Raw genomic sequence first — 72089 nt, forward strand, 5'->3', positions numbered from 1 at the left:
TTATTGTTGTAACAGTTTTTCAGCTGTAGCTGAAATATAAATAGAAACGCTGCTAATTAATTTTTATTTTGATCTTCAACTTTAAAAGGATGAAACGGATTCATCCAAGAATAGACACTAAAGTGCTGTTTTAATTTGGTATTGTGAGCAGATTGTGTCTCGTGTTTTGTCTACACATTTTACCACAGGACTTTAAAGGTGGATTTGTGTGTGTGTGTGTTTGCATGCAGAGCCGGCTGAGATGAGTGGTCCAGAAGTGGCCAAGACACCAGGAGGAGGCGCTCCAGGCAAAGAGGGAAAGGAGCCAGTGGCCAATGGGCATGCAGGAGAGGGCAGCGACGCCAACCCGTTTGCCGAGTACATGTGGATGGAGAACGAGGAGGAGTATAACAGACAGGTATGTGTGTGTGTAGGCATAAACGCCAACCTTGTCAGGACCAGTAGTCCTCATGGAGACCAAAACCTGGTCGTAACTGGTTAAGTTTAGGGCAAATATTGCAAACCGGTGTGTGCACCTGCTGCACTCTCCACATTTTTTTCTTTTACACTTTGGCTTTGAATAGCTGTGTCGTTTTGTTATTTTAATCCAAATAGTTTCTCATGCGTATTCATAATCTTTACTCATTATTTTTAAATGTACAGCCTGCTGCTAAAGTACGCCTTTAACAGGGTTCTTCCTACATTAACCGTCCCGGGCTGTGACATTTTATCAGATTCTCCTTAAGACAGAATTTAAAAAGCTTTTCCCATGATGCCATTTGAACTTCAACCACCAATACTTAAAACTGCCATTTCACATGGTATGTGCTGTCCCCCACCCTCTGTTATCATCTCCCCATCCACGCTCAATTTCTTTTTCTCAGGGCAGCTCTTGTGTGTCATGTAGTTTAAAATGTGTCAGACTTTTCAAATCTGTTCATTTTTAATCTTGAGTGCCATTTTTCAGCTCTACCCGATGAGTCTACCTACTGGCCACGCACATGCTGATATAATCCCATCCCCGTCATCTTCTCTGCCCCCCCCCTTGATTTTGTGTCCGCTCATGTTTGTTTCCCCCCCTCCCTCATCACTTCCCAGGTGGAGGAAGAGCTGCTGGAGCAGGAATTCTTGGAGCGTTGCTTCCAGGAAATGTTGGAGGAAGAGGACCAGGATTGGTTCATCCCTTCGCGTGACCTCAACAACCAGGGAGTGGGGCAGCTGCAGCAGCAGCTCAACAGCCTGTCTGTAAGCGATCACCACAACCTGGAGGAAGTGGCGGTGAGTCACAAGTCCACCTGCCGGGTCACTTAATTGTTGATTAATTGGTTAAACTGCAGTTTTTTGTTTTTTTTTAAAGGGGAATGTGCTCTCATTCTTAATTTCTATTTCCCCACAGAGGAAGAGCATCTTGAATCCTGAAGCGAAGGAGTTTGTCCCGGGGAAGAAATACTAGGAGTCCCCCTCACCCCCATGGAGCCTTCACACGCACACGTGCACACACACAGATACACACACACACCAGTCCTCGCGTATTCTCAGAGACTCTGGTGGCCACTATTGTGGACACACTGATTCTAACGCATACACACCCTCACACACACACACACACACACATGCACACCTCTACTCATGTATACCCACTTGAAGTCAGTGGCGTGCTGGCAGGCCCAGTTGGGGGGTGGGGGGATTTCTTTTTCTTTCTCTTTTCTTTGTTTCTTTAATCTTTTTATTTCCTGTTTGTTTCTTGTAAACTGAGGGATGTTGGGAACAGTGGTGGGGGAGGGGTGTAATACCAGAACCGCTCGACCGCGGGTGCTTGCTCATCATTGCATTTCACACGACGCCGGTGGCTTTTGCAGGGAGCGGCGGGCGCTCATCTCAGTCCCCCTTTCAAACCGAGGCAGCTACTCAGGAGTGATGCCAGGGTGAAAATTAAAAATCCAGAACATCTTAATGCATTTTCTTCACATACTCTTCATCTATTTGTTTGCTGTCGAATTGGGAAAAGTCCACCTTTCCGTCAACTTGAGGGTTTCCATAAGGGTGAGGTCGGAGAACGACAAACACTTGATGGGGGACTTGATGAGCGCCTGCTGCTCTGCACAGTCGTTGCGGTCATTCACTTCCGTTAATGTTTGCTCCTATGATGATGTCACGAGCTCCCCTGTGACCTCACAGCGCTCGTGCATCAAGACACGCAGGTTATTTGTATCTGCAGCGGCTCCACTCCAAACCAAATACAGCCCCCACCCTCCCTGAGCACTCATGTGATCAGTGGTCAGAAGAAACAAGGATGGGTGTAATCATGGATGAATTATTTTTCCCAATTTATGTGGAAGTCCATGTTTGTATCTTTTGTCCAGTTTAAGAACAGAATTGTGGATTTCCCGATCGTGCATCAAGTTGAGTTAAGCAAGAGAAATGTTAATATAGAGAAAAGGTCAAAGCTTTTGAACCTCAATAAAAAAAAATCAGTTATTGTCTTTTTCGTGTTCACTGCCTCAGTCGTTTGTTCAGTCATGGATTCATGAATTATATTAAAACAGCCGTTTCGATGGGAGTGTTTGGTCTGGAACAGAGCCACTGCCTCTTTCTGCCAGAACAACTTAAGTTTGTCCAGCATCAAATCAAGTGTCCATTATCCAAATCAGGTCTCTCCTTCTTTTTTTTTCTTCATGTTTTTGAGGAGGAGGCGTTTTTGTGTCTCTCCTGGTCACAGTAGCCTGTGGTGTCCATTCAGGGATGTGAGGAGACAGTATTGTCACAGTCAGAGTAAAGCAGTCGACAGCACGGCCTCCTTGCTGTTCTTTTTCTAGGTTGACGTTTTTTCGTGGAAGTTCAATTTAACCATGGATTTCTGGTCTGGTTTTCCTGGAAGCGTCCTCTCTCACTGTCAGCGTAACCTCAGTTAAGTTGTGAATGAGAAGATAGTCGACAGGAAACCTGTAAATCATGTATTGGATCAAATTTCAGTGCTCGTTTTTATGCAGCTGTTAATATATTTACCACCTCTTATTATTATTATTATTATTATTAATAATAATAATGGAGGTGGTAATGTCTTCTGTGGTTAAATAGACACTTGTACTGCAGTCCAGAGAGAGACAGCGACCGTGTGGTTAAAGGGAAACTTCCTCACGCAGTGTTGGGCCACAGCTGTCGAATGGCACCCTGGTGAAAGCCTGTTGGAAATGTCCGCCAGGTGGATCCGTACAACATGAAATCATTATTGGTGATTTTTGTTTTTGAGTTTTAGATGAAGACAGAAGCCGTTCAAAAGAAAAGGAAAAAAAAGAGGTCCAGCAGACACAAGAGTATGAATTTCAATACAAACAAAAATAATGAAAAAAGATAAATAAAGATCATAAAGACAAGTGCCTGGTGTCAATCCTTTGTGATTTAAAATAAAGCCCCCCCCCCCCTCCCGGAGAGTTGTATTTGTAAATTCAACAATGACGCCGTTTCGTTCACTTAAGGCTTGGATGAACAACTGAAAAGGTAAGGTAGAATCAGGTAAAGTTGCATTCCACAGTGTCTTTTTAGTCTCAAATTAAATATGCAGAAAGAGAATACAGTACAAGAATTTTGTATATTGATTTTTTTTACCCCAGCTTCTGCGTTTTATTCTGCACGTTGCAAATTAATGATTAATGAACTCAGGCCACTTCTGCTATTTATTTTATAATGTTTTTTATGTGTATATAGAAGGTGCACTGAAATACTTTTAGTTTAGTTTTACATAAAAACTGTTAAGTCTCATTGTTTTCCTCATGTATATGCACCGTGACGTCCTCCTATCGGACTCCTATTCAGGTTGTGACTGGATGAATGATGGTGTCCACAAGTGGAGTGGGTTTAAAGTCCTGCAGAGACTCTGGTAAACTGGAGAGGATGAAATGGGAAGAGCTTCCTCAAGAGAAGAGGATGGAGGGAAGGTCTGAGAGCAAACTAAACAAATAGGCCACAGATGCAGCGTGTGGTATGGAAACGTGCACATGAAAACAAAACAAAACCACACACATTTTTAATTATTTCCCCTGTGTGGCTGCCAGTGGACAGTTCACTGATGTGTTATATGACTCATCCTCTGCTTCTGTATCCTGATGTGACGTAAAACCAAGAAATCACAAGCACAAGAGAAGTCTGACCACTGCCTCGTGTAGAAAATGACCTGCTCGTGTAAGTGCGTGTGAAAGAAGACGATCTGTTTCTGCTTTGTCAAACTTTGGCCCGTCTTCATTGGGGCGATCATTAAACATGACCTGGGTAGTGCTTGAAGAGACAATGTAGGGATTGTGTTATGTACTCATTAGTCTTCGCAATAGAATGATCCACAACTGTAGCTGTATATTATTCTTTTTTAGTGCTATTTTAAAACTATACTATTTTAATTTAATTGTAAGAGCATTAGCTGGGATGAGTGAACGAGTGAGTGTAACGGCGACACTGACTGGTCAATCATAAAAGCGTTCAAAAGACGTTGAAAGAATGAATTACATTGCTGATGTCCAATCTTACTTTAATGATAACGCATTTTCTGTCAAGTCAATATTGTCGATTCTTATCAAAGTCAGATGTAAACAATTTTACAAAAGTGCTGGTGTAATGAAAGTTAAAAAAATCAGTTTCTTTGGTCAGGAAAACCACCACGATGCTTACAGAACCTCCATGATGAGGATTGTTTTCAACCCCTGTATTTTTTATCATGTGAGATCGAATCAAGACGGCACACGTTCTCATTGGCTGCTGCTGAAGGTGTGTCGGTAGAAGACGCTGGCGTTGGCCGAGTAATCCATAGTTAGCGTGGCGCCCCAACTCTGAGCCCCGAGGCTGGCGCCGCCGAGCGCCGACGACTGCTGCAACATCAGGAGACTGTAGCCGTGGAAGTGGTCCTTGAGATCGCCAGATGATGCAAAGTCATCCAAGACCTCAGTGAAACCTGGTGAGACACACGAAGAGACCCCAGAACTCTGTAAAACGGGTTTCCTTCATTACTTTCAGCCACTTGTGAGATGTGAGACGGTGAGACACTGACCAGGCTTCAGGAGCTCCCAGCTCTTCCACACCGAACCAACGCACAGGATGGGCATGCCGCGGTCAACGCTCAGCAGAGGCTGTCAGAAGAAGTCAGAAGTGTTAGGGTTCATTACACCTGTTCTAGGGTCAGATTCAAGCACTTTGTAATGTATTTTTTCACTTTTTATCACTGCTCAGTCTAATGGGTATTTAATATTGAAAGAAAGTTATACCAGTCACAAAATATACGCACTTTTTAAGGCCTTTAAGCGGCACCTTTAAGAACAATTCACAGTAAAATAGAGCCCTTATTCTTCCCACAGTGGGAAATTTATATCAGCAAGACAGTAAAGATAAGGATCATAAATAATAAACAAGCATTAACAAGAAAAGTAAAATATAAAAAGATCACTGAGGCTATATAAAAAAGTTCAATAGAATGGAATTTATAGTGTACATAATAGACAATTTCCAGATTATATCCAGTATGGACTAGATATTTACATTATAAACGGAGATTGAGCATGAGATATATGTTTATATTGCACTTAGCTGAACAAAGGTTCATATGTGTTGTTACGTGTGTGTCAGGACTTTACCGCTTGTGCAGCAGGTAACACAGCAACCACATGTCTCCCCAGGACTCTCCCAGCCTGAGTGAACACATACCGACACAGAGCGTCTCCTGCCTCCGCACCTAAACACAGGTTTTTATTTTTATTTCACTTTACTCACTTCCTTTTAATGTTATTTACATTAAAAAAAAACACTACCTTCAGCCAGCTTCTTGCAGAAACCGGCAAAGTGCGACTTCTGGAAGTTTCTGTAGAGATGTGGCAGCATGCCCATCAGATCTGACACCTGGGATGAATTTGAATTTTTACCCAGTCAGGTGAAAAGTGTTTGTGATTGTGCTTCCATTTAATATCATTTTATCGATGAAGCAGGGAAGTGACTGTTGTTCGCTTGTTGTCTGACCTGAAAATATTCCTCCATGGCTTTTCTGACGTGGCTCACGTCGTGAGGAGGAGCGACCAGGCGGTCCTTGGCGTCAAACACCGTCTTCACTGCCAGGTGAGCGATCCAGAACGCTGACAGTCGGAGAGATAAATTAAACCCCACATTTTCTTATGTCTATGTTTTACGTTTGTCTGCTGCCATGGTTACCTGATCCCTCGTCACCCATCATGTGACCCCAGCCTCCACAGCCGATCTGTGAGCTATCAGGATTGACTAACTTGCAGTTAGAGCCGGTTCCAGATATCAATACTATGCCTCCTGCAGATGAAAAAACAGTCAGTTTGTGAATTATTATGAGTATACATACATATATATATACTGTATGCTCAAAACATGGTTCCTTACCACAATTGCTCGCTGTTGCCATGGCGCCGATGGCATCAGTCGTGATGAAGTAGTGTTGACTGAGACTGGGGAAGAGCTCCTTCATTTGAGCGATGAGTTTGTCGATGGCCTCCTTTTGCTCCCCTCCACTCAGAGACATGCCCTGTACACACACACACACACACACACACACACACACACACACACACAGAGAACAACTATGTTAACACAGACACATAGTGGGCAGAGATTTTTTATTACCTACTCTTGTTATGGGTTATTTAAAGTGCATACATGTACATATTGGACATTAGTGTGACTGACCAGTGAGCACAGCGGTGTGTTTGGATCCAGTCCTGCCTCCACCTTGGCTCTCTGGACCATGTCGTTGATGGTTTCAATACATTTGTCCACCCCCACCAACTGCAAACACACACAGAAATGTCTTTGAAAAATCTGTTTTTATACTTGTTTTAAAATGAAATGTCCACTCCAAACTGCCTCCATCTCACCCAGTGATTGGTGGATGGTCCCTGTGTCTCTGCCAGGATTTTGCCATCACCTGACACCACAACCGCCTTAGAATGAGTCCCTCCACTTGAGAAAAGAGCAGTGATTCAAACAGAAAACCATTTTTACAATGTTTACATGGAAGATGGAGACAGGAAGGAAAGACACGGCTGGACATTAAGTGTAAAAACAACGCTTCAGAGATATAAAAAAAGCAACTTTCATTATCATATTTAAAATGTGCATAATTACGAAAGGCTTCCGTAAGGTGACAATGATCACGAGACACACTAACCCTCAGACTAGGACAGTACGACAACTGTATAAATACGAATGAAATAATACACAATGCGTGTTACATTAGAGGTGACAAGTTACGATAAGTTGTCAAAATAAATATATGCACACTATTATGTTATAGTTCCACTGTTTCTCACCCTTCTACTCCGCCGAACACGGATGCCATGACGCTACGGATCCTGTTTATGTCCAGGTCCGTAAATATCGCGAGAACACGAACGAGAAAATATGAACTCTCATCTGCAATACACGTTTGATGCCAGGAGATGGCAGTAATGTGTCCTTTTTTCACTCGGGACCAACACATGAGACGTTCAAATGACAACAATGATCACGTTTTGGTCCCAAATTAGGGAAATAAAGGCTTGTAGCCACAGTAAATTAACTTATTATGTCATACGTGAAGTCTAATGCAGACATTAAAGTAAATAAATAAATACAAGTATTAAAAATAGATGCAGAAATATGACATTATTGGATTTTTTTTTATTTATTGCAAGTATACTTTTAATGCATGGTGATGCATCACTGCTGTTATATACCACTATTATATGCTTTACATGTCAAAATAGAGATGTTAAAACAATATTTAACTAATTGTATGATTGTTTTTCAGCAGCCATTTTGAAAATCTGAAAATGAATGACCTTTTACGGCACCCCACTTTGATAATCCCTGTTTAACAGACCTGACAAAGGAGAACCAAACAAAAGGACAGGACGAGAACACACACTTTTCAGTCTGGAGAAGGAAACTTGGCCAATTACAGACATATTTAGTGCGTTGACTCATGTTCTAAAAACACATTCTCACTGTCGAGAGCAATACTGATATAGAGCTTCAGCACCATCTGGAAACAAGGACAACTTCAAGTGACTCTATGAGCCAGCAGGAGGCATCTGCAACGCATTAATTTGTAGGCCGGCTTCATTTGCCAAGGCAAGCTGTTTAAAAAATAACTATCATTCTTTTTCCTTTGGCAATGTGTCTGTTACTGAACTGCATCTGTGTATTCATAGTGAGTCCACACAAAGCTGTTCACATTGGAAATACAAGCTGGTGTGTAATTGATGATTAGTCGATGAATCGTCAACTATTTGGATCATCGATTAATCGGTTTGAGTGTTTATTATTTTCTGATTTCTTTGCTTCATATAAACAAAGACATGGTCATTTTTGATTTGTTGACAAAACAAGACGTTTGAGAACATCATCCTTTCCAAGTTTGAGAAACACAGACCAAACAAGTCATCGATTAACCGAGAAAATGTCAATAGTCGTTGGCTGCAGCCCTAATTTACATGTATAATTTATATATTTGAGTTAAAAACGGTGTGTGAGTCAGAGCTGGAGGAGCTTAGAGCGAGGTTACACAAGAGTGAGGAGGAGGAGGAGGAGGAGAGGGTGAAGAGGAGCGGCTCCGTGCGCTCTGCACGCGCTGCTCACTCCTCCTGCAGGGCATGGGTCAGCTCTGTGAGTCAAACCTCACACATTTACCACAGTCACCATCAACGGAAATGGTCATTTCAAAATATAGGTGCACATGTGTAAACTACAGAAACAATAAATGACAATCATAAACACCCCAATATTTAAGTTTCACACACAAAAAGTCAAACCTTATAATAAACAAATATATAAAGGAAGGTAATTATAATTCTCTGAGCTGAATAAACACAAAGAAACCTTAAAGAAATAGTGCATACATTTTTGTACATGTGCTGTCGTAGCAAATGCAATAATGACCTCAGGTATTTGATGATTGGCCTAATTTCAGCATTAATGTTGTGGCACTGTGACTTTCTGACAGTTACAGAGTTACATATTCTCACAGCGTTACTATTGGACATAAACTCACTTTTTTCAAACTGTAAATCCAAAATATTTATTTGGAGCGCATTGTAGTCAGTTGTGTAAACGTCATGAAAACCATTACTTTTTTAAAAGGCATAATCTGAATGCATGCTCTCATCAAATGTTGTATTTTATATTATTTTAGCATCAGTATAAAGATGATTAAATTTCAACTTTCATTTCTAGGGACAGGAGACGTCAGACAGAGACGTGGGAGAAAGACGGCATTCTTCTAATGGAGATATACAAGTATGGGATTCTGAATTAATTATTGAATCAATTGATTTTTTTGCTTAATCTGTAGATAAAAGTAGTATAAGTGTACTTTTTATGGGTTGCACCTTTAAGGATATTCCAAAAGCTACATAGAGTTAGGTATATTCTGCTAAATATTACCCTAACCTAAAAACCTTTAGGTTACAAGGAAGGAGCTGCAATCACATGCAAATATCATACAGTGCAAAAGAGCATTTTATTAATTGTATTGGGCATTTAGCCCTTTAAAAACAGCTGTTTTGGGAGGAGCTGATAATAACACATTTTTCCAAAAATGTATATCCTCTGGTAGATTTGAGCTAGATTCATTCAACACTATCAAAATGGCTAAGATAATGGCAATAATATAATTAATATCTTTTAAGGGTGAAATGTATTCCACCAAGTATGTATTTAACTACTTTAAAAAATAATTGTTTTTCAATCTTGGGATAACTGCGGCTTTTATTGTGAAAGTCACAGCCGGAAGCAGCCATGCTAGCGTTGATGCTAGTGATAGGTGATTTTCGGAGCCGCTGCAGCTCAGCAGATGAGTGAAGGACCAGGCAGGCGACAACACTCAAACTTCCCCTAACTTCTCCGGGACCACCCAGCGACTGTTCGGACTCTCTTCACCGCGAACATGGCACCGTTCACTGTCCGCCGCCGTCACGTTAAACGACTTTCAACGGTTTAGGAGCGGAAGTTGAGGGAAGGGGGAAGTTGCGAGGAGCAGTTAGAGGAGAGAATTAAGCCCCTGTAAAGTTATCTTTCCTTAAGCCAAGTTCAGGTGAAACAAAAACAAAAAGAAAGAAAATCCCGCCTTTGTGGAGGTCGCGTGTCCGTGGAGTGGTTAGAGGGCATGGACACCCACGTCAAAGAGGGACAACTGTATGTACAGCATCAAAAGTTTGGAAAGGTAAGAAAAGACAGTTATTTCTGTGGTGCAGTTGTGGCGGTGACAGAATTGACCTAAAAGGAAGGAAAATAAAACCAATAATAACCATTCAATTATTAATTTATTGTTATTATTTATTCATTTATTTGGTGTATTTTAATAAACACTTTCTGTTGGGCCATGGACTTTATAGCCTTTGGTGTTACAACGAGCTTTTATACAGCTTGTGTATAAAAATGTGTTGTTGTTTACACATTTCATACACATGAACACAATGTTTACGTTAATGATATTGCAATTAAAATACATTTAAAACACTGAAACCAAAGATAAACCAAGTTCAACAATAGTATGCAGGCGATAACGCACTCAAAGTACACCACAGCCAATAACTTTATAAAAACTTTATAACATTACATGTACAAGAATGCACATGTTTTAATTATTAAAACAATAAACAATAAAAACAAGTGAAAGATACTTGTCAGACCCACAAAAGGTCTTTCCAGGATAAAGTGTGACACGATCACAGCATCTGTTATGGTCATTTTATGATTTTTTTTTTCTTTAGGTCAAGGAGACTTTAATCCCATCAAACTCTTGCAGTCTCATAAAAACACATGTGAATCCCTGCTCATCTCAAGCAGAAAGTAAACATTTTTTGCATCACAGAAACCAAATAGAACACATATTGGTGTAATCGGTGTCTTCAAAGTCAAAAGCTACAGTGGATGCAGAGAGAGAGGTTCAGGAGAAATTCACTGGCATTGTTATGATGTGGTGCTTTGGAGTAAACCTGCTGTGCATGTGTGTTTGTGTGTGTGTGTGTGCATGTGTGATGGAGTTTATGTGATGATAAAAACCCTGGTACATTGCATGCAAAAATGCATGAAAGGAAAATGAACACAAGTGGTTTATTTTAGTAAATGAAGGCAGGGAGATACTTTGAAGGTTGGTATTTGGTTGTGGGTTTCACAACACCAGATAGATAGATAGATAGATAGATAGTCTGGCCATTACACCAACAGGGACTAAAATGACCTATTAAAATACAGTACTTGGTTGTTGATCCCTTTTTTGCATTGCTAACAGCTTCCACACTTCCTGGAAGACTTTCCTCAAGATTTTAGAACTGTTTCTGTGGGAATTTGTTCTCATTCATTCATAGAGCATTTACTGGCTCAGGCACTGGTGTTGGACGAGATGACCTGGCTCACATTCTCTGTTCCTGTTCATCCCAAAGGTGCTCGATGGGGTTTAGATCAGGGCTCTGGGGTCGGTTTCGGCTGCAACAGAAACTGCGACAAAAACACACAAACTAGTGCCTCATTAGAGTCAGTTAATTAAAGATATTACTTCAGTACTTCCTGCATGACCGTGGTGCAGACTCCGTCTGGAACGGGTTGTGATTTCGGCTCACGATCGGTCGCCAAGTACACCAGATTCCTCTGTCAAATATTTGAGATTTCCTTGCTAAATGTCGGAGATTCACGTCATGTTTTCATGATATTTAAGTCTTTTTAACTGATCTACGCCAGAGCAGGTAATCATAAAAGCACCAGATCCCTGATGGATAGTACCTGGTAGTACATGTTGTATCATGCAAAAGCACCATTACTGACTTACTTCCTCACCAACATTCGATAACTCTTGTGATACAGCAACATGGTAGTAATCAAATAACAAACTTCCCTATTATTAAATATGGAGATGAAAAAATACACAGTAAATGGGAGAATATTCTCCATTGTAGGACTGAACAGTTTATTGTTTTCAAATCAAAATTTTGATGTCGATTTGATGTTGAAGTCTCCAGCTTGTGTTGAACTTTTAACACAGTAATTATTGACCAGAAAGTAATATTGCAAATCAAATCAGTAATTGCCCTTTTTTTAGTCATCAGCTTTGGCTGATTATTATTTACAAATGACACATTATTGGTCTCAGAGTTAAAACATCATTTGTTTCCCATATAAAAATGTAGACCTCATTCATGTATTTAATGTTTATATACTTGCTCTGCATTGAAACTTGCAATTTTTGGATTATTTGTTATCATTTACCGGTTTAAATAGAAAACTGGCTAAATATAGGGGCCAAAAAATGAATTGGCATCCTTTATTGCTCGTCAGATTCCCTAATTTCTAAATATTGTTCTCGATAATAATAAAAAACCCATATTGGACGATCTCTGCTTTATAGCTTTACCAAAATAAGACATAAACATTAGAAGGAAGCGTGATTTTAACCAGAACAGCAGGGACTGATCGAGCTGTAAGTTGAACTGAGTTCAGTTTTATTAACATGAATTATCTAAACTCTGTGGTCGCTCTTTTCAATATAACAGGACACACAGTGTTTAAAATAACGGTGGGAGTGTCAGAGCATGGCCTTAATGTAGCCTTGCCTCTTGTTTTCCGAGAATTGCTGGACTCATTTAATCTTTTTCAGCTTTGTAAAGAGAGCGTCTTTGTCTCTTAGTCGGTCTCTGTCTGGTCATATGACACGGACCAACAAAACATTCTGGCCCTGCTTCCTGTCCTGAAATCACCACTGCACAATGCATATTCATTCTCACGACACACAGTTCCACCGCCTTTTATCAAGTGTTTTCAGTAGAAAGTGAGAAAATTAAAGAAAAATGTATGTGGCAAGAGCTGGAGCTAGATTTGAAAAAATGAATTCATTAAAGAAACGCATAGAACAGGAAGCTGTGCGTTGCTGCTGGCTGATCTGAAAGTGTTGAAACTGGAGTGAGGCTAGTATGGTGAATTATGCAATCGTCAGTGGATGTACACACACAGTCATATATGGGCTCGCTCCCACGTGTCTGGTCGGAAAGTGTGACTCAAGAGCGAAGCGGCAACCTCCGAACACAGATTCTGCTTCAAATCTCTCTCCAACTGCTGCTTTGTGAAATGCCATTGCTGCAGAAAACTGTTGTGCGCGACGTAACATAGTTTTGGAACCAGTGGTCAAAGTGATTGATGAATAAAAGTCGACAACAATATGAAAAGTTAAATAACCAGCTCCTGTCGCCTCATGTTAGGATAAAGTGAAGACGTTTATTTATTATCTCATGTTCTTGGCAGCATTTTGTCCGTGTGTGTGTGTGTGTGTGTGAGCAGCATAAATCACAAAGAAAAGGAGGGATTATTATCATGAGATATTCAGGGGATTTATGGCCCCTGGAAGAACTGATTCAGTTTAAGTGCTGAGTGAGTTAACACTGTGTGGCCTTGGTGGAGGTTTTGCTGTCTTCCTGCTTTCTATAGTGCATCAATGAAAATGAAGAGCGGGGTCATTTAGGCCTTTGGGATGACCCAAATAAAAGCTGGCCACTAATGCATGTTGCAGCCTGTTTATACAATAATATACACATTTGAAGTGCATGTAAAGCAATATCTCTTCTGATTTTGGTCACATGAAAAAAGTGTGACTAACCACCTTGGCACAAAAGTTGCAAATTATTTTAAAATGAGGTTTAAATTCATGTAAAATTCAGCAACACACTTGAATTTCTCTCAGGCTAACACGTTTACATCATACATCAGGTTTTAACAAGTCTGGTTTTAGTCAGACTAACGAGAGCTATTTTCCTGTTATGTAATAACACCGATACCAATATTATTCAAATACAGTCATTTTAAGATCATTTATGAACTATGAAGCATTTCAGTCATTTCAAAGACATAATTCTCTGAATGTGTTACAAATACTGTTCTCACAAAAGTAGGGAATAAACAGTGCAAACATGACTCAGCTAATGCTTTTGCAAATATATATATATATATATATATCAAAAAGTGTTTGGTGTAATATGCAACAATATTAGTTCACAAAAAATCTAACAAACTAAGAAAAAAAGGCAAAATGAATCTACTATTAATAATAATAAAAAACACATATATATACATTACAACTTGATATTGCAGGGCTGTGAGTTTTAGACCGCTGCTACAAGCAGTTTTAAGTTATATAGAGATCCAGAAAGTCTGTATCGAGTGGATCACAATATAAAATGATGGTGACATTAGTGCTGTTGCTGTCAGTGAATGCATCTGTTTTTCTGCCACACACATTTACAGCCAACTTTATAGTTCACCTGCACCTCTCAGCTACATCAGTCAGTCAGAAGTCTTGACTTACAACTCCTTAATGGATCGTCATTTCTCCAAAACGCTCCTCAGAAATGTAATCATGTCATTTTTAAAGAGTACGTAGACATATGCAGGGAAGTGCGTAAGAGGAGCGGTGGGGTTTTGTAATTGGATGATCATGTTACATGTCCATGATACAGTAATTCTTACTCATTGTCAGTTCTATAACCAGATCTTATTCTCAATTAGTCATTGTGACTTTCTTTAAACAAAGGTCTTTAATAGAACGATTAAAAAAAAGGATTTTCACAGCTACCTAATTTCCATGTGTAATTGTACTGATATGAAAACGAATGTGTCACTGCAGCCTTGATAACTGTGTTTAGTTTGTGTGGTGTCGATGATGTCATTCTAAGGAAACTGCTGGTGGACTCGTAGGACAGTTAAGTCTATCGTGAGGACACAATGATCCATTTCTCATTTTCACATGCTAATCTTTTTGATGATAGCGTCGTGCACTTGACCTCTGTCCTCCTCAAGTCAGTGCAGGAACGTTTCATGACTGTTGTTGTTAATCTGTTTCATTTTGTTTGTTCTCTTTCCCACAATCATTTCCCCTTCTTATCAAAATTGATTTTACATTTCTGGCAATTGGCAAACTAGAATTAAGAGATTGGCCATAAATGCGATTGTTGATTAATTATTTAGGCACATTTTTAATGACTATAATCACAAGTGTGAATGGTTCCTCCTTTAATTTTTTTTAGCTGGGGCTGTAAAATCATTCATATTTATATATATCTTTTTTATTTTTATTTATTGTCTTTAATATTAGTATAACAAAGGTAACATGTTGACATCATATTTTATACACTGTGCAAACACAATTGAGACATAATCTCAAATGTCATTTAAATGGATGTTATCGACTGCTACAAAACTTTTTTATCATGCCATATCCCCAAAAATGTCACTTTTTTTGACTATAATAATATTTTTCAACCAAATTTCTCGAGAAATCAATCAGGTTAAATTCATCAATGATCAAATAATCCTTATCCGCCCCTGTACATGCAGTTTATTTTAGTGGGATTTTATTTTCTTAGCCCTCTGCTCAAGAAGAAGAGTATTGATAACCCCCTTCCATCTAAGTCCATGCAGCTCAGTTTCCCACAGTATCAGAACACTCAATCCTAATCTGGATTGACACCAAAATCCATTCATTTCTACCTCGAGTCATCACCTACATCGCCAGAAAATGTGATTGAAATCCATGTTTATATTTTTGAGCTGTGCTGTGTCTGTGAAGGCATCTGATCTGCTGCCTGTCGTCTCCTCACGCAACATCGCCTTGTTGCTGTGAGCTCGCACAGTAGCCTTCTGTGTTGATGTCACTTAACCAAATCTGTATCTTTATTTACTCTTCTTTAACCAGTTAACCAAGGAGCTTCTGCCTCATTAGGACCAGGTTTTGCTCTCCACGACAGTTCAGTGTCAATGTTTGTACCAGAAAACGTCCCAAAGAGGTGACACATACACACACGTTGTTCTTCTGTGACCAGTGGAACACGTTTGAGCAGTTTAGATCATCAGCGTCATCATGACCGATAAAGACACAAACTCATAGATAGTGTCATAATGTTACCTATGATTACAGATAGTGGACTGACTTTAAGAACTTGCAGCTTCTAAAAGGTGAATTCACAAAGTTCTCCTGTTGCAGTGTTGTGCTCTGTACTGTTTGTTTAGTCTAGAAGAATTTGAGTGAGCATCTGAAACCCAAATACAATTTGTTTGTGATGTGATGACAGGATAAACAAATGCAGCACAAATGCTACAAAGTATGTAGGTTCTTTTTTGAAAACCATACTGTTGATTATGTTTGACATTCTACATAAATGTTTAAATTTAGAATGACAAAAGATGTAATTCCTCTCCAAAGTCAACCTTTTTCTCCTTGGTTGTCATCTCGGCAACACTCTAGGTGTTTATTTTGGTCCAATTATTTTTGTTTTAATGAATGTAAAGCTGTGTTGATCCTCCTGTCATTCTTTTAGCTTTTTAGCTCCCACTTATCATGTTTATATGTACATTTCACAGTCACTTGTAGGTCAGAATGGCAGTGTATTGTTTTGGCAGAGACACACAAGCGCAACACATGTGCGTGTGTCACACACAGCTAACTGTGTTGTGTTCTTATGAACAGGCAGGACATCAGGGAGGAAGTCTCCCTCCCTCCCTCTCTGCATGCCTGTCATCCTTTTTGCATAATTTTCCACTCTGTGTATTAGTGGATGATAACGGCCTGTTGCCTTATATGGAACAACAGTTACACACACACACAGGTTTGTGCAGCTATTCTTCTCAGGACGCCGTGTTGGCTTCCTGTCATTAGGACGACCATAACCATACCATAATGCTTAAATCTAACCGCAACTCAACCACGATTCAACGCAAACGAGGTTCTGCCTCATACGGACCAGGTTTTCCTAAAGAGGCAACAACTACAAGTGTTTACACACGTATTGCAACACAACAGTGGATGGTGTGTGTGTGTGTGTGTGTGTGTGTGTGTGTGCTGCACAAATACACAAGTGAATAGACTAAATAGTGTCTATTTGTGTGTGTGTGTGTGTATTTGTGCTCAGCAGCAGATGGTCTTGAACGTAGCGGGGGAAAATGAAAGACAATACATACAAACAGATGCACACACACACACACACACACACACACACACACACACACACACACACACACACACACTGAACACACACCTGGCTGCAGCAAAAAGGAAGCAAAATGAATCCCGGGTGATGACAATCCCACACATTTCCTGTCCTGTTCTGGCAGTTGGCGCATGTGTGAGTTTGACATTAATGCATGTTCTGCTCTTACAGACTTACACTTCTTTTTCTTCTTTCAAAGCTTAGTTGTATCATGGACAGTTGTATCAGGAGAGAACGCTCGTGAATCACATGTTAAAATGGACTCACACGACTCCTGTTGAAAGGCAATGGCAGCTGTTTCCTACTCTGCTGCATTTAAGAGAGGGCCAGATTACATATTTTACTCCACTACATCTATTTAAAGTGTTATTTTTTACCAAGTAAACAGAAAATAACATGCTCCTCTGTAACAGAGACAGTGTTTATTGTTCAAACATGACATTTTTCAATAGGCTGCATAGTTTTCAGTATTGTAACGGTAATATAAAGCTGTGTTTCTTAAATGCTGCAAATGACAACGTCCTTGAATGTCTTGTTTTTGTCCACAAACCAAAATGATTGAGTTTGAATGATTTCTTTGTTTATGTGGAGCAAAGAAACGAAGAAAATATTCACATTTAAGAAGCTGAAACAATCAGAAATCTCGTTTTTAATCATGAAAAAAGCTTTAATCTATTAATCGTTTCAGCTCTACAAACTATTACGGCCTGATTCAAAGTATAAACGCAAAACAAATGTTTGCATAATATCACCTTATATTAGTTTAAATAAGTAATATTACCAAGAGATATGAAACAATCAACTATGTGTTCACTAAATTATGAGACAAATGCTGGAAACTCATTATTTCATTGTTTCAAATGACTCGTATAGAGTTGTTATGTAATATTTAAGACATTTTCGAACAGATATATTTCACTGAATTGACATCTGTTATAGGTCGCGTTGGATTTTTAGATGAACTGGACGATAGCCGTCGTCTTCTTTTTTCGATTTTATCTGACGAGCAGAAACACAACAGAGGGTCAGTGATCACAGAGCGTTTAGTCAGAGTTGTTCTTCTCTGTCGGCTGGATTTTCCCTTCTGGTTTGAATGATTTTTAAACTGCTGACCTTCCTGTCACAAGCTCGACTCTGCATGTAGGGGGAAACACACACAAACACACATACACACATATCCAGAGGGTATAAGGGATGACGGGGACTTCCCAAATAAGTACATTTCTGGTATCTTCAGCACGTTTTCCATTCTCAGATGTATGTCACTTTCTGCGATGACTGTACATAATCATATATTCAGCGTGTCATCATCACGTCCAACGTCTGTAACACATCTGCGTTTGTCCGATTGTTCAGTGTTTGTGTGTCATTGTCGTGTTATTTTGTTTGCTCATTGTTTGCGGTGTCCTCAGGAACTCCGTCAAACAAAACAAACTATTCACAATGTGTTGTTTTTACGAGTTGGCGGGATCAGAAGACTCGATTGAGTCGGTTAAATTCAAATAAAGAAATCCAGTGCGTCACATTTAGGATATTGGCAGATGTTATGTTTGTTTAAGTGTATATTCGCTCTAAAATACATGTATTTGCGTTCAGAATGAGACTTCTATATGCGCTTTAGGCATGAGATTAACTTTATGGAGGCTGCCATCTTATGCCTACATGTTTCCTTGTAGAGCAGAAACGATTAATCGATTACTAAATTAATCGTCAACTATTTTGATCATCGGTTAATTGGTTTGAAGCTTTTTTTTAATGATTAAAACAAGATTTCTGATTATTTTAGCTTCTTTAATGTGAATATTTTCTTCGTTTCTTTGCTCCACATAACAAAGTAAACATTTTCTAACATTTTATGGAACAAACGATTAAGCGAGAAAATAATCATTAGTTGCAGCTCGACTACAGTGGGCTGAATAACAATAATGATAATGATAATGATAATGATAATAATAAACCGGCCAGTGTTTGTTTTTTTGTTTCGGGAAGCTTAACTACATAATGTACTACCAATGTAGAAAAAAACAAGAAATAGTAGAAGAGAGTGTTGCGAAAGAGTCCATAAGTCATTTTTGGTAAGTGAAGGCCACCGTAGTTCCCTAGAGCATCTAGGAAAGGTGAGCTTTTTGTTTTGTATCATCAGATGTCACGTATTCTTACACAAAGGACTTTAACGTAAGTGCTATGTCAGTGAAAACGTGTAATCCCAATAGCTACACCATATCACAACCTGGTGATTAAATGGAGAGGAAACAATGGCGTGTGTGTGTGTGTGTGTGTGTGTGTGTAACTGATCTGAGTCAAATTTCAGCAGATTTATCACCACACTCCTCCCACATTATATGCACCAGTCAGCAGAGTAGAGCAGAGGCAAGAGAAAGACCCGGATATGAAGTTTTGACTCACTTGTTCTGTAGAACTTAAACATTACGGGTTTTATTTTCCCCCCTTTTATCCATTTTTGATGATTTCAGGTCAGTTCTACATTCATCGTATTCCCTGCTGCTGAATCACCTTTTCATTTCTTTTGTAACTTGAACGATACGAGATACGTGGTCCACGATGCCGATAATATCACCATACAACCGTTCTCTGCTAATCAGTATGTTGCAAGACAATCATATCGCGATACATCACGTTATCTGTCTGACTGAAGAAAACAAAACGCCCGTTAAGGGTTAAAAGTGCAGGATTTCTCTATTTATGCTATTATCTCACTGTAAATTCCCTCTTCGGCCAGGTAGCTTCCGCCTAAGTTACCCTCATTCATTTGAGCAGCCCCACCTTGAGGAGCCCATGAAGTAGCGACACCTAGAGCGACTTAATTTGTTAATTAAAATATCGATATTTGTCCAGGTGTATTGATTATTGTATTGCACAAGGTAGGACGACGATATATCACCAAATCGATATTTTGACCTTCCCCTACTTGATATAATATTTGTTGCATAAGGTTTTGCATCATTTATTGACTTCATCCCCGTGTTCGTCTTGAAATAATTACTCACTCTAACACTTCTTTATTTTCTCAGAAATGGAAGAAGAACTGGTTCGTCCTGTACCCCGCCAGCCAAAATGGCATCGCCCGCCTCGAGTTCTACGACGCGCCCTCGGGCGGAGGGGGCGGAGTCGGCGGAGGCTCGGGCGGCGGCACCAACGAGAAAACGAGAAAGCTGGACAAGAAGATAATCCGCCTGTCCGAGTGCATTTCCATCCTGCCGGCGCTGACCGAGAGCTGTCCCAAAGACAACATGGCCGCCTTCTGCGTGGAAACCAACGACAAGACCCACGTGTTTGCTGCGGAGAAGAACGCCGCCAAGGACTGGATGGATACCATGTGTGACATTGCATTTCAGGTATCAATCTGTTCTTTTTTTAATTCTCCTTCTGCTTTCAGGTATTTGGATGTGTGTGTGTGCAGAATGTTGTTTTAGGAAGCAATGTTTACATTAAATACAAAAAAACCCCTCAATTTAGAAGGAACAAACTGAATAGCTGTCGCTTTATATTTAGTTTTCAACATTGTTTGCGTATAAATGGACCTCATGTGACAAAGCAGGCCACAAGTTCTATTGTAGTTTCCTTTCACACATACAAATGAAGAGCAGCTAGATATATACACTAACGTTCAAAAGTTTGGGGTCACCTGTACACGTTTTTGTGTTTTCCATTAAAAGTCACACTTTTATTCAGCAAAAGAGTTGCAAGATGAATAGAAAATATAGTCAAGACATTATAACTAAGGATTTTTAACCAGCAAAACTGTTTTCAGCTGTGCTAACACTATCACCGCACAAGGGTTTTCTAATCATCCAATAGCCTTCTAACGCCATTAGCAAACACAATGTACCATTAGAACACTGGAAATGGGCCTCTATACACCTATGTACATATTCCATTAAAAACCACGTTTGCAGCAAGAATAGTCGTTTACCACATAAATAATGTATAGTGTGTAGAGTGTATTTCTGATTCATTTAATGTCATTGAAAAAAAAAAAAAGGGCTTTTCCTTCAAAAATAAGGACATTTCTAATGATCCTAAACGTTTGAACGGCAATTGATAGAAAGAATAAATATATTTAACTTCTTCTCTGTGTGTGTCCCTCAGGGAGGAAGTGCTGCTTCTGCTGCTGCTGACTCTAATGGAGGACCCCAGGACATGCAAATGTCAGAAAACCTCATCTACTACTCCAGAGAGGAAGGTAAAAACAAAGACAACACTCAGGTCTTACATCATCCGATCACCTCTAGAAAAGAAAAAAACAAGTATTTCAGTGTCAGGGATGATTTGGAACGAACAGAATTCAAGTTAACGTCAGCAATTTTCCAACACCCTGCTCACAGTGAACGAGTTCTGGGTGAACATTCAGCGAACCGAGGCGTCTGAGCGCTGCGGTCTGGCAGGAAGCTACTGGCTGAAAGCAGAGAGCGACATTTTGATCTTGAAGGAGCCCAAGACCAAGAGGAACATTCTGGTGTGGCCCTACAAGCTGCTGCGGAGATACGGCAGAGACCGGGTTAGTGCCTGCACACGAGCACCGGGGGGACTTACTACTAATACCAGATATGATTGAACTTTGACAAACTTGAACTGTGCTACATTCAGGTGTGGTCTCAGATAGGAAACGCGTGAAAGAAGGTGTTGATGGTGAATGTGGTCAGTGGCTTGATGTCAGAGATCTTTAGTTCGTTACACTCTGGGCTTGTGTTTGTGTCACTGTGATGCGTCAGAGAAGTAGAAGTGGACCTAAAATTGGCTGATGACCTTTTAAAGAGCACTTGTTTGTGCACCTGTGTTTATTTGTGTCACAACCGACACTGATTGTGACACAGTTGAGCAGCATATATATATATTTATTCATGTACACATGTATATGTGAACATGTATATGTATGCTGCTCATACATATACATATACATATACATACATGTTTGTGCACCCGTGCCACAACCGACTGAGCATATATCTATTTATATATACACATATATATATATATGTACATATATATGTGTATATGTATATGTGTATATGTATACACATGTACATATGTATGTGTATATGTATATGTGTATATGTATACACATGTATGTATATACATATATATATATATATGTATATATATATATATATATATATATGTATATATATATATATATATATATATATATATATATATATATATGTGTGTGTGTATATACTGTATATGTGTATAGTGTGTGAAGTGAAAACAGTGAAGTATTCAAATATTCACTGAGAAAACTGAGAAAAGTAAAATCCAGTGGAAAAAAAAAGAGTGCCAAGAAAAATTATAAATGAGTGATGACTGTGCTGAAGTGCAACTGTGACCAGCTTCCATTACTTCAGCCCTGTTTTGGCGTTTCAAACCCATGTGTCGTTATTTATTTGGTCACAAACTTGGACAAACATTCACTGCTAACTTTCCCTTACATCTTCTTCTTCTTCTTTTTTTAAGGTGATGTTTTCGTTCGAGGCGGGCCGGCGCTGCGACTCAGGTCCCGGTAACTTTACCTTCGAGACCAAGCAGGGCAACGAGATCTTCATGCTGGTGGACCAGGCCATCCAGTCACAGAAGGTGCTGGCTGAGGATCGCCACCTCAGCGGCGACCCAGAATGCCCTGCGTCGCTGCTGCACATACGCAGCCCTGGCGCCGTGACGGGAAGCGGCGACAGCAGCAGCTCCAGCAGTCGAGAGGCAGACGGAGACTCGGGCGGCAGCAAACCGGGCTCTGCTGACGGAGTGCTGGGGAAGAGAGAGGTGGGAGACGGAGGAGGAGGAGGAGGAGGAGGAGGAAGAGGGCAAGGAGGTGGAGCAGCAGCAGCAGGAGGACTTAAAGGTAGATGTTTACCTGAACCACCAGCCATGTTAGGAGTTCTGGGAGGAGGCGGGACTCCTCCGCGATCGCCCAGAGGGCAGGCAGCAGCGAAAGGTCAGTCTGATGAGCACGCACATCTTTATTCTGAGCCAGCTGACTCGGTGCGTCTGCCTCTGTACACCACAGACTGCCTCTACTCTGACCCGGTGGACAGCATCAAGGGGCAAAAACAAACCAGTAATCCGTCCAACCCTCCAGTGCCCACGCCGCGGCTCAGACCGGTCGGGGACGAGGCCAATGCAGGTGGCGTTCATGTGGATCAGCCCAACCACAGGAAGCCACCAGACCTGTTCTCACATGTGTATGATCAGATCAGCATGGAGCTCAACCAGAAAACCAGCGTTCTGAGTTTGAACGGGGGAGGAAGAGGTGATAAAATTAAAAAGCGACCGCCAGCGGGAAAAGCAGAGTCTCTTGCTCTTCTTCCAGATCACATATACGATGAACCGGAGGGCTGCGCAAGCTTGCCCGTCACTATAGGGATGACTATTTACAGTGAGTCGCGTTTGGAGCCTCACAGTCAGAGAAAGCAGGAAGAGGCCACAGCCTTGTCAGGCTCGGAGGGTTATTACAACACCGCGTCCCAAGGAAAGTCGCCCGAGCCCCACAGGCAGTCGCCGCCGCAGCTCGGCCCGAGACTCGCGCCGCAGCAACCGCCGGCGCCAAAGGGACGCAAACCGGTCACCGCTCCCAAACCGGGAAGGGACATTTTGGGGCGGAAGGAGCCGGTGCCGCTGCCCCCTGGAAAACACGGAGCACCGGGCAGCAACGTGAACAACAACAACAACATTTGGGGAGGGAGCGGTGAAGGAGAGGGGAGGGAGCTGTACAGCAAAGTGTCAAAACAGAAACGCCTGCCTGCAAACTCGTGGTACAGCCAGCACCACCGGGCACCGCTAAGATCGCCAGATATCATTTATGATAACCTGGGAGATATTTGACATCTTTGATTCTCCATGAAGTGAAACATTTATCTACCTAGAAAAAGAGGAGAGAGATTCTGATGGAGCTGGATGCCTTTGTTTTTTGCAAGAATTATGCACATTTTCTGATTTCCATCTTTGGACTGGAATATTTTTCTGGAGATACTCGATTCCAGTTTGAATGGATGGAGAGAAAACCACATTATGGCTGAATTTCATGCAACTATTGTAGGGCCACCCTGTGTGTGTGTGCGCGTGTGCGCGTGTGTGCGTGTGTGTGTGTGTGTGACTGAAAGAAAGAAAGAGGGAGAGTGTTTGCATGGTGAAACCCATAATTGGTGTACAAAGCCACAGTGTGGTTGAAGCCTAGCGCCTCTCTCTCTCTCACACACACACACACACACGCGCACACACACACAGACACACAGTATGGATTTGCCAAAAGGAGTTTGGCCTACAGGCTTCACTTTAACAAGCTGAGAGTTTTTCCCTCTATGAAAAGTCTGCCGTGCTTATGAAGTGACTGGGAAAAAAACTTATATTAAAACAAAACAAAAGATTATATATATTTTTTTTTACTGCTGCTTTTCTGTTTCACTGCAGACTGAGACAATGTGACAATGAGCAGTCATGGTTTGACTGGTTTTGGAGCTGGTTTTTGGTGGCTGTGACTTCACTGTTCTTTTTAACAGTCCCATCTCTGACATATTGACGTACAATATTCTAATAATCCGATCCACTGAATGGAAAGACGTCGTTGCTATAGTTACATCTGGGTCTTGGAATCGGACGCGGTGTACGTGGCTCATAAAGCGGCTATAACTTGGTCACGTTCTGCACAATAATAATATTATTTGAGTCCTTTATGTCCAGAAAACGAACTAACCAGTGTCCTGTAATGTGTCCGCACACATGTATGTGTCAAACAGCTGTGCTGTCTGTAAATGGAGCTAAAAATAAAATGAATGGCTCTGAAAATATGAAGTAAAGAACTGGGCTAAATTCTGCATCACTGCTTCCCCTCTGTGTGTGTGTGTGTGTGTGTGTGTGTGTGTGTGTGTGTTATGTAAACATGAGCCAGTTGTTAGTTTTTGGTGTGTGTGTGTGTGTGTGTGTGTGTTTCGAAAAACGTTTCTGCTCTGGACCAAACAGGACAGTCAAACAGCCTGACCTCATCCTCCTCTTCCCTCCCTCTGCCACACTCATGTTTTTGTTGTTTCAGGCGGTTTCCAACCACTTAATCACGCCGTTAAAGTCCAGCCTCGAGAAAAAAAAAAAAGAAGCCAAACAAAGACTTTCTTTCTTACTTTCCTGTCCTTTTTTGTTTTTTACTTCCTTTTCTCCCACTCTGCTTTAAATGCTGTTGTTGTTTGGTTGCCGTAGAGACGGGTTAATTGGGTTGCTGGTTGGTTTGTGTCGGACATGCTGTGCATTCTAACTGCAGGGATGCTGCAGCGAGGAGGAAGGCGGCAGGACGACGCGGATGATGAGGAGGTGGAGCGCGGCAGATTCAGATTAACCTGAAGCTGAGTACGACGGAGGAGAAAAGAAAAGGGGACATAAACGAGCAGAAAACAGATGCTGACATGACGAATGCTGGCGAGAACGTGAACCTGTCTGTGTCTGGTTGGCTTGCAAACCGGTACAAACTGTTCCCTCCACTTCTTTCTCCTCGCCATCCCTATTTATCCCACTCTTATTATTATTCCTTCTTATGTCTCCACCTGCTGCTGGACTCATTTCTGGACAGGAAACGTCTTTCAAAGCAACTGAATCGCAAGAATCAGGCAGGGAAAAACAAAACTTCTGTCTTTGTCGTTAAACTCTGGGTGAACCGAGAGAAGAAGAAAAACACAGTGACAGACCGGGGTACAGTTTTCATGTCACCATTTATCGCTTTATTATGGTCCGTTACTTCCTTGTTGGCATTTCTGATACAAGTTGTTAACACTGACCCATAGACTGTATATAAAAAGTGGACATTGTCCTGCGGTTTGCTTGTGAAAGCCAACAAGGAAGCAAGAATATATTGAGTAGCCACCAGATGGTCCATTTGAAAGGATAAAATAGTAAGACATTAAAGGCGCCATATGTTAGAATGTGGCCACAAACGGTTACTACACTCTAATTCAAAATACCGAGGTCTTTTAGGTTTGAATCATGATTTCAAGCCATAAACATGATTTGCAGGTTCGCAAATGATTTTTTTTTTAATGCAAATATTTTGGCTGTACTGTTGTTGTTGGCGAGTTTGTATGTGACATCTGTGAACTTTGGGTCCCATGGTGCTGGTCAAATTGTGAATTTCCAGGCTTCAAAGCATTCAAATTATTATTTCAGGGTGAAAACATTAAATTGGTGACTATTATATAGTGTATAGTATACATCAAATGTACAAAAGGTATTATATAGTCAGGTCTGATAGTTTTGCTTGACCGAGCCACTTCCATGATTTTATTTTTATTTTTTTGGAATCAAGACGAGATGCACTTATTTCCTGTGGTTGCCTGGCAACCCCACAGTAATGACAAGGCTCAGATAGTCATCTTCTGGTCGTTGCGATGTCACATTTATTTAACCCACATTTATCGCTCTCTTTTCTTTTCTTCACAGACGGTGGACGACGTCCTTCGGTTTGAGCGTGACTTGAGTTCCAGATGTAAATATGAACACAATAATGACATACTTGGAGGTTTTTTTGTAAAAACAAGCCTTTCAGTGTCAGCTGCTCTTTTGCTTTCTCTCACCTCCTCTCCTTCCTTCCTTCGTCACATTTCCCTCCTCATCTGATCTGACCTTTACCACAACTGCCTGGTGTGTGTGTGTGTGTGTGTGTGTGTGTGTGTGACAGTTATCATTAAGTCTGTGTGAAAATGGTCCAGCTTGTTCATCACTGCTGCTGCCATCACATCACCATGTGTGTGTGTGTGTGTGCGTAGCTTCATAGTGAAAGCGTGTCACACACCTCACTTCACAGTTTCACATCAACCCGCCGTGAGTTTTCTCAGGCTCTGGAGAAAAACGTTAAATATCAGCAGAGCACAAAATGTTACCAACAGTGGGGTTTATTTTGAGAAAAAGCCAGTATCAGTCGATGCCCGTGACCTTAAAAAAACACAGTTCTCTGGCTACGTGTGTGTGTGTGTGTGTGAGAGAATGCATGCTATTTTTGGCCTCATGACTGTGCTTGGCCAGACATCTCAGACTGTGTTGTGTTTGAGGTTTCTGCATTTCTACACACACACACACACACACACACACACACACACACACACACACACACACACACACACACACACACACACACACACACACACACACACACACACACACACACACACACACACACACACACACACACACACACACACACACACACACACAGACATATTTGACCACTAACTTTTTTAAAGGTCACATCAGACACCGGCGACTACAAATAGCACTGAAACTAGACATCAGAAGTGTGTTTTTTGTGTAAGATATAGTTTGTAACTCATGCATCTGTAAAACATAATAATAATAATTAAAATCTCTTACTTATCCTGGACTTTAATGAATAGATGAATGCACCTGTAGACCTTTGGTGCACATACAGCAGCTGAGCTGTTAACACCACATTTCCACATATCCACTTACCCACCACTTAATAAAGCTGAAGTCATGTGTAAATATCCACTTCTTCTAACTGTGGACACACCTGAAACCACTCACTTTTATTTTCTATCTCTGCGTAGGCAAACCTCAGTCAGTCATGTGACTTAGAAAAATGTGCACACAATTCTTGACGGACAATATCGAGAAGCAACGTTTCAAAAATCGACATTATTTCGGGACTTATCCGTGTTTAAGTTCTGCAGCGGCTTTGTTGACCAGCTGATCTCCGATGATTTATGATTCCCATGTAAGAAAAGACGACCTTTCAGGTTTCTGGCAGATGTACAGGATCATAATTCAGGTCCTGTAGCCGCTGAACTTCACCTCCTCACTTCCTCCTCACAACGATGCACTTCCTCTTTCTGTTCTTACTCACAGAGGCTTTTGTTGTGAGGGAGCTGCCCTGTAACTTAGTGTATGAACTGGGACTCTTGGTCTATTGTCTTCTTGTCCTTCACTGTGTGTGTGTGTGTGTGTGTGTGTTTGTGTGTGTGTGTGTACAGTGGTCGAGTCCAGCGATGACAATCACAGGAAAGAGACAGTGTATTTCCGTTCATGAGACAGATAGAGAGTTTAGGCCAATGTTTTTTTCTTTCTGTTCTGGAGATTGCACCAAAAGTAGGAAATGGAACAGTGCTGCATTAAGCAGGAAGTGGCAGCACTAATATTATCCTGAGTCAGAGAGACGCTGTATTATTATGCTTTTTGAGACGGGCAGACGACGTGGATGGAAATAAAGAACGTTAAAAAAAAAAAAAAGGGAAACTATTTTCGTAAAATCCATATAAATACACAAAGTTTATCAGACTGCGATTACGATCATACACATGAAGTGTCTGCAGTGTAAGATCATTTCTGTGCCCCCGGACAACAGTGAATCAGACGTCAGGAGACTGGCTGTCTCCTGTGCTGTTGTAACTCATTGCTTTGTCTACGTTCAGCGATAACAAGACACAGTTTATGATATAAACATGGTGCTGGGTTAAAGGTCCAGTGTGTGATATTTTTTATGTGGACTTATGTGGAGGAGTTCGGTTGTCATGGAGACTCACATCACCTGGTTCACCCACGCGTGTGTTTTATTTACCCCCAAACTTCCACAAGACTTTGTCCACACTTACATTTAATTTTTTATTTCTTTAAACACAGGAAGTCTTTCCTCCTCTTTTAGGCCTTCAGTTGTGTTGATGAGGTAGGTTTGGTCTCTGTGGTCATGTGACCTGGTTTTGTGGTGGTGTTACCTCCTGTGGAAGTGTGGGGAGGTTTGTTAATGAGGTGCTGGTGCGTTGCTATGTTTTCCAAAACTGTGTTTGCCGTACTTATTTAAATGCAGGGAGGAAGTATCATGTTTGCAATATTCTGCTTTTGTGTGTGTGTGTCTGTGAAACTATGTGTTAGTCCCCTTGCAGTACGTTAGCTAAACCTAAAAAGGACAGTGAAAGTGGGCTGCAGTCTCTCCCCTCTCCACAGCATTTGGTAATGGTTGTTTTGATTGTCTATAAACTTCTTTAAATAGAGTTTATTAAACAAATGTATGTGATAAATGTTTGTGATCTATCTTCCCCGGTTCAGTCTTGAAATGAGTTGTGTGTCTTTGTGTCCCGATATTGTTGGATGTTTTGTAACTTGATACAATTGCTGTCCCCCATTTTTCCTTTCACCCCAACCTGTCGAGGCAGAGGGCCACGTCTGAATATGATGTCATAACAAAGCGGTTTCTTTAATAGACAATATTACATGAATAGTGTTCATTTTACTTGAATGGTGCTTGTGTGTGTGTCACGCGATGGTTTATGCTATCAGGGAAATTTTGAACTTTCCAACGGTTTCTGAAAGCATCGGTTGGCTATTTACGGTAATTTCACTCGCGTTGTTTCAGGAAGCCGGCGAATCGAGGAGAGAGTGGAAAGAACACCTGGACATAGTTTGTTTTTTTGGCCTGTTTTTGCACGTTGCGAGACAAAGACTCAAAATATGGTGTTCGTGTACTACTACGGTGTATTTTTCTAAATTAAACTTTTTGTTTTCCCCCATTTTAAGTAGTTAAAATGGCATTTTAACACGCAGTACGTCATAAATAACTGCCAGATAGTGGAAGTTAGTCTGGAAAAATGGGAAAAAACACTTAGTTAGCCCCATTTTGAGAGTCAGGTGGACAAGATAAGAGTCGACTCTATCAGTAAAAACACTTCTACAGTATCTTTTTTAAAACAAATTTATTAACGAACACTTAATAAACACATAATTTAGTTAAAACATGAACAGAAACATATCTCAGGCAACAGTGAACAGCAGAATTGGCTGCAAACGCTTCAAAAACTTGCAGAAGAACAACGCTGAGTAAAGCAGCGCTCGTCTCTGAATGAGTGTTCGACCACAAAGAATCACACTTTTGTCTCTGCCGGCCGCGTCCAGTTCATCCTTCGGAGCGGTGACATTTAACGCGGCGTGTGTTCGATGGTGTCGGGGTTAAACGGAGGAACTCTGGCTTTGACCTTTCTCTGGGGACAGAGAAGCTGCTGTGGCTCTATGTGAACAAATCTATGAAATTCGAACACGTTGACTCAACAAAAAGGAAAGTACTGAGCGAGACAGAGAGTGGAAAGGACAGAGGGAGAGAGAGAAAGAAAGAGAAGTGGGTAGAATGTCAGTGGGTAGTTTTGGACGTCCACTTGAATAATTCTCTGTGGAGACAAAAGAGTCGTTGTGGTTTTAATTCGTGAATGCGGAAGTCCTGCAACATCACAGCGTCGTGAAGTCATTTGCCACTGGGTGGACCCTAATGTTATAAGGTTCAACAAGGGGGTGGAATGGCGGGAAAGTGATTAAATATGAGCGCGTGTGAATGACATTATTTGATGAGGAATACATTAATAATGGCAATGACATATATTCGTCAACGGCCAATATCTACGAACAAGCATGAATCATTGACAACGTGCTGGAAATGAAGCTAATGATGTCACTGCATGTACTTGAAGTCTGGTTTCCATGACGTCCATGACGCTGACTTTCATTAATTTGCAGTAAACTTACTCAGAACACAGAAATGTTCCTCTATGGGCAGAAAAGTCCACATATTGCGAGCGTGTCGACAGATTTAGGTCCTCACGACACGAGGAAACCCTCGGTTTTGACTACAGGTCCTGACACAATCAGTGTTTATGCCACCAAAGTCCTACAGAGGAAACAAACACACCATGTTCTCTTCTTTTTCAGAACATGCTGTTGTTGTTTTTTTGTTTTTTCCATACGTTTTTATCTTTTCTCTGTTCTCCTTCCATCCACCCCCACCTCTCTGCCTTTCAACCCCCAGAGAGAGAGTCTTCTGTGGGGGTGCTGCAGAGCAAGAGAGGCCTCTCTGTCTGCGGTTCTTGCTCTCATTAAAACACTGAAGCTGTGTTCAGACTGGGACTTAAGGGCAACATGGACAAAGAATTTGCAAGTGTGTGTGTTTCTCTATAATTCATTGTGGTATTAAAGCTGCTGTACGCCTGCTTTAATATGTCACCCACCTTTTCCTCTTATTTCTCTTCCTTTCATCTATTTTTTTTTTCCACTTCCAGGCTTCTTTGTCCCACTGTTCTCCTTCTTTTCATCTTTTCTCCGGGCACTTTATTGTTTATTGGTGTGTTGTTTTATTTATATTTTTCTGCCTCAGCAAACTAAAGATGGCAGTGATTTGTAACTCCTCAGACACACACGCACACACACATTAAGCCTAATCACCGGTCTCTGTTGTGAAGTTTGTGAGCAATCAGGCAACTCACAAAAACCTTTTAAAGGCTCACACGGTAATTTAATTTGCACATAAATGTTCACGACACACACACACACACACTGTGAACACACACACACACACACTTTGTTTGTGTTGCTCTCTGGGCGGCTGCAGCTCTTTCATTCTCTCTTTTGTCTCGAGTTATTCGCACAGCACGAACGTTTGGTAGTTAGACTTTAACAAGTGTGTGTGTGTGTGTGTGTGCTTGTATTTATTACCTCTTTAGGACGTTTTCTGGCATAAACACTGATCTTGTCAGGACCAGTCGCCCTTGTGGAAAGCAAAAACCTGGTCTTAATGAGGCAGAACCTCACTTTCTTCAAACTCACCCTTCTATTGTCCTCACTAGATAACCATGGAGTCCTCATCATCATCATCATCATCATCATCTTCTGGGGCATGGCGCCTTCGACTGTTGTTGCTGAGGAACGTCAGCACTGGACGAGAGGCCTTAGCAGGAGGAGGCATCAGAGAGGAGGAGGATGAGGACGGCATCGGGGCCACGGTAGCTCTGATCTTACTGTTTGTTCCCAGTTGACGACTCGGGTTTTGTGGCTAAATGGAGACACGCATTACAGTTCAAGAGAATAAGTATGTGAATACATTTTGTAAACACTTGTTTAATGCCACCAACAATGTCATAGAACGTCAAGTTAGTAAGGGGAATTAAAGCTGCAGTGCGTCACTTTTTAATAGAAACAAAAATGTCCATTACTTTAATTCAATTTGGCAAATGAGTTCACCCAATGTTCATTAATCAGCTCCACGTGACTGTTTCTTTGTTTAGATCCCGCCCTCACCTGGCGACATGTTCACGCTGCACACAGGAAGTGATTCGTTTTATATCAACACAGACGAAGGTAAGAGCAACATTGTGTTAGTAAAGCAAGCAGACGGCAAACGTTATCACGCACGTCCATGCACTATCAGCGTATACGCGCACAAACGCTCCTTCATACCCCATTTTTACCAGTCAAAAATGTTTAATTTCAGCTTTAAATGTTGTTAAATTCTGCGTCAAATAACTCTGCAGGTGGGTTTTTATCGGCTTAGTCTCTAATCGGCATCAGTGGGAACGTAAGACTCAGGTGAACGTGCTCATTTCTTCTTAGTTTGTGCTGTTTTTTTGACAGAAATGCACCATTTCCTGCACAACGCGATACCCGATAATTCACAATACGATATTATCACGATATTTAAGTCATGATACGGTACTGTTTTAGGCTAATCCACAAAACGTTTAATGTTCATTAGTTAAAAAAACGATATGCTAAAACCCCACATCTAGTTAGCTTAAATATTAGCATAAATGTTTGTAGCGTCAATTTTTCAACTTTGGGAGCGCTCTATTATTATTATTTTTGTAAAATTGGATGTTCAAAAAGATTGCTTTAAAGAGAGAGTGAAGTAAAATATTCAAAATGGTAACCACTGTAACATTATCACTGAGGTCGTGGTGTCATAGTTCATGCATGGGTGCAGGGGTGGGGGAAAAAACACCACACTGGAAGTGGAAATGTTGTTAATCACATTTTTTTTTAAATGTTTTATATGGGTTTAAAAATCCCAAATATACCCAAAAATCTTATTGTGAAAGAGCACACACAGTGTAAATGTTTGCTCTGCTCTGTAAAGACCAAACATTAACAAACAAATGTTACATACTGCAGCTTTAACTAAACAAATAAAACAGTAGAGGGGAGTTTTATTGTTGGTAAATTAGATTCCTGAAATAGACAGAAGATAAAAAAGAGAGAATTAAGCAACAAAAGAACAGGAAAAAATGAACAGGGCATTCACTGTTCATGTAGGCGAACATGTACGTGAAGTTAAAATTTACCAGAAAGAACAGAACACAATGCGTCATCCTCACAGCACAGAAGAACATTTTCTCTCTGTGCTTCGCCGCCGTAGTGAACTATTTGCATGTTATCAGTCTTATCAGCGTTGATGAGTCACTGTGCCAACAGCGACACGCTCACAGGTCACAATAGGCTTCAGTAAATGGACAGGAAATGACACTGATCTTTCAGAGTAAGACGCTCCAAAAGCATGCAAACCAAAATGATCAAACCAGTGTTGCTTTACACTATAATCAAAGTCAAATAATTATACAGTTTATATACTTTAAGATTTTCTGCTGAAATATCTCATCGATCAAGTTTGTCTGTAAGATTTATGTGATATTTTTTAATGTGGCTGTATGACTTTCATGCTCTGGCAGCTCATGTGGAGGCGGACATGTGTGATTATCTTGACTCCTCCCAGAGGTCACATAAAGATAACAAGTGCTAAAAGACAAGTGTTGAAACACTGTTTGAAGTGAGATGATCTCAAACAGACCATCAGCTGCTGTCTCTCTCTCTCTGCTGGTCTGAGTCACAGCACAGGAGTTTCCTCCCTAAATCATATAAAGTCAACATGTATTTATTAAGAGCAGACTTGTATTGTGTCTCTGTGTATTTATCGTGAGCTGTCGACTATACGTAGCAGGTGCTGCCATCTTGTGAGCAATGTCAGAAATGATGATGTACAAATAAATAAATCTGGTACACAAACCTGGTTTATGATCATGTTGCTGTTTCTGTGCTTGCATACATCATCAGCACTTCATGACCTTCACACTGTTGTTAAAAAGCTGTGTGGGTTTTACCTGCCGGGCCTGTCTGCTGCCTGTGGTTTTAGCCCCCTCTGGTGGTTGAGACTGCTCTCTGGGCACAGCTGCTGGCTGGAGCCTGGATGAAGAAGGTGATGATGATGAATATGATGAGGGAGGAGGATGATGATGATGTGGTGTGCTGACCTGTATGGGTATCGTGGCTGTGAGATGAGGCCTCTGCTCTTGAGGTGCTGGTACAGGTTGCTGGTCAGGGACAGGGGGTTGAAGACAAAGTCCTCGTCCAGCTGAGTAAGACAACGCTGACGGAGACAGAAAAAACCACATAGTCGTGGATCAATCAGACCAGAATGTCTGAATGATGAGATTGCTGTTGTGTTGTAGTGTGGAGCGAGTGGCTGACATGTGATAAGTAATAAGATATTCCTTTATTTGTCCCACACAGGGACATCTGCAGTGTTACAGGAGCCAAAAATCACAAAATAAGAGTATTAATACAATTTAAAATCACTGTAGATACTAGTTATTGGTTCATTTGATGGCATAGACCTGCACTGGATAGCATTACTAATCGTTTCTGTCATTTTTATTGTTGTTGATGTTCTTACTCTGCCTCTGTTTTATGCTTCTTCCTTCATCTGAAAACAGGCTCCGTCAGGCAATACTATCAGACGTGCCCGAGGGAGCGCTTGTGTGTATACAGCGGCGGCACAGTGGTGAGCGTTTATCCTGACACTGACCCTCAACAAAGCCTAAGCAGTATGGCAAATGAGAATTGCTTGATCTCTTTCTGCTTCCTGAACGCGTCTGTGTTCCTAACTAACTTGTATGGTCTGCATGGCGTCAGGTACAGGGTCCTGAGGTGAGACGGGCATGGAGCAGGGCAGCAGCAGCTCTCTGGACACCACGGCCTTCAGGAGGAGCGAGAGAGACGTGGACGACTGGAGGACGTAGTGAGAGTACACGCCTGTGTTTGTACAAACATACACACACTGAATGAATGAGTGTTTACTCAATATACGCTAATAATGTCTAACACACACCCTCTGTACACACACACACACACACACACACACACACCTGAGCCTCCAGCAGCAAACCCCTGCACAGGCTCCACCTGCAGCAGCAGGAACAAGTCACGACTCTGAAAACAGAGGGGCAGTCATGTGATCTGGACTAGTTTCAGGGATAGTTTCTAAATCATTAAGAGGAAACCTGTCCACACACACACACACACACACACACACACACACACACACACACACACACACACACACCCTGAGTGTGTGACACAGAGCATGGAATAAATTGTTGTTGGTCTCCATTTCTTCCCAGTCCAGCTGCCAGCAGGTGGTGGGGCGGATCACTAACGGCAGGCCGTACAACACGCTCTCACACAATCCGTCTGCACGCAGAACCCTGCAGTACACACATGTATGCACACACACACACACATACAGATCGGTCAGTGGTGTAGACTCAACGACTGATGTTTCACTGCAAGCTGAACATTTTTTTAAAAGACACAACTTCCTAATTCTCGTACCTCGCTAACCCAGCAGTGTATTTTATTCTAACTGTGTCGAACCTCTGCTGCATTTAGGTATTTCACTTCCTCTCTACTTTCTAGAAACAGGATATGGTTTTGACACATACAGTAACTGGTACACACCCAAAAATCATATACCATAATAACGATACTGGTGCACATATAGACATGCTCTTATATGTTGAGGAGTTTTTACATTTACTACCTGTACTCGAAAAGTCTGTTTTATAATCACTTCTTTTGTTCTTTTTTTGGTTTCCCACCATTGAAAGAAAATTCTGCCCTGGAGCTTTTTTTTTAAGTGGCATCACATGATGACTTCAGCAGAACAAAGCAGCCTCTGATGTGATGGGAGAGTTTGATCTAAGAACTGCAGAATGGCACCATTCATAGACTATTACACTTCACACATGATCAGTCTCCCTCTGAAATGGAAAATCTGCATTTTCAGTTATGCAGTCTTCATTTTTTTTGTGTTATTCACAAAGCCAAACCCTTCTTGGCATCTTCGTCGACTAGTAGTTGTGTCACAGTAAAAGAAAATAATGGATTTGCTACAGTAAGAAAAGACCAAGTACGTCTTACTTGATTACTTTCAGTGTCTGTGGTGGCTGGCCCTGATTGGCCGAGGCCTTAGTGACGGGCAGGAAGTCCCTGACGCTCTCAGTCTTCACTCCCAGGTTGGGCGTGAGAGCGATGAGTGCAGGGCTGATCAGACGCTCCTGCATATCACACTTCACACACACTGCACGGGGAAACATGTTAGGTTGTGTTAAAAAAAACAACATATTGTCATATTATAACTAAGTCTCAAAACAGCGTGGGGTAGTCGTGAATAACCTGCAGTGGGACTGTCTGTTGGGCTCGGCAGCAGCAGGTGCAGATGCTCTCTGTCGCCTCCCTGCTCTTGAAGCCACGCCTTCAACGTCGTCTCCACGGCGAACACGCTGTTCTCCACTCGCAGCAGCTCCACCTCTGTCGCCAACATCAGACTCTCTGCAGACAGACACGCAAAGACGTGGATATTTGAATATAGGTAGTGTTAGAAAGAAGATTCATGTCAGAAAGAACCCCCCTAAAATAATTAAATGTTGCTCTCTGGCCACTAGATGGAAGCAGCATCTAATAAATTGTCCTCAGCAGCAGGACTTTAATGAATGTGTTGACCCCGGAGTCTTTGGATCATCAGACACTTCTTAAACTTGTCTTGATGACGAGGTCTGACACTGATTTCCTGAAGAAAATAAGCGGGACTATATTTTTGGCAAAAGCAGCCGACGACAGCTCTGCTATGGTTTATTATAGTCAATGAATGTAAATCTCTGCCTGTTTTTCTTTCATTGTCTCTGCCAGCGCTTAATCCCAGAGGACAGGATGAACTGAGCCTGCTCTCCTCTCTCCTCCTGATTTACACTTCATCACACACTGAAAATGACCCAGTGGACCTGCTCTACCCTCTTCTTCTGCTCCAGTCTTCCAGTGTCCATTTATTAGTTTGGACTACACACTGACCTTAAGAACTCCCCTCTTATCTCCTATTCCCTCTGCCTGGTGTTTAATAGTTAATGACCCATCACTAGAAAACTAATGAGACTAAAAGGAGAGGAGAGGAGCAGGAGGGACCGCAGGAAGTGAGAGAGGACACAGATGGAGGAGAGGCGGACAGAAATGGCGATAGATTTCGGAGACGACGCGGAGGAGATGGATGGAGAGTTGGCAAAGTATTTAAACTCTCTCCAAGTCAGAAACTTTTAATTCTTTAGAAGTTAATGCTCTTCTTTTTCCTCTGTCAGAGGGAGATACTGAAGTAAAGCAATTTTTTTGATTCCGGGCGAAAAGTTCTCATGTAGAAATAAGTATAATTCATCTGAGGGCGAAAGAGTCATGATTGCCTCATTCTTGGTGATGGATGTTGCCGTGCTGGGTGACTGCAAGAAGGATCAAGGCAGAGAGTGACAGAGAATGTCTAGTAATGTTGACACTTTAGCTTAACAGCTTCCTCAAAATCCTCTGCTTTCATTTCTGACACGTCACAGCGCTACATTAAAGAACAGGAAAAGGAAAGGCTGCAAACGGAGGAGAGAAAAGCCTGCATTCATTCACATTGTCCCAAAAAGAATGAGAAAGATAGAGGAAGAAAATAAATAAAAGCTGGGGCCAAAAAAAGAAAAAGAAATAGTCTTTATAGAAATAGTCATGAGAGAGAAGAGACAACTCCCTCATACGGACAAAGATGGAGGAAAAAGGCTGTGGCAAATCGATAGTCTTTTTCTTCAATAATGCCTGTCTGGGGAATAGGAATAGTAAGAACCAGAGACAGAGTGAGTGTGTGTGTGAGAGAGAGAGAGAGAGAGAGAATCATGGAAACTGGTTAGTAGAGAAAAGAGGAGAAGAAAGCATAAATTATAGAAAGAGCAAGAGGAGAGAGAGTGGAGGAGGGTTGGAGGCAGGATGAGATAGAAAAAGGAGATGGATGGGAGTAAAGGATGGTGGACCACACTGTCAGAGAGGCTTGTACTTAGACCACAGTGTGTGTGTGTGTGCGTGAGAAAAAGCCGTTAACCCTGACGTGAACTGAAGTAATGATGCTGTCTCTTTCCAGAAAGCTTATCTGTGTTCAGGAGGGATTTGTTTACCATGTTAAATCCTCCTGCCTCCTCCTGCTCAGTCTTTACAGAGTTCATTAAGTGTGTGTTTACTGTAGGTATGCAAAAAAAAAGAAAGAAAAAAAATTCAATTATGTTTTATCATTGCCCCCCTCCCAACTTTATTTCTTCATGCTCTGTTTCCTTTCTTTCTGCTCTGTGAATCTGTTAAATTATAGGAGGCCGATCTGGTGACTCTGGCTGTGCACCTGAATCATATTGGCGATGACGTGTCATTCCCGTGTGTGTGTGTCGGTGAATATGTCAGAAGATAAAGTGTGACACACATGCTGAGGTAAGGAGGCACGGGTCGAAGTGGCTGCTGATGGTGTCAAACATGAAGATTGCAGGTCACATATCTCGTAGTAAAGATAGAAGCGTGCGTCAGCTATATAAGATGTTTAAAAAAAGCTCGATTTTACTGCAGCCTCACACAGCATGATGGTGTTATTTTAACTGCAGGACTATGTAGCTGGTGTTGCTGAATCATCACATCCTTGGGAAAAACACACACGCTGGTGTAAAGAATATCTGCTAATGTCTGTTTACTTTTGCAAACCTTCTGGCTCCAGGTTAATGACCTAAAACCTTTTTCCCCATCCGGGAAGATTCCCTTACATTTCCAGATGTTGATGCACAATTAAGAGACATTAACATCAACATAGTGGTGCTGCTGCTGCTGCCACACACACACAGGTCTGCACAGCTAGTCTTCTTAGGACACTGCATTGACTTTCATTCATTTGGACAACCATAAACAACGGCTTTATATATATAACCATTTAATGACTAACCCTAATCCTGACTAAGCCACAATTCAAATCTTAGCCCTAAACTTAACCGCTTCCCCAGAAATGAGGTTTCTGTCTCTTTAGGACCAGGTTTTGGTCTTTATGAGGACTACTGGTCCTGACAAGGTCAGTGTTTCTGCCAGAAAGTTCCTATGAACGCACACGCGCACACACACACAAATAACTTTGAAACTACTTGATGAAAAATAGATGAAAAATGTAATGACTTCACTTCAGCTCTGATTTCCCTGAAGACACTTTTCTTTTCTTTTTGTTAAATGAATGATATAATCTGTCACCAGAGGCTGAGTTGGTTAGTTAACACCTTTGACACAGGGGTAGAGCTTGCTACGTTTTTTTTTTTTTGTTGAAAATTTGCATTCAAATGAATATTGTACTATAGTTTCCATACTTTAAAAATGCTTCCATACTGTTTTAAAATACAGAATAAGAGCGACAACTTTCTGTGGATCTGTTTGTTTCTGTCTCTGTGACCAGATAGAAATCATCTTTGCAAAAATACTATGACCTAACACATACAAACATCTAGATTTGTGTAACCCTACACTCTTTAGTTTGTCTTCCTCTTATTGACCATCTCTGCTCTAGTTCTCCCTCTGCTCCACCACTGGCCCACGCCCAGTAATGCTTCCTCTAATTCCGTGCATTAGGAAGAGTGCATCATCCTCGTGACCATCGACCAAAGTAACATTAGCTTGGGTGTGGAAGCCGGCGACTCTGCGAGCTAATGCGCGTCCTAAAAGAGGAAGCAGAGCAACTGCACTGAACCCCCATTTTCATTCAGATACAGATTTAGGTTTTTTTACAGGTTTAACCAGACTCACATAATGGCTGCTGCGCACTCTAATGGTGGGAATCCTCACGAAAGCCTCTGACAATTAGTCTAATTCCAGAATGATCACGCTAATGTAGGAGTACTTTTATGTTTCTGTGTCACGCCATGAATACTTAAGACCGCTCTTCCATCATTTTCTTGGGTTAGAAGTACTCAATCTGAGTTTGAGCCCTTTATAATCCATATTAATGTATTTCTAAGAACCTGAGTTTTCATTTAAATAACATGCGGGTTCATTTCTTTGACTATATCATGTCTGTCAGAGACACAAATAGAGATATTAGACGGGTAACTGAGCTCTCTGTTATATTTTTGGTTGCGACGTCAATTTTGATAGTACAGTACTGACAGAGTCTTTGCATATAGATAGCTTATATTGTTCAACGTAAGACTGACGTATTGTGTACCCGTAACTGGGGTCTTGTTTTGGTTGCAACTGAAATAAATGAATAGATAATCTGGCGTAGAACAAACAGCAATAATGCGACTTTGGCACCAATCTGTCATTTGCGTGTGGTGATGAGAGAAAAACTGTATTGACAACCTAAAGCAGCCTCCTGACACAAACCTCACAGAGTGCACTTATACACAGTACATGAAGTAAACACAGCCTGTGGAATTTCCCTGTCACATATTGAGCGACACCGATAACACTCGCTGTCCTTGTCAGTCAGCGTCGTCTGTGTGTGCATTAATGATGAATAGAGCATTGATGTCGTTTCAGACTGGGACAAATAGGACATTGATCATCTGGTCTGAAACACAGGACCCCGACACACTAGCGACAGTGTGACCTAATTGCCTCGCAGCCTCTTCTGTTAAAGCCGTGTGCTCATGGAGGCTTTTAAAGCAGATGGACACTTAAAAAAAAAAAGGACAAAAGGACAAGGGAGGCGAGGAGGGCCAGCGACCACACAGTTATCTGTCTGTAATTGCTGGAGATGATAAAGAGAGAACAAGCTGTGAGTCAAATAGGTAAGAGGAGGTCATACAAAGTAGACATCCTTTAGGTCTTAAGTCAGAGATGGTACATACAAAGAGGGAGAATGAGCCTTCTCGTTCAAGTCTGACACTTGAGTGTATGATTGACAGCTGATATCAGCCTATTTGCAAGAGCAATGATGACACCTTTAGACTAGTAAATCATCAGCGACGTCATCAAGTGTGACACAAGTTGGCAAAATAAAAAGATGAACTGCATTTGTTCTATATCCCACATCCTACATACCAATATTGTGTTTATGTTTTGCCGCCATCTTGCGTTTTCATTGACTGTCCAGCAGCACACACACGCACACCGTGACACTGTCGTCCTAAATATTCACAAGCTATCGATCTTCACCCGCCATAGCAAAGGCCGTCTTTAAACCTCTCTCACACTACGGCAAACGATCGCTGTTTTATGAGCAAACAATCAAATCAAATCGTTGTGTTTTTATTACCTTTGGCATTTCTCCATCTGGACAGCACCCGCTGCAATTGTACAGTGTATACTGTAGGCTTTAGAGTCAATGAAGACAAAAAAGAAAGTTGATGGCTGCAGAATACTCATAAAATATAGAGAAAAAGGGTAAAATTCAATATTAGACTCATTAAAATAGATGGTACAGACGGCCATGTTTTTTACTAGGTAATTAAAGAGTAACATGAGCAAATGTGATTTGAGAATACGCTTTAGTTGTGTGGGAATTAGGGGTACATATATGTATATATATATATGTATGTATATGAATATTTATGTTGGCGATATCATTTGCGCTATTATCGTCATTGTATTTTAACGATGTGTATATTGACAATATTGAGTCTGTAAATTACTTTTTTTTTGGCAAAACTGACAGTCCTAATAGGTCTGTACAGTGTATTGTTATTTTTCTACAGTTAAAGTTTAAATACAATAAATAAGAGTTGTTTCCTTTAATGTTGTGTCCATTGATATAATCTGTATAATTCACATTTCAAAGGACAGCGGCTAAATATTGATATATCGTCAAAATAGATATTATTTTTTGCCAGTATAGGAATTTAACTTTTGTGGGCCAGCTCTTCAACAATGCAGAAAGTGTCAGCAGCACTTCAACAAGATAGATGATGAAAGGATTGATAGAAAAAAAAACATTATTCTATTTAATCTGTGCACCTTAATGTAGTCTGTGCAGTCAGAGGACAGGCTTCACTGGTCAACCACGACACCCACAATTCAGATACGATTCCCAGGCCTCCATTGCAGAGGGAGGTGATGAAAGCAGAGGAGGGATGTGAATGAGCTCTATAGTGGCAGAGAGCGGCAGGTAGTCAAAGAAGGAGAGAGCGAAAACAATACTCACTGGGAGTTTAATAGGCCGGTGAAGCTCTCCAAGGAGTACCCCCACCAGTCCTTTTTTGTTTTTTCTTTTCTTTGCTTTCCACCTGTTGTTCTCTGCAGCCTGAGAAGACTGCAAATGAAGAGGAAAAAATTCAAATTTCCTGTAAGCTGCAACCACAGGTTACACCTGCGGTTGCCAACTATAAAGTTGAATCAGGTTGCAATGAAGAACTATGATGTTTGTTTACTGGCTAATCGACTTGTCCCAGTATATAAGCAATAGTACTGAATTTAAGTCATTTATTGACTGACGTATGCCAATATGCTCCTCTTCAGCGTGATTAGGCAAATTCCAGTTTATCTTCCTGCTAGAGTGTGGGCCTGAGAGGTTTCATGTCCTGTTGTGATGAGTGATGCTATAGTCTATCTGTATGATCACCTGCTGCTCTGCTGACGTCAAAGCAGCAGATGTGTGAACAGCTTGACCTTGGCAGCGTCCGTGTCCCTGGGTGGCAGCGTGACAAACGTGCACTCCTGATTTCCATGTAATCCTCCATATTTATTAACAAATACACACACACACATTAAAAAAAAAATCATGTGTGAATGTGAGAGAGTGAGTTCTGAAATCGCTGTCGTTGGGTTGGGCGTGCACTCTTGTGTCAGCAAGTCTGGGTGGGGTTTCCTCGCACACTCACTTTCACTAACCACACACTAAAGTGAACAAGCTGAGTGTGATGGAAAATGAAGCTTCTGAAAGAGACAGCAGGAGAGAGAGCAGAGAGGCAGAGAGGCAGAGGGCGACCCGGGGTTGAGTGGCTGCAGGTGTGTGGCATAAATAAATGGCGTTTATTGACATTCTAAGGGAGCTCAGTTCAAAATTACCTTCAGAATCACTAGGACTGTGTATTGGCAAGAATCTGGCTATTCAGATTCTGATACCGGGGAGGTGATCCAATTTATTGTCCATTGTTTTCACTTTAAGCAAGGTGATGCACCAAATTGTTATTGTTTTTCCACCCCAAAAAGTCAGCTTTAGTAAAACTCTTAAAAACCTGCTGCCTGCAAGTGGTTAGCGATTTCGATACAACACAAAACTACTGTCAACTTCAGCACGTCAGAGAACTGCGCTATGAAATATTGCGACATTTTAGTGAAGTGATACAATAATTGGAAACTACAGATGGTGTTTAACCTTCTAATGTCAGACTTAAGCCACAACTAGCAGCGCGCTAACTCTGGTGCAATTATATCTAATTGTGCGCTGACTGTCCCTGCAAAAATAAACCACAAAAAGTAGAGTAAAATTGTGTTTTTACAGCTTTAAATACAATAAAAGGCTACAGGCAGTATTCAATTCACTTAGCTTGGCATAGAGACAGTAACATAATGGGAAACTGCCAGACTGGCTTTGTCCAAAACTCACAAAATCAACCTACTGGCACCTCGAAAACTCATGAATACATGATATCTTTACTACATAACAGCTACAGTACAATTGTCCATTGTCACAGGGGGAATGTGCTGGACTATTTTCTACCAATTTTCAAACGTGATTTTTTATTTCTCGCTAACAAAAACCCAGCGTGTATAAATGTCTTTTGAAGGCTGAGCAGTCGAAGGCTTTAACTGCGTTTGACATGAGGTAGCACGGGGACACTTTTCCTCACTGTTTATTCATTTGTGAGCATTTACTCTGTCAAACAATCTTTGGAAAAAAAAGCTACAAGGTCTTTGCATTTAGAATAAGCTTTGTGGAGAGAATGACAAGTGAAAACTGATGGAAGTTTCACATTATTTTTGTAATACACGTGAAGTTAGGCTCATTTAGAGTCTTCAGGATGGACTTCTCCTACCCTTTCATATTTCTGGGCTGTTGGCCAGTGTATTATAATCCTCTCAAGCGGGCACACCATTTCCGAGTCATTATTCTCATGATTCGAAATGGACTATTGATATGTATACTAATCCAAGTGCAGCTGCGTGTGTGTGGGGTGTCACAACAGTTTAAGGGTTGTGAAGGAGGCGGCAAATATAGGCAGTGAGTGAGGAAAATGAAACACAAAGAAAGAGCATCGCATACTCTGACGGTGGCAGATGAAAAAGGAATGGAGTGCATACTGCAGGCAGATACGATTACACAATTACAGAACACCCACAATCTTGGCAACATGGACTGTAGATATTCAGCTGTGACCTGCTGCACAGTCTGAAGCCTGACAACTGTGTTGTTTACTGTTTATGCATTGTCATCTACACGGCCTTCATGTACTAATTTAACACAATATTTCAATTGAGGTTTTAAGTGCGTGGGTTAAACAATACAAACATTTGAAAGTGATCCAGTGTGCTGCTGTGAAAGTAGGTTTTTCATGAATGGAGTCTCGTTTTAAAAGCAGATCTATACTTTATGGACAAAAAAATAAACAGTGGATAAGGCTGACGAGTCGAATAAATCTGAGAGTAATACATCATACATTTAAGGTTATACAGAAGAGATGCGGCGATAGCGAGATAAAAGCAGAGAGGAAATTGGATACTTTACTGGAAGTGAGAGAAAGAAATCCAGAAAGAAAAACATATAGGAGTTTCTTTTCATTCTTTCATTCTTTTTCTCTCTCCAGCTTTCCGACATAGAGATGACAAGAAAGAGATGACGAGGGAGAAACTAAGTAATTAAGGAAGTGCAGAAAGAAGAGAAGGATAGGGCTGCTACGCTTTGATGAGGTTCATCTGTGAAGTTGAGTATGATTAAAAGAAGATTGAAACGTATGTGGGTACTCTATCTCTGTCACACACACACACACAGACACACACACTGAGGAGACATAGTGGTGAGTGAGTCAGTGCAGAGTATACTCAGACACATAAACACACACGTTCTTCATGAGAGTTGTTCATAGGTAAAGAAAATAACTCAGAAAACATCTGACAAAAACAAAATAAATAAAAAAAGGATGGAAAATGGTATTGTTTTTAACTAGTATGGTTGCTTTAAGAACACGTTAAGTTTACTTTTTGTTTACATTGGCATACATAATATTGTGCAATATTGTTCTGAGGTGGCATTCCTATTATATCAAAATCTAATTCAGTTAAAAGGTAAAATCATAGGTAAAATCATAATAAAGAGGAAATAGAGGAGATGTGCTTTTCACACATTTTGTTGTATACTCAATCTACCTTCATAAATAAGTAAGTAAGTTTAAATCTCTGCACAATAGCTGTATAAAGACGCGGTTGAGTTTCCTCCCTGACTGTAAGAACCCGCACACCTCTTAAAGCAGCGATAAAAGAAGGAGAGGAAATAATATTTACCTCCTGGCTCAGAGCTGAACGAGTGAAGCAGTGCAGGAGGTTATTGGTGTGAGACAGACAGGTGGAGGGTGGAGGAAGAATAATACACCACCTCCATAAAACTGCACAAAGACCATCGCTTGAAAACTGGATTCAGGAGCTAAATATGTGTGGAAGAAATGACGACGATGATGAATGATGAATGTTAAGCAGCATGGGACAAGCTCCTTATTATGGAACAACTCTGACAAAGACAGGGTTAGAAAGGGTTAAAAATACTAAATCATTAAGGTCAATTGTACAGTATCCACAGGGGGATGTAGCTCAGTGGTAGAGCGCGTGCTTCGCATGTATGAGGTCCTGGGTTCAATCCCCAGCATCTCCATTTGTTATAACATTACAACAGAGGGAACAAGACAAATAGAAACTGTTCTAATGCACAGCAGTAAGTAGATTATTGATAACGCTTTTGGGATTACACACCATGAAATCTCCTCCAGCTCACTGTCATACAGTTTGGGTTTAAGCCGGCTCAGGGAGATGACAAGACCCAGGTGTTTACAGGAGACAGTGAGACACCATTAATCTCCCAGTGTAGCAGCTTCAGCTGCAGTGTTTGTATGTCGTCATAGCTATATTTCATAGGCATCTTGACCACTGACACAGAAATAACAAAGAAAGATGGAGGATGTCAAAGGACACGTAGGTCACAGGGATTTGAAATAATGGTTTGAAAATGAATCAGATTTCAAATGGGAAATTCAGACAGGAAGCCGATTACTGATAGCTAATCTTTGTGCCGCAGATCGCACTGAGACCATAACTTCAATATGGACACAGAGATTGATGCTTCCCCTCTTTGCTTTGTGAATTCTCGTCGCACACACAGGCACACAGCAACAGCAGATGGAGAGACAGACGCGGACAGAGCGGCGTCAAAGTCATATTTCTCTCGTCTGGAGGGATGGAAGCATTAAACTGTTAAGACTGGCTGGAGCTTTCTTTGGCCCGGAGAAATCGTGATGGATCCAATTCATCCAACAAAAATGTCCGCTGCTTCCTCTCAGCTGGCAGATCCCCATTGTCAGACTCTTAGATTTTCTATGTCACAGAGTTTATGTCCTTCACCAACCGACACCAAACTCACGAGCTGTTACTAACAAAGATGGCTGACTGTTATTGTGGTTTTCTCAAAGGAAAGACACATTTAATTGAAAACAGCGACTGTTAATATCGTCTATCATCTTGGGCCTGTGTATATGAAGAGTAGTGGAGAAGTGAAAATACAAATAAACTCTATTCTGTGGGTTATTCAGTGGCTGAGTGATTCAATCCCTGCTATTTCTAAATGATAACAGCCTCTCAAATGTCATGGTAAAATATCCATGTTTGACCTTGTTGAAAATAAACTCCAGTGTGTCTTTATCCCAGTTTTGAATACGGTCAAACAACAGTCTTCATGATCCTTCACTAAATGCAGGCCCACTGAACTCAGTTTCCCATCCCACCTGGACCCAACCCCTCAAAAGCTATTGGTTACCAATGTGCCCATGTGACCAGACCAGGAAAGCCTCAGCTTCACCCTTCACTGCAGCAGGAGCTCATGATCTCCATGTGCTGCCACCTGAGCCGAGCTAAATGGAGAAGGAACCTCGAGCAACAGAAGCCTACATGGTAATGATTTGCTTCGTATTCACTTCACCTTATTGTCATGTCTCATATAACAACCAACAAACAAACACACAGCAGCACTGTCAACTTTCCTTTAGTTTGTGTTCTTTAAATCAGTTATTCCACTGACTGGAAGTGAAAGTCAGTGTGGGAATGAAAATGGCTTCTTGGGTTACCGCCAGCACTACTGTCAGCTTCAGGTGATGTCACCCACTCTCCTTGTCCTTAATCATGCAGAGGACATCTGCTACTGATATGTACGCTACTGTTTGGTCCTCTTTGTTTTTGTTCTCCGCACTTGTCAACATCTTTTTATACTCATCTGTGTCTCTTTCCCTTCTGTTTCTGTTCCTTATGACCCTCCCTTCTTCTCTGCCTCTACCCCTTTCATCCTCCTGCCTTCATGTTGAAATACTTAATTTCCTCTGAATCAAGCTTTGACTCGGTTTCATGAGAGAGAATAATGAAAGTGAGGCTCTTCTGCACGAGGGTGTAGGAGGCTAGATCTTGGCCAGATGCCCAATGTGAAGTAAGGAACCATTTTTTTTTTGTTTTGTCTGCAAAAGATACACTTTGTCTGACTTTATGACCCATGGAAAAATGACTGCTGTTTTGCAGAAAATGTGTCTTTGTGTTAAAATTACAAAGAAAATCATACTGAGAATAGAGGATTTTCTCTCAAGAAATATTATGCAAAAAACCAACGCAATCTATTTTCTGTCTCATCAATCAAACAATATAGATCGATATTTGTAGGAACTACTGCATCTAGTGTAGAAATCACTCTGACCAAAAACCACTGGAGCCATCATCATCATCCCTCCATGTCTCATTCTGTGTTCTGCCTCTTGCTCTGTGACCTCTCTATCTTCTCCCTGGTGCTCAGTGGCACAATTACAGACCATAACCCGTACCATCACAAGTGCTCAACCTCAGACCGTATCCTCACTTTGACCTAAACCTAGTCCTCTGCCACTATAATCAAGCCTTAACTTTTAACAATCTCTTTTGCACAAGTGTAGACTAACCGAAATATCCACACAATGCCCGTCTTGAGTGTGCAGCTCGATTTGACACAGACTTCCCTGAAGATAAAATGTGAAAACAGTTAAGACTTTTCCTTTTTTTTCTCAAAACAGATACTCCGCCCAATTCCTATGATATACTGCACTCCATGGAGCGACTCAGTGAGACACGCACGTCTAAAATAAATAGTCTGGTGTTAAGTAAGATGTATTTGCCTCTCTCTCTGTTTCTCTCTCTCACAGAACATTCCCACCCAGCATCTTAAACACACGGATGACATTAAGATTCCACAACGCGCCCAGATTCCGGAGTATTCCCAGAGTCAACAGTGCTTCCTAAATTTTATGTATGAGGGTTGATGAATCAGTTACACGTTTCTTTTTTTTTACCTTAAAAACTGAACAGGAACAAGAACAGAGTATATTATAAGTCATTCAGTAAACGTGACATAAAAGTACATTTATCTTTTCTGAACTCAGCTGCACATTCTCTCGTGTTGTACGCGTTTATCCACTTCCCACTCTCAACTCTCAGAGGTTACGTGTTACAAAAAACGATTTAGAACATTTTTGAACATCCAGGAAGTGTGAGTAGAATTCACACTGGCCAGACAGACGGTTAAACTCCTTATCTTTTGATTTAAGGCCTGCTTCAGCTTTCATCCAAATGAACTCTGAGGTCACTGTAGTTCTTGGAAGCGGTTCTGACCCCGTTCCCTTTTCTTGTCTCGCAGACTCTCTATCCAAAATCACGAGATTTACTGTTAGAAATAAATGTCACAGACTAATTGTCAAAGAGTGCCTTCATGACTCCGTGGTGCCTATTTTAGGCCTGATTGTTCTTTTGTCAGCTCTTTTTAAATTAGCATTTCTACAGGCAAATTAGTAAAGGAGAATTTAAATGGTCTGTGTTATGTCATTACATTTTTTAGTTGTTACAGTATATTTAAAGGAGAAAATATTTCTCATTTCTGTAAAGATTCAGTGGTAGAGCACACAACTGTAGCGTCGTTCTTGTTTTCTCCACTTCAGACAGAACTTTTAAATAAACGGTGTTATGCGGGACGTTTTTCAGTGGTTTGTATGAGTGTTAAAGAAAGTGATAAAGCACTCATGAGTTCCAAACATTCCAAACATGTCACAAAAATCACTCGAGTAGAAGATTATGATGGGGGAAACGGGGATACAGGTTGGATTGCATAAGTGACATGATTGTGTCAGGTGATTTCAGACTCACACAAATGTTAGTTTCCAAAACTTCTAAGAAAACGAGCTGCAGCCATTTTGCCCACTGACGCGGTCACTCCTCATCCCTGTGAAATAACACATTCCATTGGTGCATAAACACCCTCCTCTCTTTAACTTTTTCTTCCTCCTCCTCCTCCCTCTCTCTGTGTGTGTGTGTTGCTTTCTCACTTCCCAGTTCTCCCCTTTTTCATTTCCATCCCGTCGTCGCAGCACTCTCTACTTACTCAGACGACACCGCTCACCACTCGACTTCATATAATTACAAAGAATTGTATGTCATTATGAAGTCCCTGTGAGGACTGGCAGACGTGACATATGTCTCCAGTGTTGACAGCAGATATGTGGCAAACGGTAGCAGGAATACAGTGCAATAAACGGGTCAAAGCTGATTTAGAAAACATGGAGGATGAGTATGTGGAAAGTAGCGGGACATAAATAACACAACACCATCTAGTCGTATTAATGCTTCTCCACATGTACGTACAGTATGTCTCCTACCTTCAGCATCAGTATATGTGGTTTCAGGTGATGGAGCATCCTGTCCCCAGTCTCCTACGCTGCTGATCTGCACGACCAGGAGTCGCTTGAGTGACACCAGGTCGGCGTCTTTGAGCCCAGTCTCCAGCTGGCGGACAATCCCAGGCCCTGGCTGGCTGGTCACCACAGTAATCTGGGGAATAAGGTAAATGAAAATGTCTCTGTACAACTGCACTAAACAACATCTATCACTTTAAATAGTGTTATTATTGGGCCTCAGTGCTGTCTGTTCCTGCCCACAGCTTTTCCCGAGAAGCCAATGTTTGAATTGTTCCAGCTGGTGATGAAAGTTATGATACATGTTGTCATTATCTGCAAAAGTACAGGCCACAGAATCACCGCAACAAAGCATACTTCTGGTCTGACTGTTATGTCGCTGTGTTTAGATCCGTGGCATGCACTAAATCACACTCACTAAATTAAATACACACATGTCAGATTTGCAATCCTGGGCCAGTAACACTCACTTCATGAGGAAACTACACCTCTACTAGCAAACATCATTTTTTTGCCAGACTTGTATAACTATGTATAGCAGTATAGCAAATGGGCTATCTGCAAAAGAGGTATATTAAGTCATAAAATTATCATAATGTGTCTTCGGAGATTAAGGAAACTTCATTAAATTGAAAAACTGGCTTCACTAATCACAATCGTGCAGCTATAGTCTCCTCGCAGTTTTAATAGCAAAGCTCATAGTCTCTCAGCATATACTCAGTGATGTGCAGCTATGCACCGGCAATGCCAACCCGTTACCAAACCTAAAAAGCTTCACTGCTATGTAAAATGAGGATTTACAGTGGAGATGTTTTCGAATATACACTGCTGAAAACGGAAAGGTTTTTGTGGAAAGGGAAATAAAACATTGATTTTCAGCCAAGGTGAGCTAATGCACTCTCTCTCGCACCCTATTTAATGATATTTTTCAATTCTAGTGTTTTTTACACTACTGTTGCTGTTCTCATCTTTTCTCATGATGATTCTCTGCAGCTGTTGGCTGCTGCTGCGTCCAATGTCTGCCAGTTGCTGACATGCAAAAAGTAACCAAACCTAGTTTCAATCTAAATAAAACTGAAACAGACAGTTATGTGTGTGCAGGTGCTTGAATTCCGTGTAACCCCGGTTATAAATGTGGCTCATTATTTCTGTCTTCAATCAACAAATGCTCTACAGTGTTTTGAATTGGGATTACAGTAGCAGTTTTAAAAGCTTACATTTGGCCCACCTAAATCTAAGCACTTAATCCACGAGTCTAAGTGAATATTTGTGCCAAACTGAGAGGATTCTCTTGAGACATTCTTGAGATAATGCACCATCAAATCTCGCAATCACTGTAGCGTTCTCAAAAAATGGGACAGAGAGACAGACGACCCAAAAAGCCCTTCTTTACCTGCCTTCTTGCTACATTAACTGTAATTATATCTCTATCTGAGCTGTAATTACCCAACAAGTCATGACACAAATGAGCTGTAACACACTGTAAAACATTTTCTTTTACCAATTTACCATTGCTAATGAAGGGTTTTGTGCAGAGCATCCATGCAAAAGACTTAAAATATAAGCACTGCTTATGGCTGAGGGAGGACAAGGAAGGACAGAGATTAAATTAGTTATGGTAGAAAACAGATAACACAAGTACTGAACCACATGTGATCATTGATGGGTTCTGCTCTCTGCTTCCTGCTGTTTAGCCAAAGCTACTGCTGTTTTGCAGAAAAAAAATGTGTTGCCGAGGGCTGACCCTCATCATCATCAAGGCATGCACACGCACACATGATGTGTATATGAATGAAAAGCAACACAGTGTGCCATGTCTCTGTTTTGTGTCTCTGTAGCTTCTATTGGAGCTATTCATATCTGCTGCTGTCGAAAACAGTGGCTCTTGGTATAATCATCTGCCCAGAGCTTCTAATAAAGCTGGCTGGATTTGACAGATCCTTGTCAACAAACCAGAGCTTTATATCCGGAGGACATGTTGTTCAAATTCAACAAAAAGGCCAGTGACTGTCTCATTTCTCAGCTGTCCAATTTTCATATTTAACAGGGGCTGCTTTCGGTAATGTCAGCTAATAGTCCTCTTTATTGTCATTTCCTGAGACAAAAATGTGCTTGTGCGTGCCCCATGATTTGATCCTGTAACTGGATTATTTGCCTGCACGTGGTACACTCTGTATTACATAACAAGTTGCTGCAATTAACTGGTATCTATGATCTTTAATTTATGTCAACATTCTGATCCACTTTCATTAAAATGAGACAATGTACATTAGTGGGAAGCTAATTACACCATGATTTCTAGACTGTGCCAAAACAGGTGCAACATGAAAAGGAATAGGATTTAAATAAACAAACTTGCCACTTTCTAATGACAGCTGATTGGATGTTTTATCAAAAAGTATCCAGCAAGTATTGGCAGCAGATGAGTAGAGCTCATTTCCTGCATTTGAAATGTACATGAGCTGGTTTTAATTGGCCATTCTGATCATTGTGAAGAGTTGTCAAACACGTTAAAGCTTTTGAAAACACGCTAATGGGATTCATAATTCATAAAGTGAATTGCACAGAGAGCTATTGAACAGGCATTAATGGAGCCTGCCTATATCGTATGAAAAGATGTTCTCGGCCGTGTTCAGGCAGATGCAGTTTTTGTCTCTGCTGTTTCCGGCTGTCGCTCAGCAGTTTATATATTGCGGTTCAATCCCCACATCTGTCTCCACATCTATATGACAAACTGCTGCTATTGTCCTCAGGAATAATGGTTGCTGAATACGTAGAAGCTTTATGACATGTTTATATCCGCTAAGTCACTCGAGTATCTCTATTTCTGTGCAACAATTTTGTGACTTTACAACTTCTGTTGACGCTCACCTCCACAGATAAGATGTTGCTGGTCTGGTTTCCAGTACAGATGTGTCTGACGTACTGTTTAAACTGCTGCAGACTGTCCAGCACTGCCTGTCGCAGCAGCTCGCCTCCTCTGGCTGCTCCTTTGATACAGCCTTCTCCTGGGATAGACCTCAGCTCCTCGACACAGGAATGTAGCCTGGCCAAGTTGCCACGGACCTGCTAAAAATAGAGAGGGACGAGAAGAGGAGAGGGAATAAAAGTGAGAGATAAGGGTGGGTGACAGAAACAGCAAAGGGGGGAAGATATAAGAGAAAGCCATTAAAGGGAAGTGACAAATTGCTTTCCATTGCTTTAAAATGTACTTTATCTTTATCTGTCTCACCACAAATGGCAATACACATTCCTGCTGCCTGCTGACAGCATACAGGCTGAGGAGTGGTATCCTACAGGGTCCATCCAGATTACAGGCAAGGGACAAGAAGTTATCCAGAGCATCGCAGAGCACGGTGCAAGTGTCTGACCACCACGGTGGCAGTGCCTCCACAATCAGGATCCTGGCTGGTTGCCTCCGGAATGAGGAGGACCAGAAAACAAAGCTGCCAGAGTTGGGCGAAGCAGCTGGTCTCTTTCTGCTGTCCATGCTGTCCTGAAAACGAGAAATACAAGATACAATAACTGTAACACTCTGAGTTTGAGAAAATTGAAGAAACTGGTCAAACATTCTCATTATTTGACATTAATGTGTTGTCAACAATGACTTCTAATAGTTTGTTTTGTCTGGTGATCAAGGTCGGCTTTTTTCATTCAACATATTAAATTTTGGGGGGGAAAAAAGACTCCTACTGAACTCTTAACCTTTCAAAATGTGTACTTATTTTCCCTTTTACAGCTTCAAATGCATCATCAGATGGAAAAGTCATCCGTGTAGCCGTCAAAAGGAAAAACTTATTCACAGGATGTGGCCAGAGCGACGGAGAAGGTAAAACCCCACACTCTTCACTGAATCAGTCACTCAGTCATGTGACACCCTGTCATTAATAATCTGCCTCTTTGTGTCTGGTCAACGGCATCATAATTAGAGAGAGGAAACTCCCTATTTAGAAACATAACTGCCCACCTACTGTGACACACATCAGTACTACTAGTCATTTCCACACCTAAATGAGCAAGAACAGACATGAACCACGGCGTATGACAAAACCACCGAAACAGGAAACAAGGCAACATATACCATGATGAAGGTTTTGGGGGCTTTTATTCCACCAAAGCTGACACAAATAAAATATGCAGACCAGTGTACTAGGAATCTAAATCAATCAAAAAAGGGCAGTTTAACAATAATTGATTGGAACAACATTGCAAAAAACTTACTCATTGCTGCTTTGATGTACATACATTTGATTTTATATAACTGCAAATTTAATATCTCTGAGTTAGACAAAATATACAGTCTGAAGAGGTCACATTAGCCTCATGAAAATGGAAATCTCATACCTAAACTGTATATTTTCCCTGGTCCCAACTTACTTTCCAACAGGAAAGCTTTTTCAAACAGTTTGCATGGAACTTGAGTGGAAAATAGAATAAACACAAGTGAAAGGCTTTAATCAGCCAGTGTCCAAGGGTCTGAGTTCTGAAGCCTAAGGGCCTACGCAGGACAATTTTGTTTACAATTGTAGACAAATGTATTTAAATGTGGATGGAATATTTCAGCTTTCTGTCATCATAATGCCAGGAGGCCTGCGTCATGTCACTTGTCAGGGTTTAAATGCACACAATACTGCCACACACTTATAGACAGACACTTGCACAATATCAACCTAATGGTCTGCTGACGTCTCCAACTTGCACAATAATCCAGTTTCATAGAAAACACCTGAAAGTCTGGGCTGCTCCAGTTAAAAGACCATTGAAAAATCAAAAGCAGAGCTTTAAAGACTCCATCCACGATCTGAAATACACTCCTCTGAAACCCTGCTCTCTTCTGATCTTCACAGGCGAAGGCTATTTTACCTGTAACAATCAACATAAAGGGCATTGTGTATGACATTGTGTGTTTGCCATCTGATCTCATGGCCTTATAATCTGTCTTTGGTTCTGTTCATTTTCAATCCTCCTTACCGCTCAGATCACACACCTTTGTTCTGGCATCATCTCTTACACCACCATCTATTTTAAAAATGTAAACATTTAGTAATACTGAGTGATCTATTACCATTAAATAAAATGCTATACATGTTTGAAACATAGCAGTGTACATAATAACAGAGGAATGGGGGACAAAGTCAGAATTAGTAAAAAAAGAAAAAGAAAAAAGAAAAAAAGGGTTACCATGTCCAACTGTTGTACCAGTTTTTGCTTGTGTTATTTTAATTTTCTAGCTGACCTTTGCTAGCTAAAATGACATTTAGCCAAAATAGCTACCTGTTACCTTAGATGAAGTTCCTCTTCTTTAGTTGGCCTCTGCTGGAACAATGATGGAAAAGTACTAAATACTTTTACTGTTTTTGAAAGTATCAGAGGGATTAAAAAAACAAAAATAAAAATATAAACAGAAGCTATTAACAGGTTGTTGCTAACACAGCTAACTCCTCTATTAGCTGTGTGGCACCAGGACAAAACACCAGATTGACTGTCATAGATTGTCTATCGGAAAGATGGTTCACTGAATACTTTTTACGACTGAAGATATTCAAATCTAAATATGTAGTGCAAGCTTATTAAGTTTATTGTTTATTTAAGGGACAACAGACAAATTGTTTCAGAGTTAGCTAATAGCTAATTTGCATCTGCAAACACACAACAATCAGGACAACATAAGAATAGTACATAAGAATACATTATTGTTTCATTAATTTCTATCACAGAGACGGGCATTATTTCCTCTTAGGGCAACCTTTGTGACACTGTAATGTATGGGCAGTAGGGAACTTCATAACAACACCATTTTTTATTTTAAGGGCATCCATAAGAAAATAAGTTACTCATGGGGCACTGCATCGCTTTTCTCCACGAGAAAGGCACTGCTTTAGAAACAGCTTTATTGATATTTTTCTTTAGAGGTCATGCGAATGACAGCCAGTAGAGCACTTCCTCGTGTTTTTACCACTCTAGAGGTAACTAGTGTGCATGTGTTTTTGTCCATTTGTCTGGGAGGCGATTGTCCACCCCCGTGCACACCACTGTGTCTGTGTGCATGAGACTCGCATGAACTTTCACATGTGCTTATGAGAGACGAGATGAGGTGTATGTATTCTAGGCATGAAAATAAAAAAAACTTCTGCCAACTCTCTGAACCTCGCAAAACCATTTCCAGATCCATTTGCAGAAGTCCAGATTTAGTGGCATGTGTGTGCGTCTCTCTCTTTCTCTCTCACTCCTTTTGCACAGATGCACACTTTAAAATATGTACACACAAAAAAATGAAATGCACAAATGCTCTCTAATTCAGTTGCAATAAGCACACATACTTCTAGGTCAACAGGAGCTTTGCCACAGTGCACTAATCCCCAATGCCCATTTAATTTATTCAGGGGGGATTTGGTGAAAACTTTGCCCACAAGTTTCTGCACACTAGTTGCTTTTTTCAGTCATGTGAGTTTCTTGAACCTTTGGGGCTTTTGAGTCGAGTTACTCACTGTGTGATTGGGGGATACGTTGGTTGCTGCCTTTAGACGTTTCAGATTAACGCTCTTGTGTTAACAGCGGCATGAAATTAAGAAATGTCCTCACTACATCGTGATGGTTTTAGTTGCATGTAAGTCGAACATTGAATAATCAAATTATTTTTCTTGCGAAACCCACTCATCCTCTCTGTTGTGGTTCTGCAGTAAGTCAAGTCGATGAGTAATATTGCATCTCTGCGTCAACAGCTCTACACATTGTCTTGTGGTTTTAGAAATGGATGAAGTCGAGACGGTTTCTTCCTTTTTCTAGTTTTGGTGCTACAGATAACCTAAACAGCTGCTGGCGTTAGTTTGGTTTTCTGACCTTCTTGCTGAACTTTCTTGGCAGAAAACCAGTGTTTTACTGTTTAGTGGGGAATTTGAGCATGAAATGTATTTTATTTTATTTATCCCTTATTTTGCCAGGAAGGTCCCATTGAAATACAAGTTATCTTCTTCCAGTGAGTCCTGGAAATCTGAGCAGGAATTCTGTGCAAAACCAAAGGCGTGCTTCAGCATGTTAACAACAGTCAACAGTGCGGTGCTTTTGCACAACAAGCTGGTTTAGAGGTAAACACGATTGTGAAAATTGCTTGTTTCCAGTATTGGCACAACATAGTTGTCACACTGTCTGACTTCCACACTTTTAACATAACTTTACTCCATGAGAACACACACAGACCGTTATTACACAGCTTACATTGTAACAAACCACTCTGCCTAGCGAGGTGATATAGTTTCACTGAACATAATCACAACAGATTGGTTCTACAGGTGTGAACGCAAACTCCTACAAACAGTTTCATCTCTAAAAAACCTTCCTGCGAACCCTGACAGCAGCTATATACTTTCATTTTGAATTATGTGCAGGTGATGCCATTGAAATATCAATATAACATGTTTAATCGGTCATTTTAATTCTGCTGTGGCTCAGGACAAAACCAAATCCATGTTGTTCTTTTGTCCACACAAGACCCAGTTTAGAGACGGGGCTCTTTGGAGACGTTTATTGTTATTATGGATGATTATTATTGTTCATCTCAGACACACACACACACACACGTAAGTTGAGTTTTTCTTCTACTTTTGATGGAGAACAGCAACTCTGTGTGTGTGTAGCGTTACAGTAAATGATGGGTGCAGAGCAGAGGTCTTGCAGGTGGCTATAATACAGTACACTACATATACTGCTTTCAGCTGAATCAGTTACAACTTGCACACACTTTGCATTAGTCTTTATGACCGCATCATTCCATGGCCTGTATTTCCAGATCCAGTTTTTTTTTAGTAAAATGCAGTTTTTCAGCGATTGCTGCTTCCTACTCAGTGCTGCCTTGAAATCACTTGTAGTAAAAAGCTGCAAATATAGGTTGTCTTGGCCTTTTACAGGCACAAATTACTACATCTGTGAAATATTACTCCTCATGTGAATTAAATCAAGGCAGAAATGTTCCCGTCTCAAGATTATATGCTGTAATCAGTTTTTCACTTGTCAAAGACAGAATGATTACATTCGATCAAAAACAGACTGAGTGGGTCACAGTGCGTGAAATATAACCTTCGTGATTTGAAATTAAGTCACTTTCAGGTAGAATCAACCTTTCATTCACGAGGTAGGAGGAGTAATCAGGTGCATACTTCAGCAGCTACAGTTTAGGACGCTAAAGGAGTGTGAGGCCTGATTAGCACAGGTGTTACTGATTACATCAAAGCTGATCTGATCGTTAATGTGATTATTTACACCTGTGATTTTTCAGAAAGGCCCAGAAGCAGATCTTCATTATCATGGACGCTACGTGTGCTGTGTTTTTCATCAACACGGGAACGTTTAAAGCGAAATATCTGGATTATCAGCGGCTGTTTCACTCAACTTGGGGAAAAATTACTCTTACGGTGAACGTTTTCTGGACACAGACACAGGAACCCGCACTAAGGTAAGACCACATTGACATTGTGTAAATTGATGTTAATTTTTTTCCATATGACATTCAGCTGTGACAAAGGTGCCAACAGTAAGAGACTAGTCTGGGTCTGTTCTGTGACATTTCAATAAATTATTGAGCCTCGAGTACCTCTCAAGGCTTTTATGGTCTAATGTCTTGGTCACTGCTGATATAAATCAGCTCTGATGTTTTTTTCAGATAACGGTAAAAGCTTCCTTCATCTTGTTTGTTTGTCGGAGGCCATTCATATCTTTGCCCTTCTGGTTGATGCTCATTTCCCTTATTTATCCATATTTCCCTTATTTAACCTGTACTTTATGAACAACATAGTCAAATGATGCTGGCGTGTCCTGTCTGTATAATCTGTACAATCTAAAAATCTAGTAAATCTAAACATTTTATATTATTTTACATTCACGTTCTGGCATCTTTTATATCTTCCAGCTGTTTGCATCAAGGGTTCTCCCACTGCTCAGCATCACATGGCACTGACACTGTAATTTCAATCTCATTTCGTTGAGATTAAGTCATTTTTACATTTTCTTTTCTTTTCTTCCGGTGAGATGGTTCTTTAAGAGCAGTTAACTCTGCTGGTCTCCACCTGTCTTATCTCTTGTGTAACTCATACCGTTGAAGCTCGGCTAAATATAATTATCCATCACATATCAATCTGTAATCTAATTTGTTATTGAAAGCCTGGGGACATTTCCCTCTCTAATGAGATGATGTATGAGGAGATTAAGCTTGTCTGCTCTGCCAGGGAGTCAGGAGTCTGCACAGCATCACCATAACCTTTATCATCAGTCACTTCCCAGTGGTTTTCTTTTTTTTTTTTTTAGCTTGGCTTAGCCGGAGCTCTATCAAAGTTTTACAGTCTTTGCGTCAGCCGCGTGAGGAAATGGCAGAGGAAACAGATTGTCTGCCCAAGTAATAGAAGCCTCTGATGATCTTGTGACTGCAGCCTCATCAATAAGTCAGTGTTTCTAATGGACCACATGAACAGCACAGTGATGTTCTCTGGAGGAAGACTCTGTGCAGAGTGTCCTCATAAACACGGATGACTCATCTTTAACGGAAAACCCACATCTCTAGGGTTAATGTCGTGAGCTATACATGACGTGATTCTGGTCGGGTCACATCCTGGTAGTCATGTGATCTCGTCAGTCGTTTCAGTTGATAGCGATGCTCGAATATTATTTCATTATTATTATTTTTTTTTGTTAATTCTATTGAAAGAAATGCATCAGAATTAGCAAAAACAAGCTCAATGGGTGTTTTAACACAAATGCTTTAATGCATCGTTTGAAAATAAAGCTGTATAATTATGTGAAAATAAAAATCTGAATAAGTGAAGCCATGATACCATCTGCTCGTGTCACAAAACCAAATTTGAATGATAATAATAGTAATAATTGTAGGTGTAATATTAATAATTTATGCTTTCCATAGTAGTTTCAGTTCATTATTGATTATGAGTTGGATTAATATTAATATTGGTATATTAGTATATTTTAATATTAATATTAGTTTTGATTTAATGTCATGTTTTTCCGCGATTTAACTCCACGATAAGTCTATCAGTAGATATATGTACGCTTTTCCTTTTGCGATTTTTGTCGAATCAATCTAAAAGCATGAACTACTGTCAGCCATAAACTCTGGACACAAATGGGTTTTATTGGAAAACCTACAATAATAATACATTTTATATAAAGGTGCCCTTCAATCATGACTTCATCTCAAAATGTCATCAGGCACTGATAAAAGCAAAGAGGTCACTCTTTCTCTCTTATCTTATATATATATAGATATATAATGTGATGTCATGAAGCTCATCCTGCTCATCTCTGTTGAGGGACAGTATGGACACTATAGCTCTAACACTTACAGCGCTGCATCTGTGCCTCTTTAACAATCCACGCCATTGTTGCTCTTTGTTCCCATGACTCAGACGGCGAACAGGCATCAGCCTATAGATGGTGCCAGCTGTGGTGGTCTCACACTACACTAACGACCGTGACACTCTATTGTGGTCCACAATGATCTTCATCTGGATTTCTATATTTAGCTTTCATAGTGGGATATTATTATGCTGTCTGAAGACCATAACCTGAAGCCTTTTTCATCAGAAGCGCTGCAGCTCTTGCTATAATATTACACTTTGCATACAGGGGACAGATTTTATGGCATACTTTATATGTACACATGTCCGTGCTGTATAAGCAGACAGCCATCGCTCGCTCTCTCGCCTTCCCTCATGTAAATGAGGTGAAGGGTTGACAGTGGGGCCGTGTACATCATGGTAACGATGTCACTGCTCTGCCTATGACTTTACGTCATATTCCGTTATGTTTTCCTCCAGCCGGTACAACGACCAGGTCACTGTCTGTTTATTCATATCTAGACTGTTTTTGTAAACAAAATTCATGGATCTCAGTTGTCTTGATTCTTACGTGTATTTGCATGGCCTGCCAAATCTGCAGTATTTTTAACCAGATGCTACATTTACAGTATGCCCACACAGTTAGAACATTTTTGTCACAAAAAAAAAAATCCTTTCTTAAGATTAAACAGAGCAGATGTTTGGAGATGAACATGAACGGATGCTCATGTCAGGAGGAAGCTGAAGCGTTTTCTGTTTCATTCGTAGCCAGTTTGAAGATTTGTACATAATGAAAGAAATCCAAAAAATGCAGCAGCGTGTGCCAAACTACCATGAAATTAAAAATATTTATATATTTAAATGACGCATAAATGCTATATGTAAAGCTTTGCTCGAGATAGAAGACAAGCTCGAGATAGGTGACAAGCTGCCATAGCGGAAACCCACTCACGACTGATGACATTTACTTTGTTGCTGCACTGTGATCTTCACACTTACCTTCCTGTCTAATGAAGGCATAATAATAATAATAATAATATGAAGCTATAATGCAAAAGTCATTTTTATGGTTGGAGGCAGAGTCTCCTCTGTCTGTCAGTCTTTGATTTTCCCATTTTTCATAAAATAGCATCTCTAATAATCTCGTAATTGCTTCTTTTTTTTTTTACTATACTTGTACTCTTTTTGTAGTGTGTCCCAAGTAGAGTATTTTACATGTTTTTTTTTTAGGGATCTCATATCATAATTTTTTTTTCAGACCTCACCATATCTTATCCCAGTATCCTGTAATCATTTGGCAGGACCAAAATATATGTGTGTGGTCTGTGTCCATGTGTCCACAAGATCTGCAACATGGCTGTTGGTTGGATACCAATTCTTTCCTAATCTTTGGAGTGATAAAAAAAATCTGATCACATTTTTCCAATTGAATTCTGTCCAAATCCTGGATCTATAGTGGCCGTGCACTGCGTTTTACAAATATTAAATCATTCTTCCCCAGTTATTTGTGCCTTCAATTACATTTCCTTTAATAAACAGAGAAGAAGTCTCTCTGCGTGACATCAAACCTTTATATAAAGCTGAGATTATTCTATATGCTCTCAACAATTATGTTAGTTGTATTAGTTTATTTTATTTTTTTTTAAATCTCCTTCTCAAAATAATCCCTTATATCAGGGGTGTCAAACTCATTTTCACTGAGGGCCACATCAGCATAATGGTTACCCTCAAAGGGCCAGATGTAACTGTCATACAGAATAAATGTAACTAAATGTAACCAAATATAATGTAAAATAAAGGTAACTACTATTCGTAACATATTGCTAAATAACTTTCTGTATTTATTACTTATTCAATTTCACTCGTCGCATGATGCATATACAATGATACACTGCCGTCACTTTGCGGGTAACACAATCGCAATGCATTGTGGGAAATGTAGTTTATGGTCAACGCACGCCTTAAAGTAGCATAGACCTATTTTAACACAGATTTTTAAGACCAATTAATCACTCGCGGGCCACATAAAATTACGTGGCAGGCCACATCTGGCCCCCGGGCCTTGAGTTTAACATATGTGCCTTATAGTTCATGTTCATCTAATCCAAATTCCTCCTTTCATTTTTCATTGTACATTGTACAACTGAGATTCATGTACAAAGTCAGAGTTTTTCTGTGACGTGACATGTACACTGGAAAAGGGATTTTTGTAACATATAACAGGTCTTTGGAAACCAAACATGGTCCAATATGATCAGCACATCTGGACTTGATAAACGACAACTTGTAGTAGGAAATGAAACGTATTAGGCCTGTTATCTTTCAAACACGATCTGTTTTCGTACTCTGAACCTCCTTTAATATATATTCTGGAACCATTTCTATGGCTTTATCTTCCACGCGAGTGTTGCAGGGACCAGGATCTAAAAACTATCAACACTTAACAGCAACTTTACACCAGTGTCGTTTTCTATACCACGTCGCTATACATTTAAGTTCTTTTCCCTCCCGTCATAGTGCCTTACACTGAAATGTGGAGTGATGTTGAGCAGGATCATTATCCATTTTTTCTCCCTTCATCCCTCCAAGTGACCTGATTTCCTTCATTTCCACCCCCGTCCTCTGCTCCTTCCCTTCACTCTTAAGAACTCTTGTGAATCAAGGTGCTCTGACAGTTGCTCTGGAATGACAGCTTTTTTTCTTTTCTTTTCTTTTTTTTTTACCCTAATCCTTAGACTTGTTGTCATGGAAATTAGGTTCTCCACACAGAACCATTCAGTGCCCCACACATGAAAGATGAATTTGAGTTTTTCACTCAGTGTGTGTGTGTGTGTGTGTTTGAGGGAGGCCAGCAGGCAGATTTCAGCAGTTAATCACTCTTTCTGTCTTTTCACCACAAGAGGAAAAAGGCAATGATGAAAAAGGAAGCTGAAGTGTTGAATGGAGTCAGGGAAGGTAGGAGTTGTGCCCGGTTGTTTAATTTATCGTGGCAGGATTGCATTCGATGACAGGGCCAGTGAGTTTGTCTAATTGCTTTGGGCTAAAAACCGCTCAATCCACAAAGAAAAACTAGGCTAAGAGCTTAGACATCTTAAAATAGACAGAGCTGAATGCCTTGTTCTCCTTGGTTTGGATGTGACTTGGCCAGTTTTGATAATCCTGCTGGAAAATATGGTGAGTGAGTGCTGGGGAGATAAGGAGTAATTCTCCAGATCTCTTCTTCATTTCCATCAACAGTTTGGGATGTGTGTTTTTTCCCTTGGGTGGTTTTCCACACTGAAGTGTTGTAGACTTTATTCAAATGAAAGGAGTGGTGCTCTCCTCCAATGACAGATGCATGTGTCCTGTCTGTCACCACTTTAACAACAAGGAGAGATGGACGTGGAACAGAGTTTGGGAAGGTTTTACTGTCTGACATGTAATGACAGAGGACTGATGACTGAGAAAGTCACAGTGCATGACAACTATGTCGAAAGTTATTCCTCTGAATTATATCACATAACGAGATCGAGAGACTTCTGTTTCATCATTTTCAAGTTTGGGTTGAAGTAAATTAGCAGTTGTAATGGATCTGGAGTTCATTAACATTCATTAGTTTATGATTCATTTAGTCAGTCTGATTGTTTTCAGGCTGTTACTTGTAATTTATACCGACTGTTTTGTGTCATATTTCTTGTTTCAATATGTGCATGGTACTGTCAGTACCAGTGTCCCAGTCATATCTATGATATTGTTGTTTATTCCACCTTTAGTAAAGAAAACCAAACCACTCAACTGTGGTGCAGAGGAAAGAACTGAACGGATTTACATTATGTTCCTCTTTATTATTCTGTTGATGTTGGTTTTGTGCTTGATTAACAATGGCGTATGTTATAATAGAGTACATTATGTAGCAGACTCCTCATTGTTAATCAAGCTTTGAGAGGTTCAAAAGGTCCGTTTCTATAGAAACCAAAACCAAAATGAAGGGTGCACTTGATTGGATGTGAAGTTGTTCCAGTCGTTAAAGGAGAACCAATGTGGTATTTTGTCTTACTATGAAGAACATGTTTCTTTTTTGCACTACAAAGGACAACTGCAGAAAGCCAAATAATCCAATATATTTCACTTATATCCCATTCTCACTGGTCAAACTACTGTTTAATCTCAGGTTAAGGATCTTCACGCTGCAGCATTTACACTCATTTTTGTGAGGAATACTGAGGCTTCAATGTGACATATTGACTATTTAACTGCTGTGTGAGAGGTGAGAGTCTGTGTCCATGCATGTAAGGGCCTTAATCGAACACTCCTGTGACGTATTATTGAATCGGACTGAACTCACACCGAGCAACAACAATCACATGGAGCTGAACCATGGAACAGTTCTGATAACTCAGACAGTGTTGTCTTGTTTGGGTGAAAGTACTGATGCCCGAGGCTCAAGTCAAATACAACTAGTTTCAAAACTTGTGAATCTCATGTGCTTCATAAGAACACAGACCCCTGCTTCTCTTCGTTCTTAAGGTTATGATGCAGCTGCCTGAACTGATGATGTTTTGAACCTCGCAGCCTTTGCTCTCTTGTCGAGCAGAGACGTGCAGTTTGAACCCTGTCGTTGTGTTTGCTTGTTGCTGGATAACGTATGAGATCATGTGACATAAGGGTGAGGTAGAAAAGGTTTTTGCAAAGTGATTTTTTTATTTTTTTTATAATTTTTTTTTAGAAATGAGCATCTTGTCAACTTTAAACTAATAATGTCAGGGAAGATTGGGATAATGGAAGCTGACGTTCTAATCAGTGCTGTTATCTTCGTAACACTTAATCAGCCAAGCCTATAATCAGGGTGCAGTGACATGAGCTTTCCAGCTCATGTTTTATGGAACGCATTTGTGTCTTGATTGAAGAACGCTCACAACAGAGATTTGACCTTCTAATCTTCTAATGAGGTGATTGTGAAATAAATAATAATTTCATTAGGAGTGCAGTGCCGCTAACTAATTTCAAGATGGAAATTTGATGCAATTAACATTTTCGAGTTGGAACTAGATTAAAATCTGCTTCACATTTGAGTGCACAGTACATCTGTAAAGCTCTATCTATCTGTGTTTAGAATAACTTCCAACCAATCTTTACTATTTCACAAGTCATCACTGGTGTTTACTCAGGTTTCTGTCCTTGTCTTCTATCCAGAACATTTTTGTACAAAGTTGTTCCAGTTGTCTCTCTGTTCTGGGTTGGTTTCACACCAGAGGTTGAAGGGACTGTACATTCTGGCTGTAGTTTCCATGACTCACTGTCTGGCTGTCCGTGTTTCAGGTGTAATGTCAAGTTTGAAGCATGGATTGGCAAATAATGCCAGCCAATCCAAACAATTATTTTCTTTCGTCTGCGTTGCGTTATCAAAAGGGCTTTGAGACATTTTCTGCCATAAACCCTTTGTCAGAACCAGTTGTCTTCATGGGAACCAAAACCTGATCCTTCTAATGAGACAGAAACTAATTTCCGAAGCACTGGTTAGGTTTAGGTCTAAGATTTTAATTGTGGTTCGGTCACGGTTAGGGTTAAGTGTTAAATGATTATGGTTAAGTTTAGGGATAATGGTTTGTTTAGGCTGTCCAAATGAATGGAAGTCAATGCAGAGACCTGAGAAGAGTAGGTGCACAAACCTGTGTGTGTGAAATATAAAGGCTTCTGACAGTGCTGTATTATCTCATCCTCATCCTCTCTCCACATGCTCAAAACACCCAATGCAATAATTAACAATCAGTCTCGCCCTGCTGGCTCCATTCAGTGACATAGTACGCAGAGTGTCTCACACAGCAGAATGAACCATAGCCATAAATGACGGTTTCTTATCGACTTTGTGTGTGTGTGTGTGTGTGTGTGTGTGTGTGTGTGTGTGTGTGTGCCTGGCTGTGAATGGTCTTATCGGCTGTGAGGAATCCTCACTACGGGACAATAAAGCATAACATTCTGTTGTATTTCCTTCGGGGAAAACAGTAGAAATGCGAGATAACGGCGTAACGGTGAGCAAGGATGTGATAGCACAGAAACTGAGGACAAATAGTCACTGTTAGGACAGAAAAACAAGGTTATTAGAATAAATCAGGATTATACAAAGGCGGGAGCATGCAAGATAAGACATATGGAAGAGGCACTTTTGGTACCAAGGTTTCTATTCAGACTCATTTTCACTCTCATTTTAAGAGAGAAGTGAACAAAATAAACTGCTGCGAATCATAAAAGCCTCTCCGTCTCATTTAGTGCAGAAGACAAGGAAATATTATATTAGATGAGCATGCAAGTGGGAAATGCCTTCTGACTGGAGAGGGTTTCAGTCTGGGGAGAGAAAGAGAATCTCACAGACGTGAATCTAGTGTGAAAAGGGCATCCATCCCCGCAGAGCCAGGAGAACACAATAAAACACTCCTCTGAGTCAAGTAGTCAAAGGAAGCCCCGCTGTGAGTGCATGATGCAGCACTTTTCTTTCAAGTGGAATGCATTTGAGCTCTGAACCTGTACAACACGTTAAATTATATATTATATCCTGCAAAAGATTTATAAACAGACTTCAGGGAGGATAGTTAATACATTCAAATATTCAGAGCACCGCTGTGGTTTGCTGTTTTGGTGGAAATTGAAAGATGAATATGATGGAATGTGGGACCCCTGAAACAAATGAACTTATAGTCATCGCCGTCCCCTTTTACTTTACTGGGACAAATGCCGAGGCCTCTCCTGCTGTGAAATACTCTTCCAGCTGCTTAAATCGGCTTCACTCTTTGCGAACAGTGAAAGACCTGAAGCCTCAACTTCGGCGGCCGCCCGCTGTCGAGTTGAAAGCGAGGGTGGCAGAGAATGAGAGGGTGAGCCAGAGTGCACCTGATGAAAAGTATGAAACCATTGGAGAGAGAGTGAAAAGAAAAACGCAGACAAGGACAAGCTGCACCCTCTGGTGCCTTTGTCCTATTGGCCAAGGGTATGACCAGTGCCGGCGGCAACCGATGACATCATTGTGTGAAGCACGGCAGGGGAGGGTGGGGTCTCTGCTCCCTCTTGTCACCCTGGCAACAGGTCCACTTTTGTGTGTGTGTGTGTGTGTGTGTGTGTGTGTGTGTGTGTGTGTGTGTGTGTGTGCGCGTGTGTGCCCGCTCATTAAAGAGTTATGCTGCGACTGCTTCACCTCTGGCAGCGAGTCTGATGACAGTTTTCTTTTATGCTTTCTTTGTGTGTCGCCGTCTCCTCATTTCATTAATTTCTCTAGTGAAGTATGTTTTGTCATTAAAACGATGATTCCAACAAGAATAATCCTCAATGACCTGAATCCTCCTTTTCATTTAGTCCACATTCATCTCCACCTTACGTCCTTACATAGCTCCTTTGTTGCCTCTCTGTTCTGTAGGGTCCATCATAAATGGACTGGTGGTTTGCCAACTTTAAACCGAGCGGAGGACTCACACCAATAAACCCATTGTGAGGGATCAAGAGCAGTGGCAGGCCGATGTATGTGCGTGTGTGTGGGCACAATGGAGAGTGAGAGCGAGTGACATTATTTCTGTCTGTAGAGAATCTGCTTTAAAAAGCAAGAGGGAGGGATATCCTATAGAAGGCAAAGACAGAGAGATGGAGGTCTTTGTGTGAGTGCCCTGTTAAATCAAGCATACAATACCAGCTTTTATAAGAAAGCCTCTCAAGACCCCTGTGATAAGTGGCACACTTCTCTGATCTGAACATGAAAGACCACAAAGAAAGAAAGCAGGAGAAAAGAAGAGGGAGAAATATGTGGAAATGTGGTCTAAAGATGATTTATTTTTCATGTGCTCGACAGGGGACAGAAGGGACAAAAAATATTTTTACTTTCTTGACTTGCACACTTGCGTTATCAGAGCTGGACAACCACAGCACTCAAAGATGTCTTTGCATATTTAATATTTCGACTGATTCCAGATGCAATTTATCCACAGACGGTGATAAGGAAACTAACTAAAGGTCCAATCTGTCTCTGAGCTTCAGGCTTTCAACATATTCTAGTGTTCTTGCTCTGAGGAACGCACACTTTTTAATTAGTTCCAAAAACTGCTGCAAATGACTGTTAGAAAATCGCTGTTTAAACATAAAAAGTACTTGCAATTGGTTAAAAAAAAATTGTAAAATTAACATTATAGTCAAGAGCCTGTGAGAGAACCCTCTTCAATTAAATTTGAGATACATTTTTAACATAATAATAATAATAATAATAATGATAAAGTCCAGCTTTAAAATTTGCAAGAGCAGTTGTCAAAGTATAGGAACATTAAATTCTGTATGATGTATTAAAGGTGCCGTATGTGGCCAAAAACAGTTGCTCCATTCAAATTCAAAATACAGAGGTCTTTTAGGTTTCATTTTCTGACGTAACTGACAACCCGTGGTTGCTCGGCAGCTGAGACTCTACTGACCGCAATGATGGTAGACGGCGGTAGGTGGCGCCACATGCCAAAACATGATTTCAAAACATAAACATGATTTGCAGTCTGTAAATGTTTTTTTTTTTAATGCAAATATTTTGGCTGTACTGTTGTTGTTGGTGAGTTCAGTTTGTTATATGAACATTATTCCTGAGTCTCTGTGACATATTAAGAGGATTTTATGGCCAGTTGCTTTAGATTTATTAAAAAATGCACCTTTAACTAAACTTCTTCACTCTGACCATCTTACATCCACATTTGTCTTGGATAAAAACCTGGTTAGTTAATATCAACGTATACATTTGAAAACAAAATGAGCATCGCTGACAGAAAGACACTGAAAAGAAAGAAAACAAAAACTCTGTGATCCCCCGTGAGCACATCACAGGAAGCCTCTGTCTCCTGTGATATGTGTCGTCTAATAAAGTCTCTTCTGGCCTTTTTCATCCTTGATTTACTTGCTTACACGCTGCTGCTGCTGCTGCTGCCAACAACAGCATATCTTTCTTGTCCTCCTTTCTTCTCCTCTTTTACTCCCCTCACACACTCACCAACCACCAGGCACAAACAGCCTTCTCTTTCAATCCTGACACTCCTGTTTTCTTCTGGTTTGCTCCCACCACTCCTCGCCCTGTGGGAGGTAGAAAGAGATTTATAGAGGATGAAGTGATATCATTGTTGGTGCTTGTCCTCTGAGCGGCCCCTTTGAAACACACACACACACACGAAAGGAGAAATGATGAGCTATCAAACGCATGCAGGTGACTGAAGAAAAACAACAACAAAGCGACACAAATTCACAGGCTACACACACTTAAACACACACAGTTAGACATTAAGTTTTACTCTCTCTTAGCTTTCCCCTGCCTGCTGTCAGCAGAGTTTGTTCCCACGCCATAGGGAGTATGTCTCATGACAGGTCAGCTGTGTTGAAGCGTTGTATTTTGTATCGTAGGAACACCAGGTCTCCTCCTTGGGGCTTAAACCCGTGTTTTGAGGTCATAAAGTCCTGCTGGCAACCGAGAGGATTTGCAGCCCCCCCCCCCCCCCCCCACACACACACACACACACACACATGCATACAGACACTCTCTCACCATCATTTATTTCAGGCACTGTTGGTAAATGGGTTGAATTAGAGCACTGGTTCTCAAACTTTAACACCATTATCACCAACGTTAAAATACAGTCAACAGGAGGCAGATTTAATTATTAATTGATATATTATTTTCATAATCGATGAATCAGTTTTAGTTTTCTAGCTTCAGCGTCTTTAGTGTTTCTTTGCTCCACAAAGAAAACATTAAAACTGAGTCATTTTGGTTTGTGGACAAAACAGGTTTCTTAATGTCATGTTAACACGTTAGTATATACATTGTTCCATGTTATCCACATCTATGTTACGTTCCCTGTTGGGCCACCATTGCCCCGTTTCCATGGCAACAGTCCTCACATGACCTTGACTATGCGTGTGTCATTTATATATGGTTTAATTTTCATCTGCACTGGCTGGGGATAAAACCAGAGCCATTGATCCAATTTGAACCAATAAGAATACGATTAAGACGGAAGGACGGGTGAAAGTGATTCTGTTCAAAGTTAAATACAACAACAACAAAACAGTAATAGGTTTGGATAGACTGCCAGATCATTTTTTTGAATCATTATATGAAACTTTTAAGTCAGTGTGACATTATTCTGCCATATTCATAAAAAAACAATGACGCCTTTATTGTGGAAGATCAAGTGAAAAACAATTCCAACTTCTAACACATATAACGACATTTAGCAATTACAGTTGTATTATTATTATTATTATTATTATTATTATCATTATTATTCTTTATTGCTATGCACAGGGATCACAGCAGTTTTAATAGTGAATCTCACTTGCCCCAGTCCTGTCTCTTAATCTGATTATTTTGAAAAGTGTTTTTTTGGGTGAATCCAGGACGAGGATTAAAGATTTGGATCAAAGGGTTGTTTTCCAAAAACAAGTATTAATTCTGTTTAAATCTCATTGTTGTGCAGCATTGTAACTTCAGTGCAGAAGTGAGCTTCTGGTTCTTGTTGTTTTGGTGCAATTAGACAGATGATGATGAAATGTGCTTATTTGGATTAGATGCATACCTGAAGAGCCCGCTGTTATATGTCTGTGTTTCATGTTGTGAACAGATTAACTTTACGTACAGATACAGTCAAATGTGTTTTCAAAGCAGTAATTCACACAGTTACCGCAAAGGCCACCGAGGTCAATCACTTGTTGTGCTGCTCGTTTGTGATGCTGCTTCTACTCTTTTACTTCACGGCTAAGTTAACAGGTGTTCAATTGTACAATTTTTCCTCACATTGTCAATATAGGTCACTGGCTTATTTTTCTGATGGATTTAAAGTGGATATAAGGCCAAGTTGTGCTCACAGCGCCGTCTACTGAACAACAGTAACTTAAATGTATCCTTTTTCAGCTAAACTTGAGCTCATTGATGGGAATTGTTGTCTGTCAGTGAATCAGAGTTTACCGTTTGATCCAATTTCCAGGTGGAGAGCTCAGTCTATGTTCACTGCATGATCTTTTGAAGACTTCAATCAAATTCTATCTTATTATGTGAGATTTTCTTTGTGGAGCTGGCAGCAGTCTCTTAATTACATGGAGAGCTTCAGGGGCCATTACTGCACACAGACTCTTATACTGATATAGAATTTTATCTAACCCGTATACACGCAGGGGTAATCAGACTATGAGTCACATTATCCAGGTTAGTCCGACTAAGACTAGCCCGATTTTATCGTACTAACCTGGGTAATGTGACTCATAGTCCGATTACCCCTGCATGTATACACTTAGTCGGAGTGGAGTCGCACTAAATTTTCCTCCCTGGTCTTTTGGCTCTTGCCGGAAATCATACAGCAGCTGCGTCTTTCTTCGATTTTCGGCAAGTTGTCCGGTTGCCTTCTTAGTCAGACTACGGCCTTAGCTTGATTAAGCTGTGTGAGTATTAAAGACACTTCCAGCTTTCATCTCCCTCCCAATGAGAAACAATCATGGCGTGTCATATGTCCACTCTTGAGTTTGAGCGTGTGAAACTACATGCTGTCAAAATCAACAGAGTTATCAGACACAGACGGTCACATCTGGAGGGCACCTTCATCCTCACCACCATCTCCTTGATTAGTCTGACACTTTCGAGCAACAATAACTGTCACTGTTGACAACCCGTTGTTCTGCGCCCCTCGGACAAGGGACGATGACCCTGTTGACTGCTCAGTGAAGTGGTATTTATAGTTCTGCACTCAGACAGACATTCAGTCATTCCGGTATGTAATCAGAAAAAAGTGTGTCCAACACTTTCTGTGAGGCACACGAGGAAATGAAGCGACAGGTTGTCAGGTTGTGGGCGTGCACACAAAAGAGAGGCAAGTTGTGCGCACACTGTGTTTAGATACAGACTCAACTCGACAGGACGCCATAGAATTGCCTTAGCTTGTCAATTTGTGTCTCTGCATGAGTTTGTGGATGCAGCGCAAACCCATCGCTGATACTTG

At 40.7% G+C, this 72089-nt stretch overlaps 4 protein-coding genes across 6 annotated transcripts in view; 2 read left to right on the top strand and 2 right to left on the bottom strand.

Moving 5' to 3' along the window:
* The window catches only part of paip2b (poly(A) binding protein interacting protein 2B), a 9162-nt gene extending 6700 nt beyond the window's left edge, over positions 1–2462 (top strand). For both annotated transcript variants that reach the window (XM_083909845.1, XM_083909844.1), the window contains exons 2-4: positions 231–397; positions 1078–1257; positions 1376–2462. In XM_083909845.1, the coding sequence (XP_083765971.1) occupies positions 242–397; positions 1078–1257; positions 1376–1432 (393 nt within the window). In that variant the 5' untranslated portion in view covers positions 231–241 and the 3' untranslated portion in view covers positions 1433–2462. The remainder of the gene's footprint in view (positions 1–230; positions 398–1077; positions 1258–1375) is intronic.
* A 2075-nt stretch (positions 2463–4537) lies between these two features.
* Positions 4538–7333, bottom strand: nagk (N-acetylglucosamine kinase). Its single transcript, XM_083910252.1, has 10 exons — positions 7287–7333; positions 6852–6936; positions 6664–6762; positions 6361–6502; positions 6163–6273; positions 5974–6086; positions 5769–5856; positions 5595–5692; positions 5015–5093; positions 4538–4918 (listed from the first exon to the last, which is right to left on the bottom strand). Exons 1-10 carry the CDS (start codon positions 7313–7315, stop codon positions 4716–4718), a joined length of 1047 nt encoding a protein of 348 aa, XP_083766378.1. The 5' UTR covers positions 7316–7333; the 3' UTR covers positions 4538–4715.
* A 2678-nt stretch (positions 7334–10011) lies between these two features.
* Positions 10012–23819, top strand: dok1b (docking protein 1b; the record flags this gene model as incomplete). 2 transcript variants are annotated; one of them, XM_083909368.1, is made up of 6 exons in its annotated part: positions 10012–10177; positions 20015–20338; positions 21093–21186; positions 21329–21501; positions 22458–22932; positions 23005–23819. In XM_083909368.1, the coding sequence occupies exons 1-6, from the start codon at positions 10121–10123 to the stop codon at positions 23817–23819; spliced, it is 1938 nt and encodes a 645-aa protein (XP_083765494.1). In that variant the 5' UTR covers positions 10012–10120. The 2 variants fall into 2 exon arrangements, with proteins under 2 accessions (XP_083765494.1, XP_083765493.1); XM_083909367.1 differs by having other exon boundaries at positions 22458–23819.
* A 7765-nt stretch (positions 23820–31584) lies between these two features.
* m1ap (meiosis 1 associated protein) lies at positions 31585–53267 on the bottom strand (the record flags this gene model as incomplete). The annotated part of the gene is made up of 11 exons (XM_083906972.1): positions 31585–31794; positions 33893–33974; positions 34043–34158; positions 34681–34823; positions 34937–35000; positions 35134–35275; positions 35991–36150; positions 36246–36401; positions 49742–49913; positions 52649–52846; positions 53010–53267. The coding sequence occupies 11 exons, from the start codon at positions 53265–53267 to the stop codon at positions 31585–31587; spliced, it is 1701 nt and encodes a 566-aa protein (XP_083763098.1).
* Positions 53268–72089: the final 18822 nt, after the last annotated feature.

This window comes from Microchirus variegatus, assembly GCF_963457635.1.
Source record: "Microchirus variegatus genome assembly, chromosome: 2".
In the NCBI taxonomy this organism is placed as follows: domain Eukaryota; kingdom Metazoa; phylum Chordata; class Actinopteri; order Pleuronectiformes; family Soleidae; genus Microchirus; species Microchirus variegatus.

Bases quoted from the DNA above. Each gene is read 5' to 3' on its own strand.
- nagk (XM_083910252.1), bottom strand. From the start codon at position 7,315: ATGGCATCCGTGTTCGGCGGAGTAGAAGG. The intron at 6,937-7,286 runs GTGAGAAACAGT...TCTTTTCTCAAG, and splicing joins GTGTTCGGCGGAGTAGAAGG to TGGAGGGACTCATTCTAAGG. The intron at 6,503-6,663 runs GTCAGTCACACT...GTGTGTGTACAG, and splicing joins ACACACCGCTGTGCTCACTG to GGCATGTCTCTGAGTGGAGG.